General features: G+C 43.6%; 1 protein-coding gene and 1 pseudogene across 1 annotated transcript; both read left to right on the top strand.

Moving 5' to 3' along the window:
- Nucleotides 1–2,159, top strand: part of LOC106599647 (proproteinase E-like) — a 12,547-nt pseudogene extending 10,388 nt beyond the window's left edge.
- Nucleotides 2,160–30,948: 28,789 nt separating this feature from the next.
- On the top strand, nt 30,949–62,108 carry LOC106599743 (myosin light chain kinase 2, skeletal/cardiac muscle). The gene is given in 15 exon segments (XM_014191043.2): nt 30,949–32,841; nt 36,321–36,417; nt 36,902–37,454; nt 37,669–38,003; nt 38,550–38,655; nt 39,793–39,886; nt 40,186–40,295; nt 43,217–43,358; nt 43,504–43,574; nt 43,713–43,841; nt 43,924–44,044; nt 44,046–44,077; nt 50,857–50,935; nt 59,721–59,778; nt 60,088–62,108. Coding segments are annotated over 14 exon segments (2,523 nt in total). The 5' UTR covers nt 30,949–32,244; the 3' UTR covers nt 59,778; nt 60,088–62,108.
- The last annotated feature ends 9,981 nt before the right edge of the window (nt 62,109–72,089 follow it).

Below are 72,089 nucleotides of genomic sequence, written 5' to 3'. Positions count from 1 at the left end.
AGGACGGTGCGGCGGAAGGGAAGTAGCACGTGCCTTACTGAACAATTCCAGGAGGTCATGGTACTCAGTAGGAATAGCATAGACATCCACAGTCTAGCTAACATCCTGAGGAGCACGACTTGGGGAAGGCTGTGCTGCTTGAAGGCAATGGAATGGCAAAAAGGACTCCAACCCAGGATGGAGCTTGTGGTCCAGTCAATCACAGGATTGTGTTTTGTAACCAGGAAAATCCCAACACAACTGGAACATGGGGAGATGCAATGAGGAGGAACAGTATGGTCTCACTGTGCTTACCAGAAACCCGTAATTGAACGGGCACAGTACAATGGGTGACTTCCCCTATAGAGCGGCCATCCAGTGCCGTAGCATCCATGGGCACAGAGAGGGGCTGAGTAGGAATACCAAGCTCCGAAGCTATCATAAGACATTCATCAGCCCCAGAGTCCATGAGCACTCGGAGAGACTTAGATTGGTCTCCCCAAAGCATAAGAGCAAAAAGGGGTGTGCGGGTGATGGGAATCAGGGAACTCCCAGTACTGGTACCCACTAGAGACAAGGGTTTCCTAATAGGGCAGGTAGCTATAAAATGTCCTTCCCACTCCACTGTACAGACAACAGTTATTATTCATCCTCTGTGAGTGCTCCCAAACTGATAGTCTAGTTCTACCCAACTGCATAGGCGCAGGAGTATCCAACTCATGCGTCATAGACTCATGAGAGAGCTCGGGTGACTTCGACTCCTCTCGTAAAAGCTGCCTTCAGAAACTTCCGGATTCCATAGAAGGTGAAAGCGGCATATCGGGTGCACGAGTGTGCCCAAGACCAAACCTCCTCTCACTCTTGCGTTCCCTTAGGTGTCCATCAATTTTAATGGTTAAGGAGATAAGAGTCAAGGTCCACCGGCAGTTCCCGAGCAGCTAGCTCATCCTTTACCTCCTCACATAATCCGTGTAGAAAAGTATCGAAAAGAGACTCCGGATTCCAGGCACTCTCGGCAGCCAACGTGCGAAAGTCCACCGCGTAGTCTGTCACACTACGGAGTTTTGACATAAGTCAAGCAGTTTGCTGGCCGCCTTTCTCCCAGATACCTGAGACTCAAAAACTTTTCTCACCTCTGCCATGAATTCCTCCAAATGACCGCAAATGGTAGATTGTTGTTCCCAAACTGTCGTAGCCCAGGAGAGCGCCCTTCCCAACATTAGCGTAATTATATACGCTATCTTCGATCGGTCTGAAGAAAATGAAGATGGCTGTAGCTGAAAAATAAGCGAGCACTGAGAAAGAAAACCCTGGCAGGTGCCAGGATTCCCCGAATATCTCTCTGGAGGAGGTAAGCGGGGTTCACGGGGAGTCGGGATAGGCTGTACAAACTCACCACAGATGGGGAAAAAATTACTGGTTGATTTGAGGTTTTTCAGAGGTGGCAGACAGTCTCTGAGCTAACTCCCTGATTTGATCCATAATAGCCTTCAACCCATGGTCGTGGCGTTCCGTCAAGGAACTGAGCCCTTCCAAAAGGCCCTGTAGCAACTCCTGATGTCTCCCAATGGTGGCTCCCTGCAGGGAGACAGCTTGGTGGAGCTGGTCCAAGTCTGCTGGGTCTGTCATGGCCAGTTCGTATTCTCAAGGCACAAGGCGAGACCCAAATGCAGACACAGGAGGCAGATGGTTGGAGTCTTACAATGTTTATAATCCAAAGGGGTAGGCAAGAGAATGGTCGTGGACAGGCAAAAAGGTCAAAACCAGATCAGAGTCCAGGAGGTACAGAGTGGCAGACAGGCTCGTAGTCAAGGCAGGCAGAATGGTCAGGCAGGTGGGTACAAACTCCAGAAACAGGCAAGGGTCAAAACCGGGAGGACTAGAAAAAGGAGAATGCAAAAAGCAGGAGAAGGGGAAAAACGTTGGTTGACTTGGAAATATACAAGATGAACTGGCACAGAGAGATACCCCCTGTGATACTGTCACGCTCTGATCTGTTTCACCTGTCCTTGTGATTGTCTCCACCCCCCCAGGTGTCTCTTATTTACCCCAGTGTATTTATCCCTGTGTTTCCTGTGGCAGATCCTGAGTGGAAAGCCGTACCCTCTGCCCAATGTGGTAGCGGGGAGCTGGGGTCCGGCGATGGGCCGCTTGTCGAAGAAACCATCCAGATGGGATAGGACAGTCTGCAGTGTGATGGTGATTGTGTCGTCTGTGGACCTGTTGGGGAGGTATGCAAACTGAAGTGGGTCTAGGGTGGCCGGTAAGAAGGAGGTGATATGATCCTTGACTAGTCTCTGAAAGCACTTCATGATAACAGAAGTGAGTGCTACGGGGCGATAGTCATTTAGTTAGTTATCTTTGCCTTCTTGGGTACAGGAACAATGGTAGCCATCTTGAAGCATGTGGGGACAACAGACTGGGATAGGGAGCGATTGAATATGTCCATAAACACACCAGCCATCTGGTCTGCGCATGCTTTGAGGACACGGCAGAGATGCCGTCTGGGCCAGCAGCCCTGCGAGGGTTAACTGTCCCACACTATGTTTGGAATATTTATTTCTTGAACAGAATAGAATCGGTCGACTTTTGTACTATGGGGGATAGTAGATTGACATAGGCTTGTGCTTTTGCTGTTTGTTAGGCCCACTCATCTTGTTGGCTGACGAAAAGTAAATGTGGACATTTCTTCCAATATCTTCAATATGCACCTCAGCATTGGATAAGGACGATTGCGATTGAGTCCCTGATGTGTCTGTCTTCACTTGTAGCCTGTGTGAAAGACCCAATCACCTGGTGTAGAGCCATGTGAGTGAGATTGCACAGCACTCAGAGAGAAGGGCAACAACGACCCAAGGCCGCAAAAGGCATGGATTGTTTTAGGGTGCATTACGGCCACAAAGGGGATGCCGCCGTGAAATTCAAGGCATTACATTTTGAATGAGAGACTAATGAAGTGTGTACAGCCTGCGCAAAAAACAAAGCAGAGTTCATGCCTTCAAGCGACTTTTTTCAAATCATCGTTAGTTGCATCATGCAGCCTTAGAATGTACTACAAATCAAAACATATAGCCCAATGTTTGTAGAACAACTAAAGTAACTCTAAATTAAGTGTATAGGAGTAAATTTTTCTTTGTTAACTGCTCAACACAGAATAGCTGCATGTGCACACTCCCTCAAATCGTTTGGAGAAAATATTTATATTTTATTCATCTTTGTTCAATTGTATTCTTCATATTATAAAATAATTCCACAGAATTCTAAGCAAATCTTGTCTGCTAAAGGAACTAGTGTAGCCCACAGCCATTTGGCATAGCCACATCAGGACCTAACATAAGGACAACTCAGAGTATGCTGTTCTGTTCTTCTGAAATAGACTACATTTTCTTCATATCATGTTTCTTTAGACCTGTTTAAAATAAATAATGGATTTATTGTGATGGTGTAGGCTACATTACATGGATAGCCTACAAGCCACTGTGTGGATGCCAGGAGATGCTGAATGTGTTTATGTTAATTACCGGTCAATTACTGTGAGACCGACAGTTATTTGCCTGACAATCACCGGCTGACAAAATGTTGTGAGCCACAGCCCTAGTCATGGGTCAACCGCAAAGGTCAGAGGTTATGGGTCAGAGGGGTTCCAGGTGAAGTAGTTCATGTCCTGGAGCTGAAGGCAGGGTTGTACTTGGAGCCCTTGGAGTAGCCCAGGTCCTTCATCAGCATGGGGTGTTCCAGAGGTGCAGGGGAACAGATGGCAGTTCCTCAGACTGGGCTTCACGTTACCATACGCCTTGTAGAGCTCTACTAACTTGGGAGCCCTGGCCAGGTACACTACACACTAAGCCAGGATAACCTGAGGGAGCGAGAGAAGGAGCGAAGGAAGAAAACAAGTTAGTAGAGAGGGGAGTAGAGAGAGAATTAACTTTATTAGTGTTGTGATATGGCACAATATTAAAAGGAATACCAGATAAAAGGGTAGGAAAATAAAGAGTTCCTAAGGTAAAATCTAACCTCTCTCTTTATTGTATCCACAACATAATTAAGAGTTGATATCTAACAGAGGCAGATGTAAGGACAACTCTTGGTTTCCCTTGGTGACATGTTCTGACTGCTCTCGCACCTCACACTATGGCATCCTGATGAAGTGGCAGGTCTGGGAGAGCTACAGCCTGAGGAAGGGCAGAGCGATCTGCCATACCTGAACTAAAGGGACAAGACGTCCAGTCAGAACATTCCATAACCTGGTCTAGAACTCTTTGAGTAGTATAGTTGAATCCTGACAGGCACAGAACAACTGTCTGTATGAGCTGGAGACACACACATAAAAACTTAGACGAGGTGCAGACCAAAGGAAAATAAGAAAGTAGGTTACTCTGACTCAGCACAGCATACAGCTGCCACAGGCCAAAGTAAGTGTTCCCTGGGATGATCCCTGGGATGATGGTAAAGGATAACTACGGTAGTTCTTTACCAACTTGGCTTGTGTCGGCGAAAGTGAGACGTTCTCCATTTCCCCTTGCCTTTTTAAAAGCACATCCTCATTTTATACTTTTACATTAATGTGGTTGCTACCATGATTACGGATAATCCTGAATGATGAGTGAATAATGATGAGTGAGAAAGTTACAGACACACAAATATCATACCCCCAAGACATGCTAACTTCTCACCATTACATTACATTAACATTAGCATTTTTTCAAAGTATTATATTTATGCCTCTGTAACTTTCTCACTCATCATTATTCACGATTCATTCAGTACTATCCGTAATCATGGCAGCATCCACATGAATGTAGAAGTGTTTAGAAACATATTCTATTCTTAATAAAAGTGACTCCAAAATGACACAATACATTATTTACCATTTATTTCTATTGGGCACAAAATAATCTGAAACAACCAAAACAAACAGCAAATGCATCCAACACATTTGTAGTTACAAGCTTGATGTAGTCATTGCGTGCTACGAATGAAAATGGGACCAAATACTTAACTTTTGACTACTTTAATACACATGTAAGTTAATTTGTCCCAATACTTTTGGTCTCATAAAATGGTGGGAATATGTACAAAAAGTGCAGTAATTTCTACATGGTTCACCCAATATGGATAAAAATACCCTCAAATTAAAGCTAACAGTCTGCACTTTAACAACATCGTCATTGTATCATTTCAAATCCAAAGTGCTGGAGTACAGAGCCAAAAAAAAAAAAAAAATGTCCCTGTCCCAATACTTTTGGAGCTCATTGTATATACACTTACGTCAAGGGGTCTTACAATTCAAAATCAAATAGCAAAATTATTCTATGGAGAGATCATTCTATATCTTTGGACAGATCATTGTCAAGGTGGCATGTCATCACCATTTGTTTGTGACACTAAACCCCCTAGGCCAATTCCCGACGGCATCACACCCATATCCATTTCATTAGTCAAGCTGAGGGGAAATTTCATCACCCCTGGTAAAGCCCTATAGAGAAGCAGGGTACAGTAAATCTCTGCCCTGCCCCTGACTGACCAACAGCTGAATCTCATGAAAGGGCCAGTGGAAGGGATGTTAATGTCTTTTAGTCTTATGTTTCTCCCTGGCCTAGTGGACCTTGGTTCAAATAGTATTCATTTTCTTTGAAAGCAGCGCATTATTTGAGTTTTCCTGGCGCAATGGAGCCGATGGAATAGTTCTACAAATACAAACTCTCCAGACAGTCAAAGTATCTGAAAGAAAACAATTACTGTTTGAACCCAGGTTTGTTCCCTATGTGATCTATGTGAGGGGTGTGTGTGTTGCACAAGCTGTCCTTAATGTTTTCCATCATCCCCCTTCAATCCACACCCATACTTCATCCATCTGAAATACAGAGATAGCCTGTACTCATTGTGACATGAGGCCTAAATTGTCCAGAGCTTCACTGGCGGCTTTCCAAGGCAAAGAGCGATAAACAGAGGTTACTGGCTAACTGTAGAGGGCTTAGAAACAAATGCAGGTTGGTGTTTATTGAGATGAATCTTGTCCTGGAGGCAGAGCGATTTCTACTAGATCTGCCAGCGGCAAAGTCAAAATTTGAGTAATATTGGCAAAAATTTCTGAAAACAAAAATTCACTTTTTAGTCTTAATTTAAGGTTAGGGTTAGGCATAAGGTTAGCATTGCGGTTAAGGTTTAAAATCAGATTGTATGACTTTGTTGCTATGTCAGCTAATGACTACCCTGCAGAGCTGCCTTCAGTACCTGAGTCATCCCAATAAATGCCAAACTGTGAAACAAATCCAGACAAAAGCTTGGTTGACCAAAGTCGCTTGTTTTTAGTTTCATATTAAAAAAATAGCTTAATTAAAATATCCTTCACACTAACAACACTTAATAAAGCAGTGTCCGATTGTGTTCACATAAGAGAATAGTGATCTACGTAGGTCTACAAGCAATGACATGAATGAATTTCAGCCATGTTTTGGTCATGACAAAACATGAAATACACTACATTTACCATTAAGGCTATAGCTGGTAAAAACATCCATCCTGCATTGTCTTGAAAGTTTTGAGATAAAAGTCATGCTGCTGCAGAGCTAGGTCTAGGTTATATTTGTGTTCCTGTTGCAAAGCTAAGATATTTAAATACTTTCTGGGGCGCCTTCCGAGGAAAGTCTAGCTCTTTTAACTCCATAGGCTAACTTAAGATCTGGATTCTTTTGAGGACCTCAGTCAGTACCCCAGCACCCCCAGCCTAGTGAACCCACCGTTGTGGTGACGTTCTAGCCTAGACTTTGATCTGTTTTTCCTGCCTTATCAAAATTTTATGGTGTGACAATGACCATATAAGTTGGCAAGACAACACAAAACAGGTCTGGAACCAGGCTAGCAGGTTTGGGGTCTATTTCAATTCCAGTTTCAATTCCAGTTAGTTCAGAAAGTACCATTCTTCCACTAGAAATTCCATAATTTGGTGTTTTGCTGATTCTGGTGGAAAACGCTGTCTCAGTTGCCGCTCCAGAATCTCCCATAAGTGTTCAATTGGGTTGAGATCTGGTGACTGAGACACACGCACACACAGACACACACACGCACACACACCCTTTAAACCCCCTATGTGCCTTTGAGACCTCTCTTTCAAAGCCACTGAGATCTCTTCTTATAGCCATGGTCGACAAAATGATAGGCAATTGGGCATTGTTATACTGTATATGAGCCTAAGCATGATGGGATGTTAATTGCTTAATTAACTCAGGACCACACCTGTGTGGAAGCACCTGCTTTCAAAATACTTTGTATCTCTCATTTACTCAAGTGTTTCCTTTATTTAGTCAGTTACCTGTACTTCCTGAATTCACTGGAATTTCAATGGAATTGACCCCTGCCCTGCAGGCAAGTGAGGGTCTATCCCCTGCTTCCAGTCGGCCCCATGCCGTGACAAAATCCCATTATGAGACGGCCGTCCTCTAATCTGGACCAACGCTGTCTCATTTGTCACTCAGGGTGTCCCTCTCTCCCCTCTGTCCAAGATGGATGAGTCCAACGCCTTTCCAACCCTCCATATCCAAGCCCAAATCATGAGGCATTAGTGTGTTGACACAGCTATTTTGGATAGGGCTTTGTCCTCCTGGAGGCATTTTGTAATATCCGCCAGGCCATGGAGGATGATGGATGTCAGGGGCTCTGATAATAAACTCCCATGCCAGCTGGAAAACACTTGTCATGGTGCATGGCAGACAGGGCCATCCCTCTGTCTCTGGTGGTGGGTTGGCAGCAGCAGCAGTCATCAGGATTCCCTCCAAAACTCAATGATCCTTTCTTGTTGTATGGCTTGTTTGTAGTGTTGGATTGACTTACTAGTGAAATCATGACAGGGCACTGAGAAATAAAATACTAGGAATATTGAGAACAGACACTGGGAATGGTCATCTGACCCCATATCCATCCTCAACTGAGGTTGACAGAAAAAGTAAAGCTGAGAACCAGAGCTTAAAAGGATCAAGTCCCCTCACGTTCCCTTTTCAGACACTAATGCATATAATATAAGTGTAATGGCGGGTACCATATACTATAGTCTATGACCACTAGCGATGGGGGGAAAAATCGATACAGTTACATATCACAATATTATTTTGGCTGATATTGTATCAATAGTTTGACTCCAAGTATCAATTTGTAAAAAAATATTTTATATACAGTACCAGTCAAAGGTTTGGACACAGCTATTCATTCAAGGGTTTTTCTTTATTTTCACTATTTTCTACATTGTAGAATAATAGTGAAGACATCAAAATTATGAAATAACACATATGGAATCATGTAGTAACCAAAAAAGTGTTAAACAAATCAAAACATATGTTATATTTGAGATTCTTCAAAGTCGCCATCCTTTGCCTTGATGACAGCTTTGCACATTGCAAAATGTTTTCAGCACTTTTATTCCGTGACTGATCAAAACAAATTTTCTCTTACGCTCTCGTCTCTCTGCAGCAGACATATAGTGAGCAATATGTTTGGAACATCAAATCGCAATAAAATCGCAGTATCGAAACGCAATACATACTGTATAGAATTGTGAGAATCGCAATACATATCACATTGGCACCTAAGTATCATAATCATTTTGTCTTGTGAGATCCCTGGCAATTCCCAGCCCTAATGACCACGCCAAAGAATCGACTCATTTCCTAAGTGTCTGACAAAGATATTCTGGTTATTCATTGATTCCAGGAAGATGACAGTGACAACAATCAGCCCCAGCTTCTAAAGCACCAATGAAGGGCAGTTGGCACCATAGCGCCTAACAGGCTGACACCACTTTGACATCACTGATACAGTCACTGTGTGAGGACTTTAACCTAATTAGCGCCAGCCGCTTGGCCTGGCCTGATTCAGCTAATGCAGGGCATATTGAAAGAGTATACTGTACGTGCTAGAACGCACTGTGTTCCTTGGCTGGATCGAACTGCATCTCTTAGAATCAGAGCGAAGGGAAAGTTACTTCTATGGACACAACAGCACATTCACCATACCACCAGAGACCTCTGAAACACAACTAAACTATTCACAGGTTTATTCTGCTATCCATTCCCATGGGCTGAGAGACAGACCGCTTGGGTCGTTCTTTCTGGGCAGCTGCTGTGAAGCCAACCAGACAGGATGTCGCCACATTATTTGACAACATCATGACAGCATCATTTGTCATCTAAATGTCTGTGTCATTCCAGTGAGGAGCAGTGCAGTGCAGTACAGTACAACCTAAAAAGTCCATGTCCACTGACTGCAGATGAATCAATGGAATATAATGTATTCTAATGTTACGCTTGAACCATTGAGGAGCATCAAGATCATCAGTGTGCTGGAATTTCAATTTAGTGTACAGTTGTTTTCCATGCACCTGGATAGTACAATAGCTATGCGACTCGTTATACTTTTTTTCTATTGAACCATTGGACTCACCTGCTTTGCGTAGACATAGAGGATGTGGGACCTCTGAAGGCCCTCCTTCACATGCTCCTCCTAAGGCATGATGTCCCGAGGAGGGGCGCTGCCGGGTGCTGATTGGCCAGGACGGGCCGCACCCACCCGGGCCTGGATGGCTAACTGGAGCCTGTTGAGCCCCGCCCGGGCGTCGCTGTCACACAGGAGGGCTATGGTGTCCAGAGCCTTCTTCTCAATATAGACCCTTGGTTTACAAAACATGAAAACAGTCACACATTCAATTATAGTCCCCAAATCCAGAACAAATTCAAGAAAGCGTACAGTATTATATATAGCCATTATTGCATGGAACTCCCTTTCATCTCATATTGCTGAAATGAACAGCAGGCCTGGTTTAAAAAAACAGATAAAGCAACATCACAGCACAACGCCTCTCCCCTATTTGACCTAGATACAGTACCTTTACAGGGGCACTTAAGGATTTTGGCAATGATGCCCTTTATCTACATCTCCATAGTCAGATGAACTCGTGGTAACTGCTAGCATGCTAGGAGATACTTACTGTATTGACTTCCAGTCATTACTCTAATGGTAGTTACTATTGGCTCGTGAAACTACCTCTAATTTCCTTCATACTGGACACAGAGACATAGACATGTTATTCACATGTTCATCTGACTCTGGGGAAGTAGATAAAGGGAAAATTAGTTGGCAAAATCCCAAAGTATCCCGTTAAAGGCAAATTAGTCAACTATGCACATTTCAAAGCCATTTAAGGTATTCTCTGTCATCCAAAGGTATTCTCCGCAATCTCAAATAAACCCGTCTCTAACACAAGTACACAACAAAGATTTGTTCCACTTGGCCACTTAAGGTGACAAATACAATTTCAACCCCATTGCCAACAACAACTTTATGGAGTCAGCAGGAGTCAGATTTCCACTTGACATCGATACAGGGGAGCATCTTTAATAGGCCTGGGTGATAATGTCATTGTCAAAGCTGGAGAGAAGTTAGCCTTGAACTGATTGTTCTTCTTGCCTGTGTGTCAGGTGAGACGACAGACATACAGGACAGTGTTGAGTCGACAGTGTTGAGTCGACGGTGACACCATGAGAATCAGCTCCAAGTGAGTCAGGAGATGTCAACTTCTCTTGTCACCAATACCGACCCCTTTAATACTGACCCCTCATGAACTCACACTTAACCCACCATGCCAGGGACTTGCCATTTGAAAAACGCATAATTTTTGAAGAGAACGTCAGAGTATTTATTCACTTACCTCCAGGAATAAGAGCTCAGATAGCAACATCTATCCATCTCTTTTGGTAACTATCAGAGTCTACTTGTGCAATCATCTTTCATGTTGATGTATGCAGTTCTTCTATTTAATTTATTATAATTTAAGGTATCAGTTTTCTGATTCTGATTTATGTGCCTAAATAAAACAATCCAGCTACACTGAGTGTACAAAGCATTAGGGACACCTGCTCTTTCCATGACCAGGTATACTGACCAGTTAAATCCAAGCTATGATCCCTTATTGATGTCACTTGTTAAATCCACTTCAATCCGTGTAGATTAACGGGAGGAGACAGGTTAAAGAAGGATTATTAAGCCTTGAGACAAATGAGACATGGATGGTGTATGTGTGCCACTCAGAGGGTGATTGGGCAAGACAAAAGATTCAAGTGCCTTTGAATGGGGTATGGTAATAGGTGCCAGGTGCACTGATTTGAGTGTGTGTGGGTTTTTAACACTCAACGGTTTCCCGTGTCTATCAAGAATGGTCCACCACCCAAAGGACATCCAGCCAACTTGACACAACTGTGGGAAGCATTGGAGTCAACATTGGCAAGCATCCCTGTGGAACGCCTTCAACACCTTGTAGAGTCCATACCCTGACGAATTGAGGCTGTTCTGAGGGAAAAAGGGGGTGCAACTCAATATCAGGAAGCCATTCCTAATGTTTTGTACACTCATTGTATATGAGGTTAGATAAATAACCTATACTGTTTACATTCAGTCCACTTGACATCTGAACTGCATTCCATTGCTTTGTGACCCTAACAGCTCATTACATGTCCTACCATCCTTTTAATTATATTAATGACTTTTAGAAAAGGAGGGCCGATCAAATGAAAAGGGGTCAGGGGGGTAATAAGGGAAGGGAACGTACTGTACAAAAGGAACATGTACATAGGGAACTCGTCTGGCTGTCCCAAATGATAGAGCCTTTTTAATTTGATAGGGATGAGAAATGGCAGCTAGGGCTGACACCACTTTTTGCTGATGCGGTGTGGAAAATGTCCCTTGGAACCTATCATTGTGCGATAAATTTGACAGAGCCTTATATCAGCCCTCCCAGAAAAATAATACATCTAAACAGGGTAAGATGTAACAATGAGATGCAACAACCAAAGAGCATTTCACTCCATGGCTTCTCACCCTTACTGCACCAGCACCACCATCTTTAAACACTAACATAACAACTAGCTCAATCCCCTCCACCACTCACTAACACCCATTTTGACCATGAATACTCCCTGCCATATATCTAGCAGACTGTTAAAACTGAGCCCTCATCCGCTGACAGCAGTTGACAGCTGTCTCACTTAAACAGGCTACGCTACGCTACACACACATCCACATCCACACACATCCACACACATACACACACATACACACACACACACACACACACACACACACACACACACACACACACACACACACACACACACACACACACACACACACACACACACACACACACACACACACACACACACACACACTCCTCCATCACTGTCAACAGATAGAGAGAGAACACAACTGCCAGGGCTGTCTGCCTATAGACAGCCCATAAATGACCTAAAGGAAAACATTTTAAGGTGGGTACAGAGGAGAGAGAGGTCCTCACCCTCGACCAATCAGGTTTCAGGAATCTGAGACTTCTAGATGACGTGTCCCCGTGGAATCCGGCGCGCTCCGTGATAACAAGGGACGCATTCCCGGAGGAGACGGCATTATCTACTTACTCTGATCCGAGCTCGGCCGAGTCTAACTCGTCTTGATCCATGAGATCGCTGAGATCTTCTCCAGTACGCTGATCCCCAGCGCCTCCACAGACAGCTTGTCCAGAACCAGGACCCTGCACCTGCTCAGCAGAGCTGCGTTCACCTGGAACAAAGGGTTCTCCGTGGTCGCCCCCATCAGAGTCCCTGTCCCACACTCCATATGAGGGAGGAAGGTATCCTACATACAGACAGAAAACAAGAGACGGAGAGATTTAAAAAAAGAGAGAGACATGGGAGGAAAAGAAGTGCTGAGCATCCAAAAAGTGACTCAATATGAAGGGTAGGTCATAGTGCTTTAAATTACCTGCAAATGAAATACCATTGGCACTATCCCTCATTGTACATTGGTTTGTAATGTAGCTGTGTAAAAGCATTATAGGGTACATGGTTAAAGGACAAAGTTATCTCATGCATGCTATGATGTCTATGTTTTGCGTCTTAGCACCTCTTTAGCCTAGCAGGGTGTAGAGGGTCGGCCCTGCTCTAACTACCCGTTAATTGTTATCAGGATTTACACAGACAGGAATAAAGCGTAGTTCTGTGCCACAATGAAGAGCTATCATATTATCATATTATACTACACAAAATGTAGGTATGAACAATAAATATCCTTATTATCAGTTGTTATCAGAGTGATACTGTGTTATTACTACTGTAGTTTGTTCAACTTTGTATGAATGTTGGATCAAATATGTTTTAGTCGATATGTACTGGTCAGTGGTAAAGATGTTGTTCTTTGTCCCAGATAACGTAACACTTAGTACAACACAAACCGTGATCCAAAAGAGCGAGTATTATTATTACAATGGTGTGTGGGCACTGTCACACAATGGTGTTGAGCTGTGAAAGGAGATAATGGCCATTAACGTTCAACATCAGTCTAAGGAGTTGTCTTGGTTAGTTGGGTGATATAATACCAGATACCCCATTCTAATAGTAGAATTATGAGAAAAATCTCTCTCTCAAATGGCATCATTGGATCAGATTGAGATTCTACACTCAAAACGAATGTATCTTTTCTGAGGTAGATGCAAAGTGTGTATGGGTGGGTATTGTTTCTGAGGGAACTCACCACGTGTTCTCTTTTACATTTATTATTGCAGGTATCATTTTTTGAAATCACACTTCATATTTCTTGAGCTCACTTGCAACATGTGAGCCGCTTGTGTCTTCAGTTTAGGGGTGTCACATTTTTTTAGCATGATTATGGGATTTGTTGTTTATAGCTCTGCAGAGAGTGGGATTCTGGGCTAGATGCAATGTGGAACAGGTGAAGTAAATCAACTCTTATTTTTCCCATTATCCAAATGTATATCAACATCTCTTGTCAGGAGCAACATATTCTGTTGCAACTACATGCATTTCTGACTGTCTATATTTGATCTCTCTTCAGCTCAGACAAGAGGCCCAGCAGCCATGAGAGACAGGCACCAGAGGTCCCCCTGCAGAGGACAGAGAATGCCCACCATGGTTGGGTGTCTCCCCCAGCCAAGGTGGCCAAGCTGAAGGTGGGCCGTCAGTGCACTGACAGCCAGAACAACATAGCCAAGCTGGCGTTCTTCTACTACCCGGAGAGAGTGGAGACCATGCGCTGCTTCTGGGAGCTGAAGCACATCCAGCTGGAGGGAGGTTTTGAGGAGGTAGGCATAATATATATGGCAGATTTCACGTGTCCTTTTACTTTGCCACTCCCATGAAGTTACTGGTTGACTGGCACCATCTAGTGTTAAAGTCCCTTCCCTGCAGCATACTGCAATCTCTAGTCCAGAGATTTGTTAACCCCTCGGGGGAACCTTGGCCGTTTCACAATTCTGTTGTTGCCCTGAACTAGCTAACTTGTTTCACTTAATCAACAGCTTGATAACTGGTTGACAAATTGAATCAGGTGTGCCAGCTCTTGAATAGTTTAAATACATGGATGGGCTGGGGGTCCTCAAGGAGTCTACTGAGCTCTAGTCTACTGAGTTCCCCAAGAGTGGGCTGTAACTCGAACCCCCAGAACCATAAATCTATGGAATTAAAGAACAGAACCAAGATGTAGTCAGTGTTTCAGCCACAGGGTGGCATCTCTCTCAACTTTGAGAAAGAAGACATTATATTGACTCGACACCCTGCTCTGCTGCACTCTAATTTGGACTTGATAAGAAACCGTTATGCAGCGCCCCCCAGAGTATGCCTTGTCAAAAATGTGGGGCTGTAGGAGGGAAAGTTGCTTAGGCAAACAAACTATGAAAGAAAATAAGTGGCTACAATTTACACTTATTTTGTTATTTAATGAAATGTTTTTTTTTTTTTAAGGACTGTTTTTTCCAAGTACCGGGGTAGCTGCATTTAAGCCTGGCTCGGCGTTCCAATTCATTCCAAATGTTTTGGGGAAGGCCCTTCCACACCGATCTCAACAAACCAGTTATCCACCTCGCTTTGTGCACGGGGCCAATGTCATGCTGAAATAGGAAAGGGCCTTCTCCAAACTGTTGCCATAAAGTTGTAAGCACAGAATCATCTAGAATGTCATTGTATGCTATAGCATTAAGATTTCCCATCACTGGAACTAAGGGGCCTAGGCCGAACCATGAAAAACAGCCTCAGACCATCATTCCACCTCCACACAGTTGGCACTATGAAGCTCCCGACGAGCAGTTCTTGTGCTGACGTTGCTTCCAGAGGTAGTTTGGGACACGGTAGTGTTGCAACCAAGGGACAGATGATTTTACCTACGTGCTTCAGCACTCGGCAGTCCCGTTCTGTGAGCTTGTGAGGCCTACCACTTTGCAGCTGAGCCATTGTTGCTCCTAGACGTTTCCACTTACAGTTGACCGGGGCAGCTCTAGCACTGCAGAACTTTGACGAACTGACTTGTTGAAAAGGTGGCATCCTATGACGGTTCCACGTTGAAAGTCACTGAGCTCTTCAGTAAGGTCATTCTACTGCCAGTGTTTGTCTATAGAGATTGCATGGCTGTGTGCTCGATTTTATACACCTGTCAGCAACAGGTGTGGCTGAAATAGCAGAATCCACTAATTTGAAGGCATGTCCACATACTTTTGTATATATGGTGTATATATTTTATATATAAAACATTTATAGATATAACTTAATTAGATTATATATAAAACTGTTTCAAAATATTAGACCAGCTTACCATAGAAACGTTTTGTTAAAGTGGTTTCTGTAATAATTACAGGGGGCTTGTTACCCCACGTCACCCTGTTCTGCATTCTATAAGTAGTCAAAGACCAGTGGTATGGTTCACAAGTCTACAGTACCCAAGTATTTTAGAGCAATACCTCTGTTTCATCAGAGACAGCCAACACTTAAGTTTGTACAGTTGTGTAGGGTAGGCTGCTATTCACCAGACCAGTGAACTCATTACTCTGCTTGGCAGAGCCTGTGGCGTTGCCAAGGGAATCCAGGGTCCTTTTCAGACATGCCACACATTTGCCACTGTTGTTTTGGTATCTCTGCTACCATGCTGCCTCCCAGAGTGTCAAGCTGGCATCGTTAGCCAGATTTTATTTTATTTATTTAGCCAGATGATGTGTTGCCAGCCACCAGGGACAGTATGTCCTTTCACAGCCAAAATGTTTCATTGTTGAGCAGTTCTGCTCTGCTGAAGCATAACATTATAAAGAGGACCTTAAGGAACATTTTAAGTTCTGCTGACATACCGGTAGACACCACAGGAGAGAAATAATGCCTAATACATTAATTCTGCATTTAAATACAGTGAATTTTGTAACAATATGCAATTTAGTGTACATTACAAATGCTCAGCCATTGATGTGTATTGAAAGATAATCTAATATAATGATGTGGAAATACATGAATACAGTTCAGCTAAAGAGATTCCCTTGGTAATCGTCAATTGAAGTATAAAGGCCATGGTCCAATCAAAACAGTAGGGAGTAAGACACCACATGAATGCCAGTGGGACATTTGCGGCATGAATCCAATAGTACTGGCTATTTACACTCCGTTCCAAGTCTCCAACCTTCAGGCACCCCTATTGTCACAAATACCCTTTCTTGTATGTCATGTTCCCCCTCAGCTCTTGGTAGTTTTAAGAGTTACTATGACGTTTGGTGACATGTTGTTTTTATCCATGAATCATTAGGGCTGGGAATTGTCAGGGACCTAACGATACTTAGGTGCCAATACGATATGTATTGCGATTCCCACGATTCTGTATGTATTGCGATTCAATACTGTGATTTTACTGCGATTTAATGTTGTAAACATATTGCTCACCAAATGTCTGCTGCAGAGGGACAAGAGAGAGCCATGAGCCTATTTAAAAAGAAGATGGAGAACAAGCGATGAAGGAAAAATACTAGCGGTTTGGTGCAGGTACAGCCAACTAGCGCAAAAATAATATTGCAATATTGTTAAAATGATACGATATATTGTCAAAAATAATATCCAATCACGATTAATCATTCCCTTGTGCTATTATCATCATCTCTACTATGACAACCAGTGATTTTACCCTTGCAAACCAAGGCGCTAAGTACGTATTCTGACGTACTTAGCACGGACCTCTCAGTAGGTCTGTCTCTTAGACACCCTTTGCTGGCACCTGTCACTCTTTTGTCTACAGGACAAACCCACCTGTCCTTTGAACCCCATGGAGCTGATGGGCTGAGGAGTGGGGGTTGACGGAGTTGACAAAGTTTGAGCGGTGGAGCAGAGGTAATTGTGCAGTAATGTTTGGGCGTTCCTAACCCTGGAAACTGGGCACACTCTCTCTGCTAATCAGCATTCTGCTATCTGTCTTAACCTTCCTCTCTGAAGCCTCTGAATCCTCTCTCTGAGGTTCGAGAGGACCCTGTTGGATACTGAGATTAAAGACAGAGCAGAGAGTGGATAAAGCCATAGGTAACCTTTTCAAGGGCAGGGACAATTGGCTAGTGAGCAGTGTGTCTGATGGCTTCGTAACTCTGGCGCAGGCTCTGAGGTTTACTCTGCTACAGGAGGAAGCCAACAGAATCCATTCCCCGCCAACGTGCAGGTAGAAAATAAGTATTTTTGATGTCTTGTAAATAAGAGAAGTGTGGAGTCTGCTTTATGCCAATGAGTGTTGTGAAAATTCTACTTATTGCTATCTCCCAAAGCACGGGACAGCATGCAGCACCTGGTTCATGTGACCTAGGACTTTAGCAAGAAAGGCATGGCTTTGAAACGTAGCTTTTTTTGTTCAGTTTGTTCATTCAAGATGGCATGCTGTTACTGTAGCTTTAAAACAGTATAAACCCTACAATTCTGGCACAGTTGTGATGTTCCATTGGATACAAGTTTGAAGTAAAACATAGCCCACCGATACTTGTCAGCACCATAGTCAGATATGAGAAGGCCTTAGGCATTGGACCCTTTACACTTAAAATGACCACGTGCTGTTTCACCAGTTTGTTTCCACTGAAGGACTTGCCAGCAATTATGTGATAGTTGTAGATTTTCACTTTCAACACGAACTTAAATGTATAAAACATATTTAGGGGACAAGACAAGCATGTTTTTTTAATGTCATAGATGTCTCAAGTTTTGAGGGAACGTACAATTGGCATGCTGACTACAGGAATGTCCATCAGAGCTGTTGCCAGAGAATTGACTGTTCGCTTCTCTACCATGTCATTTTAGAGAATTTGGTAGTACATCCAACCAGCCTCACAACCGTAACCACGCCAGCCCAGGACCTCCACATCTGGCTTCTTCACCTTTGAGATTGTCTGAGGGGGTGCTGAGGCATATTTCTGTCTGCAATAAAGCCCTTTTGTAGGGAAAAAGTCATTCTGATTGGCTGGGCCTGGCTCCCCAGTGGGTCATGTATACAGATCATGTACAGGGCATTCGGAAAGTATTCAGGCCCCTTCACTTTTTCCACATTTTGTTACGTTACAGCCTTATTCTAAAATTGCTAAAAAAATAATAATGTGCATCAATCTACACACAATGCCCCATAATGACAAATCCCGAAACATTTTTTTTGTATTTTTTTGCTAATTTATAATAAAAAACACTGAAATATTAAATTTACATAAGTATTCAGACCTTTACTCAGTACTTTGTTGAAGCACCTTTGGCAGCAATTACAGCCTCGAGTATTCTTAGGTATGACGCTACAAGCTTGGCACACCTGTATTTGGGGAGTTTCTTCCATTCTTCTCTGCAGAGCCTCTCAAACTCTGTCAGGTTGGATGGGGAGTGTCGCTTGCACAGCTATTTTCAGGTCTCTCCAGAGATGTTCTATCGGGTTCAAGTTCGGGCTCTGGCTGGGCCACTCAAAGACATTGAGATTTGTCCCGAAGCCACTCCTGCGTTGTCTTGGCTGTGTGCATAGGGTCATTGTCCTGTTGGAAGGTGAACCTTCGTCCCAGTCTGAGGTCCTGAGCGCTCTGGAACAGGTTTTCATCAAGGATCTCTCTGTACTCTGTTCATCTTTCCCTCAATCCAGGCCAGGCTCCCAGTCCCTGCCGCTGAAAAACATTTCCCAGAGCATAATGCTGCCACCACCATGCTTCACCGTAGGGATGGTATTGGCCAGTTGATAAGCGGTGCCTGGTTTCCTCCAGACATGACGCTTGGCATTCAGGCCAAAGAGTTCAATCTTGGTTTCATCAGAACAGAGAATCTTGTTTTTCATGGTCTGAGAGTCCTTTAGGTTCCTTTTGAAAAACTCCAAGTGGGCTGTCATGTGCCTTTTACTGAGGACTGGCTTTCCATCTGGCCACTCTACCATAATGGTCTGATTGGTGGAGTGCTGTAGAGATAGTTGTCCTTCTGGAAGGTTCTCCCTTCTCCACAGAGAAACTCTGGAGCTCTGTCAGAGTGACCATCTGGTTCTTGGTCACCTCACTGACCAAGGCCCTTCTTCCCCAATTGCTCAGTTTGGCCGGGAGGCTAGCTATACGAAGAGTCTTGCTGGTTCCAAACTTCTTCCATTTAAGAATGATGGAGGCCGCTGTGTTCTTGGGGACCTTCAATGCTGCAGACTTTTTGTGGTACCCTTCCCCAGATCTGTGTCTCGACACAATCATGTCTTGGAGCTCTACAGACAATTCCTGCGACCTCATGGCTTGGTTTTTGCTCTGACATGCACTGTGGGACCTTATATAGGCAGGTGTGTGCCTTTCCAAATCATGTCCAATCAATTTAATTTATCACAGGTGGAATCCCCCAAAAAGTAACACAATGTGACAAAAGTGAAGGGGTATGACAACTTTCTGAATGCACTGAACAAAAATATAAACTCAACATGCAACACGATTTTACTGAGTTACAGTTCAAATAAGGAAATCAGTCAATTTAAATAAATTCAATAGGCCCTAATCTATGTATTTCACATGACTGGGTAAGGGTGTAGCCATGGGTGGGCCTGAGAGGGCATAGGCCCACCCACTTGGGAGCCAGGCCCATCCATGGCTATGCCCTTGCCCAATCATGTGAAATCCATAGATGAGGGCCTATTGAATTTACTTAAATTGACTGATTTCCTTATATGAACTGTATCTCAGTAAAATCATTGAAGTCTACATTTTTGTTCAGTATACAGGATCTGTGGTGTCCCCGCTATGTAACAGTGCAACTGAACTAAATATGCCCCTCAACTGGCCTCATTTGTACACTGTAGGTGGGGAATATATGGTGTGATGTCTTTAACATTATGGACATAACCATTAAGGTAAATGGGTGATTTGGAAGAGCAAAAGACCATGCAAAAGAGAGAAGCCTACAGTTATTTCTCTGTCTCTCCCTCTTTCTTTCTGTCTCTCTCTGAGAGGCATCTAGAGCAGTACAAATCAGTGAGAAACAGTACAGTTTAATAGCGTCTGTTAGAACCTGGCATCACGTTTTGATATGACAGATATTTACTATGGGGTGGCTAGACAAGCCAACTGAGGCTGGCATGTTTTTGAACAGTAGCGTCATTATTGACGTCAAATGAAATTGCAGGACACTGTGTGACAGTACAGAGATGCCTGCTGAAATTGTTCTCTTATACCCACCAGGTACCCATATTTGTACAGCCACCCCTTCTGTTGATTGATGTAATGAGACATCTCCATTTTGTCACAATAGTAAACACAAGGTCACAAATCAGCAGTGGGTTTGGACCACTCGGGTGATGGGTCAGGTAGAGGGGGACTTGGAGACATAAGCAGTTCATTACTCATTAGCTCTTTTATAAGTTTCCTCATTGTGTTTCCTCAAACAATAAGTGGTTTCAGTTCTTCTCCCTTTAGAGTATGTTAGTTTGAGGAGGAAAAGGCATGTTGGTCACCATGTGGACATGTAGTCAGAGTGGCGCCTGTCGAATGGGGGTTGCATGCAGTGGCGTGTCCAGATCACTTTGAATGGGATGGCCAAGGTGGGGCACAGACCCAGTTTAAGGGGGCCATAACATTTTGAACCTCAATATAATTATGATAGTTTAATGCATTAAATGCTTCAGCTTAGATTTGGTACAGTTCCCTGTTCAAATAAATCATAACTCAATTCCAAAAGTCTTGTTACAGTGTTTGCGTTCAAGGTCAGGATTTGACTGTATATAAGCGTATTAGCATACAGAAGTAAATTCAATTGAGAATGCCATCCAGAGTGCAAATTACACCATAACATTCGGTAGGGTCTTAATTTTTTTATGGGACCTCCTATGTATGCACAAGCTTGTCATACTCTTTTTGGCCAGACAGCATTAGATACATGGGCTTCACCTACTAAGACAGAGAGGTGCTGTTTCGCTTGCTCGGATGCTTTCTCTGGTGAGATTGATGAGTCTTGCTGTTGGTGCACGTCTTGTTCAAAATTCTCAATATATCGAGAGACGACCTATCAGATCTCAGAATTTCTGGGGTAGGGGCACTGGGGTGGCCAATCAGATTTCAGAGGGTGTTGTGGCCAGTCCCTGGACATGGCACTGGTAGCGTGGGTAGCCTGTGAAGCCTTGGAGATCACCCAGTTTGATTCAGTTGGGGAGAAAGGACGCTGTGCTCCGAGGGGAACTATGGATAGAGCATGTGGCTTATTATAGCATCAGGTGTTGTGATACAGTGCAGACAAAGGGTACTGCACTGTCCATCAATAGATAAGGAATTTTATGGCAGCAGGGAACTGGTTTCCTTTTGAATCACCCTATCATAATCACAGTACTCTGCTGCCAGACAGTTGCCATCCAGCCACCAAGAATAACTCCCCAGGGAATGTAATTGTATTTAGTTCCACAGTAGACATCCTTGTCTCCTCTTCACGTACAGTACCGTTTTCATTGTCCTGAAATGGCCAGGGTAGACAATATATTTTATTGTAATCAACCCAAGTCAATATAAATTTTCCCTGATGTTGTCCTGATCACATCTCTGATACCACAGGTAACCATCACAGCTCTACTGGCTGTATTATCTCCTGGAACATGATGTGCTTTAGCTAAATGTCACATTCAATTCAATTACTGAGCTCAACACGTGGAATGGGGATTCCAGTATGTGTGGTAGTGTTGAAGAGTAATGTGAGTCGAGGATCCCAGCAGTGAATGATTTTGAAGCTGCCTCACTGTATAATATTGAGGATGTTGGCTAATACAGAATTCATGGCTTCCATAGTCAAGCATTAACGTGTGGCAAGCATTAACGTGTGGAAAAGAACACCCTTTTCACAAGTTGGATCGTTTTCATTGCAAAGATGGGGATATCTTGATAAAACAGAGGTATGGGATCTGTACAGTACTATACACTGTAGACAGGTCTTTGGCACACTGTGAGCAGCGCACTGAACAAATAGCTCAGTGGGTTATTAGGTTCAATGAACTGCTGACTACGGTTGAGTCATTGTTAATCTTGGCTTTGGTTTAGATGTTGAGCAATGATGTGTTCCATCAGTAAAGTTCCAAAGACAAGATGATCTATCACCTTCTCCGGTTCCCCTCTCTGTCGTGGTATCTGGTACGATCTGCAGCACTATTAATACATGTGGCTTAGCTTTCCATGTGTAACTCAGGACATCCAGTGGACTTGCTAGTTACACGAGATTGCAACACAGTACATGTACAGTACGCAACAGTATGGCGTCCTCCATGGAAGATGCCCTTACCTTTCAGACTAACTGGCCATTAGGTAAGTGTTATAATACACAGTAAGGATCTTGCATGTGTTATACTGAAAAAAAAATACAAACGCAACATGCAGCAATTTCAACGATTTTATTAAGTTACAGTTCGTATAAGGAAATCAGTCAATTGAAATAAATACATTAGGCCCTAATCTATGGATTTCACATGACTGGGCAGGGGCGCAGCCATGGGTGGGCCTGGGAGAGCATAGGCCCACCCACTTGGGAGCCAGGTCCACCCACTAGGGAGCCAGGCCAAATCAATCAGAATTTGTTTTTTCCCACAAAAGGGCTTTATTACAGACATAAATACTCCACAGTTTCATCAGCTGTCTGGGTGGCTGGTCTCACAACGATCCGGCAGGTGAAGAAGCCGGATGTGGAGGTCCTGGGCTGGCATGGTTACACATGGTCTGCGGTTGTGAGGCCAGTTGGATTACTGCAAAAATTCTCTAAAATGACGTTGGAGGCAGCTCGGGCTCCCGAGTGGCGCAGCGGTATAAGGCACTTCATCTCAGTGCTATTGGCATTGCTACAGACACCCTGGTTTGAATCCAGGCTGTATCACAACCGACCGTGATTAGGAGTCCCATAGGGTGGCGCACAATTGGCCCAGCGTTGTCCGGGTTTGGCTGGTGTAGGCCGTCATTGTAAATAAGAATTTGTTCTTAACTGACTTACTTAGTTAAATAAAGGTAAAAAAAAAATATATATATATATATATATATATATTCTCTGTCAACAGTTCTGGTGGACATTCCTGCAGTCAGCATGTGTCACGTCCTGACCAGTAGAGGGTGTAGTTGGGTCAGGACGTGGCAGAAGGGAGTAAGTGTTTTATTGTTTCATTTAATTTTGGCCGTGTGACTTCCAATCAAGCACAGCTGTAGAGGGTTGTGGTTGATTGGGAGTCACACATAAGTTGCCTACGTTTCCGTTGTGTGGTGTGGGTAATTGTGCTTGTCACTGTTGTTGCACCTGACAGGACTGTGTTGGCTGTCAGTTTTGTTGTTTTGTTAATTGCATAGTGTTCGTAACATTAAAAATGACGAACCCTAACTCCGCCGCATTTTGGTCCACTTCTTCCGTAGACAGCCGTTACAGAATTACCCACCAAACCAGGACCAAGCGGCGGAAGAGGAAGGAGCAGCAGGACTACTGCGTTATGGACAAATGGACATGGGAACAGATCCTGGACGGAGAGGGACCATGGACTCAGGCTGGGGATTATCGCCTCCCGCAGTGGGAGATTGAAGCGGCGAGAGCGGAGAGGCGATACTACGAGGAGAGAGAGCGCAACGAGCGCGAGAGGCAGCCCCAATATTTTTTTGGGGGGGCACACGGGACAGTCGGTGGAGCTGAGGTCGGAACCAGAGCCAGTCGGGATGACATTGGAGGTGAGCGAGGGCTATGAGACAGAGACTGTGACGGGGTTAATGGGAAAATTAGGAGAGAGAGAGATGAGAGAGCTGCTAGTGTGGTGCATAAAGTACGGCATTCGCCCTAATGAGCGTGTCGTGGGTATGATGTCACCTGAGGCAGCTCTCCATACTCGTCCTGAGGTGCGTGCTGGTTGTCTGGTAAAGACTGTGCCTGCGCCCAGAAACAGGCCTCCTCCATGTCTTCCCAGCCCTGCACATCCTGTACCTACGCCCAGAACCAAGCCTCCTGCATGTCTTCCTATCCTGGTCAAGCCCGTGCCTCCTCCACGGACCAGTCCTCCAGTGGGTCTCCCTATCCTGGTCAAGCCCGTGCCTCCTCCACGGACCAGTCCTCCAGTGGGTCTCCCCATCCTGGTGAAGCCTGAGTCGGAGCTGCCCGCCAGTCGGAGCGCCCCCAGTCAACAGTCGTCGGAGCTGCCCGCCAGTCAACAGTCGTCGGAGCTGCCCGCCAGTCAACAGTCGTCGGAGCTGCCCGCCAGTCAACAGTCGTCGGAGCTGCCCGCCAGTCAACAGTCGTCGGAGCTGCCCGCCAGTCAACAGTCGTCGGAGCTGCCCGCCAGTCAACAGTCGTCGGAGCTGCCCGCCAGTCAACAGTCGTCGGAGCTGCCCGCCAGTCAACAGTCGTCGGAGCTGCCCGCCAGTCAACAGTCGTCGGAGCTGCCCGCCAGTCAACAGTCGTCGGAGCTGCCCGCCAGTCAACAGTCGTCGGAGCTGCCCGCCAGTCAACAGTCGTCGGAGCTGCCCGCCAGTCAACAGTCGCCAGAGAGGCCAGACTGCCCTGAACTGCCGGAGTGGCCGGACTGCCCTGAACTGCCGGAGTGGCCGGACTGCCCTGAACTGCCGGAGTGGCCGGACTGCCCTGAACTGCCGGAGTGGCCGGACTGCCCTGAACTGCCGGAGTGGCCGGACTGCCCTGAACTGCCGGAGTGGCCGGACTGCCCTGAACTGCCGGAGTGGCCGGACTGCCCTGAACTGCCGGAGTGGCCGGACTGCCCTGAACTGCCGGAGTGGCCGGACTGCCCTGAACTGCCGGAGTGGCCGGACTGCCCTGAACTGCCGGAGTGGCCGGACTGCCCTGAACTGCCGGAGTGGCCGGACTGCCCGGTTCTGCCAGAGGTGCCCGCCTGCCCTGATCTGCCAGGGTGCCCGGCCTGTCAGGATCAGCCAGGGTGCCCGGCCTGTCAGGATCAGCCCGAGTGGTCCTCCTGCCCTCCGGTCCAGCCCGAGTGGTCCTCCTGCCCTCCGGTCCAGCCCGAGTGGTCCTCCTGCCCTCCGGTCCAGCCCGAGTGGTCCTCCTGCCTTCCGGCCCAGCCCGAGTGGCCCGCATGCCTTCCGGCCCAGCCCGAGTGGCCCGCATGCCTTCCGGCCCAGCCCGAGTGGCCCGCATGCCTTCCGGCCCAGCCCGAGTGGCCCGCATGCCTTCCGGCCCAGCCCGAGTGGCCCGCATGCCTTCCGGCCCAGCCCGAGTGGCCCGCATGCCTTCCGACCCAGCCCGAGTGGTCCGTCTGCCAGGGTCAGCCCGAGTGGCCCGTCTGCCCGGCGCAGCGATCGGCGCCAACAGAGTGGGCGACGCCGAAGGTGGAGCGAGGTCCACGTCCTGCACCTGAGCCACCTCCAGGATAGGTGGGTTGGGGAGGGAGGGTGTAGCACAGTGCCGTCGGTGACGGCAGCCACCCTCCCTTCCCTCCCTTATTGTTTAGGTGTTCCTTTTTGTTGGGGATTTTTTTTGTGTTTTCCTTTTTTTAGGTGCATCCCGGGGTCTGCACCTTGAGGGGGGGTACTGTCACGTCCTGACCAGTAGAGGGTGTAGTTGGGTCAGGACGTGGCAGAAGGGAGTAAGTGTTTTATTGTTTCATTTAATTTTGGCCGTGTGACTTCCAATCAAGCACAGCTGTAGAGGGTTGTGGTTGATTGGGAGTCACACATAAGTTGCCTACGTTTCCGTTGTGTGGTGTGGGTAATTGTGCTTGTCACTGTTGTTGCACCTGACAGGACTGTGTTGGCTGTCAGTTTTGTTGTTTTGTTAATTGCATAGTGTTCGTAACATTAAAAATGACGAACCCTAACTCCGCCGCATTTTGGTCCACTTCTTCCGTAGACAGCCGTTACAGCATGCCAATTGCACGCTGCCTCAAAACTTGAGACATCTGTGTCATTGTGTTGTGTGACAAAACTGCACATTTTATGAGTGGCCTATTATTGTCCCCAGCACAAGGTGCACCTGTGTAATGATCATGCCGTTTGATCAGCTTGTTGATATACCACACCTGTCAGGTGGATGAATTGTGTTGGCGAAGGAGAAATGCTCACTAGCAGGGGTATAAACATATTTGTGCACAGAATTCGAGAGTAATAAGCTTTTTATGGAAAATTTCAGGGATCTTTTATTCCAGCTCATGAAACATGGGACCAAAACTTTACATGTTGCGTTTATATTTTTGTTCAGTATTGATACAATTTAATGGAAATTTACCGCACTGGTAAAATCTCACTGTCATTGTATGACTTTTTTGGGGGATCATGCCACTGAACAGTATTTCATTCAGTAGTGAGGATTGCTCTTTTTGATACATCAGCTGATCATACAAACAATTAAACAAACTTACGAAAAATAAATAAAGACACTTTGATCTATCAATATCTTGACCATCCTCAACTTCTAGTCCATCACATGTGAGGACTGTCCTGACTAATCAGAACCATTTTGATGGCCTCGGGACCATAAAGTAATGGTCCTCCCTTGAGCTTGACTTAGAGTGGGACCTGTCAAGTGTTGAGAAATACAGAATGTGATCAAGCACAGTAAACTAATGTATTGAAGCTACCTTCCTTATAAAATCCCAAATAAAAAGCAAGACAGCAAGATAAATCAATAAATTAAAGTGAATCTTAATTTTAGCCTGCTACTTCTCTGGAATGTACTTGTGGAAATGGTACCTACATAATAATTATCTAATGAATAACGCTAACTCTTATTACCCAATCAGAAAACCTTTTCATTAACTAATATGCGAAAGCATACTAGTGCACACATGTTTCTTTAATTACATTTATTTTAACAGTAAATTCAGTTCAACTTAGTGCTCATCTTGTCTCACAAACACTGGCCTAGTGTTCCATCCCACAAAGTTCAGTAAAGAAAACTAGTGAATATGGGGGTGATGGGGGGGCTTCTCAGCTGTTAACAGGTGTTAAGTTTCTTAGCTGCCACTTTAGTTTTTGCCCCTTACTTTCCAAGAGACCGCCAGGACTGGTAAAGAGTTGGCAGGCTAGGTGGTGTGACAGGGGGACAGGGCTAGGGGACAGTAGAGGGATAGGTGTCCAACCTCAGCCCCCCCCCAGCAGGCAGCACACGACCCTGGAGCATCCCAGAACAGCGTGTTCTGGGTGAGAGAGGCAGAGGTCCATTTATAACAGCGTAGTTTGTCTCCTTGACAAACAAATGCCACTCTAAAACCACACAGTATACTCCCCCGGCAGAGACTGTTTAACCTGTTCAGAATAAGACACGGTTAAAGTTAACGCAGACATTAGCATTATAAAGATGTGTGTGTGAGTATGCATGCAAGTGTGCTGTCACTCTTGCAATAGTAGTGTCATGGCAAATGTGCTACAGTACTTGCTAATACTCACTAATAAGGGGTGTAATGTGATTTCCTTTCTGCATTTCAAAATAGCCTATCTTTTGAGGAACTTGGGATGTAAACAAGTAAAAGATTGTTGAGGTGAATGACAGGGTCATATTATTCTGTGATTAGGTGTTCCAAACCTGCAGGGTCAGTCAGGACACACACATGTTCAAACATGCACGCATGTGCATACACGCTTGCGCGCACACACTGTACAAGACGTGCACACACATAGTCTTGTACAGCTAACCCTGTGGGGACACACAATTCAGTCCCATTAAAAATCCTATTTTCCCTAACCTTAACCCTAACCTTAACCCTAATCCTAACCATAGCTCCTAACCCAAACACTAACCCTTGCTCCTAATCCTTAACGTAATTCTAACCCTAACACTAATTCTAACCTGAACCCTAAATCCCCTAGAAATAGCATTTGACCTCGTGGGGACAAACAACATTTCCTCAGTTGGTAAAATTGTTGTTTGTTTAGTTAAACACATCCACACACATCCACACACATCCACACACACACACACACACACACACACACACACACACACACACACACACACACACACACACACACACAGACACAGACACAACACACACACACACACAAAATAACATTTTGATCGTGCTATTCATTTGCTGCCTGCAACCCTCCTGTGTGTGTGTGTGTGTATGTGTGTGTGGCTGAAGTTGTAAAAGCTCCACACACACATACTGTAGCTCCTCCACTTGGCAGATATTGAGAGGGTGGGTAGGGAGGGACTTGAGTTTGGGCTCTCTGACAGCCACTGCTCCAGTTTCACTTTAAAGTGTTGGTGATATAAACTCGACCTCTGGTTTATGTAATCAGCCCCACTACTGAAGCATGTTTATTCCTCCCGGTCTCATCCACAGTTTAATCGTCTTACAGTTCCCCCCAGCCGGCCCACACCAATGTACTGTAATATGAACCACTATTATATGCATTGGCTTTCGAGGTAGATGTGAACATTTTACCCCATATCTGTGGAGTTTTGTGGTCTGCTACTTAGAGCTGCAGTTAATAGCATGCTCCGAGGCCTGTATTGGAGGACATAAATATTCAGGTAAATAGATATCTGCTGAAGTATTCTTTAGAGTACTATATTTGCATGCGTAAGGTAACCCTCTGCACCTCTGAAAGTGACACAAGCTAAGCCTACGTTGTCGAATGACCTACGTTGTCTAAATTGCCATTCTGTCACCTGTTGGTACCCAAGGACAGGTCACCCCCCCCTCCCAGTTTGTAGTCTGTGGGCCCCTGTCTTTGTCAACGACATGTTTCACAGAGGCCTGGGAGGGCAGGCTAATCTGTCTCCTTATCTTATCTGCTAATCTGTCTCCTTAGCCGTATCATCCTTGAATCTATGACGGGATTGGACGGGGGAGTTGGCACACACATCAATGACACCATGTGTTCTCTTAGTTCAGTTCAAGTTGCATGGTTAAAAAACTATATTATCATCTATCAATCTGTGAATTACAATATAATAAGTATAGCAATAGATTCCATTTTTTTATATAAACCTATGCATGATGATAATTTATGACAGTTGTGTATGCCAACATGCATATTCTGTATGCAGTAGAGTACAACATTTATCCAATATGTTTTTGTCTCCAAAGTGGCTGTGGAAAACCCTAGATCTCACTGTGAATTACCCCATTCCCTTGTTCAGGGGCAATAAGCAGTGTTTGTATTGATGATGCATATGTCTCTTATTACACTTTCCATTGATGCAAAGCACATAGAGTACGAGTCAAAAGTTTGGACACACTTACTCATTCAAGAGTTTTTCTTTATTTTCACTATTTTCGACATTGTATAATAATAGTGAAGACATCAAAACTATGAAATAACACATATGGAATCATGTAGTAACCACAAAAGTGTTAAACAAATCCAAACTTATTTTATATTTGAGATTCTTCAAAGCCATCCTTTGCCTTGATGACAGCTTTGCACACTCTTGGCATTCTCTCAACCAGCTTCATGAGGAATTTGTTTACAACAGTCTTGAAGGAGTTCCCACATATGCTAAGAACTTGTTGGCTGCTTTTCCTTCACTTTGCGGTTCATCCCAAACTCATCCCAAACCATCTCAATTGGGTTGAGGTTGAGTGATTGTGGAGGCCAGACCATCTGATGCAGCACTCCATCACTCTCCTTCTTCATCAATTAGCCCTTACACAGCCTGGAGGTGTGTTTTGGGTCATTGTCCTGTTGATAAATAAATGGCAGTCCCACTAAGCGCAAACCAGATAGTTAAGTGCACTGTGAATTCTAAATTAATCATCGCAGTGTCACCAGCAAAGCACCCCCACAACATCACACCTCCTCCTCCATGCTTCACGGTGGGAACCACATATGCTGAGATCATCCGTTCACCTACTCTGTGTCTCACAAAGACAGCAGTTGGAACCAAAGATCTCAAATTTGGACTCATCAGACCAAAGGACAGATTTCCACTGGTCTAATGTCCATTGCTTGTATTTCTTGGCCCAACCAAGTCTCTTCTTCTTATTGGTGTCCTTTAGTAGTGGTTTCTTTGCAGAAATTTGACCATAAAGGCCTGATTCACGCAGTCTCCTCTGAACAGTTGATGTTGAGATGTGTCTGTTACTTGAACTCTGTGAAGCATTTATTTGGTCTGCAATTTCTGAGGCCGGTAACTCTAATGAACTTATCCTCTGCAGCAGAGTTAACTCTGGGTCTTCCTTTCCTGTGGTGGACCTCATGGGAGCCAGTTTCATCATAGCGCTTAATGGTTATTGCAACTGCACTTGAAGAAACTTTCAAAGTTCTTAAAATATTCCAGATTGACTGACCTTCATGTCTTAAAGTAATGATGGCCTTTCGTTTCTCTTTGCTTATTTGAGCTGTTGTTGCCATAATATGGACTTGGTCTTTTACCAAATAGGGCTATCTTCTGTATATTACCCCTACCTTGTCACAACACACCTGATTGGCTGAAATGCATTAAGAAGGAAAGAAATTTCACAAATGAACTTTTAACAAGGCACACCTGTTAATTGAAATTCATTCCAGGTGACTACCTCATGAAGCTGGTTGAGAAAATGCCAAGAGTGTGCAAAGCTGTCATCGAGGCAAAGGGTGGCTACATTGAAGAATCTGAACTATAACATATATTTTGATTTGTTTAACACATTTTTGGTTACTACATGATTCCATTTGTATTATTTCATAGTTTTGATGTCTTTACTAGAAAATAGTAAAAATAAAGAAAAACCTTTGAATGAGTAGGTGTACAAGGTTTTGACTGGTACTGTATGTCCCAGATGGACCACTGCATCAAGCATATGTTGATAGGCTTATTGGGTACACTGTTGAGGGTTCCAATTACAAAGCCCTAAGTAAAACAAATTGTAACTGACTTAACTGTCTATGAGTAGGCTAAGACCTGACTGGATGTTCTTGTGAGAGAGAGACACAGTATTAATCATGGCTGTCACCCCCTCTCCAATTTCAGCACAGAGGCTAAAGATCTTAAGTGCTTTCTCAGCCAGGGGACTACAGGCTACAATCTGAACCTGCCTTGATTTTCTCTTGCTCCCTCACTGGGTGGGTGCTCGTTACAGCTGTTTTGCAGCCAGCGAAGAGATTTCCATAGCAAAGTACATGACTGTCTTAAATACTGAAAATCAGGGCTCACATGCAAGTATTTTCCAGATGTTATTGCAACCATTATTTTTTAGGCTCTCCTAAACACTTCTAAGATGTGAATTGCTCCACCTGTCATTAATAAGGATCTTTTTAAAATGTTCAATTTTTTGCAAACACAGCTGTTCTTTGTGAGTGGATCTTTTGACAATTGTTTGATATTTTGAGTTGACCTAAAAATGTCCCCTACCGGTTATAAATAAAACTCGTCAGTGTCCCCCCTCCTTTCCCCTCCCCATCTGTGACACCTGTTCAGCCTAATCATTGTGAAACCACCAAGTCAGACTGAAAAGTCTACTAATTTACATGCAAATAAAGTAAAAGAAACCCAAAGCGTTTAGCATCATCCCAGACAACTTTCCACTTTGCCTCAGAGAGAGGGACTGTGTACACTGGCCATTTTGAAACTTGGTAGGCAGGCCAGCGACTGGTGACGGACCCCTGCCAGTCACAGCCAACCACAGCCCTCCGCCCCCATTGCTGGTCCCCTGCTGACATTGGCTGTTCTGTTTACATTTAGGGAGATCAGCTTATTCCATTCTAAATACCACCTCCAGTAGGGAGAAGTGCAGAGGTGTCAAACTGTGGGTGAGCGACATGGGGGCATAGGGACAATCTCACAGATTACAGTGACCGTTACTAGCTGTATCTTTCTGTTTTACTCTTCATGGATTTGAATTTTGTTCACTTGTTTATTTTTCATCGAGAAATTGGCATTTCATTCCAATTTCCGTCATTAGATCAGCTTGTCTGTACACTTGAAGATGAGCACAGAGGGATAAGGCTGGCTACATTTTCCCAAAAAGTTTCCCCGTCTGTCTCACGGACATTGGTCATCAACCTTTCCGTGACCCTTTTTCTGTTTCGATTGGGCATCCTAACATTATTCTATCATGAGTTCCAAGATAGTGAACTATAACTCAACCTCAAGAAAGCCAAGCATGATGGATAACGTAACCGATTGCAATGGTGCCGGCTTGGACCTCATTCAGAATCGCATTGAGTCTCTGAACAGTAAGATGGACAAACTCATCAACATCCAGGAGAAGGTCCTCAACCGGCTGGATGGAATGTGCCAGAACATTGACAGTATAGAGAGGGACATGGAAACACTGAAGGTGGATAAGGAAGAGATCCATATCCCTGCCAGAGCCCGAACTCTACCACCGGCCCTGGCTCAAACCCAGGGCACGGGCATGGGGGGCGAAGTGAGAGAGATGTGTCAGGAGATGAGCTCCTTCATGACAGTGCTGGACCAGCGCTCGGAGAAGCAGGCTGAGAAGCTGGACGGAATGGAAAAGCTGGTACTCAGCATCCATCAGGTCATCAGATTCATTGGGGAGACGATGAAGAGCCCCCGGGTTATGGAGATGATGTTTATGGGTCCGGCAGCACGCAAGGCCTCCAAGTCAAAAGACCTCAAGATGGCTATTAAGAGGCAATCGTCTGGAGAAAAGAGCAAGAGCTCAGTTACTAAGAAGACCGACAAGGTGAGACTGGGAGTTCTAACTGCGCTAACCAAAAGAGGTGTGTTTTTGCAGGTCTATGTAGACTATATAAAGGTTGCTTTATTAAGGCACTTTATGCACTCAACTGAGCCCTGGATACGTTAATGTGAACTGCGTTCATATTTCTATAATGGATTGATGATATGGATGTGACGGCAACTTAGGTTAGATGAATTGCTGGGTTCATTGTTCCCTCATGACCTGCAAGTTACATGTCCTTAAAAAGATTTGCACAGTTGTATATAGGTTCGGAGATAGACATGGCGTTCCATGTTGTCATGTTTGGTTTATGATTTGATTTAGTTTTATGACTTGCCACTGCAGAGGAAAATGATCAGAGCAGCAAAGCTGACTAGTCAAGTGTTCTGTTTCCTAAGGAAGGATTGTGGCTTTGCTCATGCTACTTTTCCTCATTAAGTTCTGGAAGATGTGTCAAACCAATATGACTTATATAGCGATCTCCCCTGGTTTATAGTGATCTCCACTGGTTTTATAGTGCCATGCATACTAGGCCATACTATATGGAAGGCGCCAAAGCCTATACACAGTGGTAAAATTGGTGGGGAATTTTCCACCACTAGGCTTGTTACAATGACCGTATTACCAGCACACCGGCGGTCACGAGTTGTGATGGCAGTTTAATTCCACGTGACCGTTTAGTCATGGTAATTAGGCTTCTCCAAGCTCGGATTCAGGGCAACCCCCCCATGTACATTATTTACCTCCCGCCATAATAACAGTGTCATACAGCCATTGATCTAAATATCTGTACTTTACACTGTATGATACATTTCACAGAGATTGGCACTTCTTCAGATTTGAGTGGCTCAAAATAGGAAGAAGAGGATGGACCTGTATAGGGGAGAGTGTTTTTAATAGTGGAGTTGTTCTATATGGTTCTATTCTGTGTTTTTTGAAACTGCACTATCGGTTAGGGGCTCGTAAGTAAGCATTTCTCTGTAAGGTCTACACCTGTTGTATTCTGCGCATGTGACTAATACAATTTCATTTCATTTGAGTTGCTATATGCTGTAGGTGCTGTTTTCAGATTCATAGTATTGCTTGGGGATGGAGTGCTGGACCGGTAGAATGTATTTGCCTTTTTAACAGAAGCAGGCATGTGGCTTAAATAGGGTTCAAACTGGTTAAGGACTCATTGGCAACAGGTAGTGACAGGGGTGAGAGATAGCCTAGTGGTTAGAGCATTGAGAGGTCACTGGTTCAAATACCTGAGATGACAAGGTGAAAATCTGTTGATTTACCCTTGAACAAAGCACTTAACCCTAATTTGCTCCATTGATGCTGTACTACTATGGCTGAACCTAGCTGGTGTATGTGACAATAAATATATTTGTTAATCTTAGGGAAGCTAGTATAAGCATTTGGTTGACTAGATTTGGTACTGGACTGAATAGATAACAGAAAGAGAGGAATTTTAATCATACTGTCTACAGCACTGGGTTACACAATGTATGGCACCCAATTCCTCTGGGCTTAAGGGGCAGTCACTTCCTTCCAACTTCAACAAGCACTTGAAGTTGTTGATACAATGTGAACAGCAGTAACACGCGGAGGGTGGTCTTAGGCACAGACACTGAAAGTCAATGGGTAGAGTGTTTGGCATTAAAGCCTTAAGCGGGAGTTATAGGTACCCCATCACTCTCCATCACTGGCATTAGGGTGGAAGCCAGGCAGGTATCTGTTTTCATGCCCAGGGTCTATTAACTGCAGGATCCATTTTATTAAAAAATCAAATCAAGCATAGACCAACTTATTTAGATGGTGAATGAGATACAGTGTAGTGTAAGAGTTTTCACATTTCATGGTGTAGAGTAGTGTAAAGTATATGAACTAGGAAATAAGGAAAGGGGTACTGTAAATAGGTACTGGTATCGGATCATTTTAATGTAGTCAGACCCTTATTTGGTTAGATAAGGGTCATTCCATTTCAACACAGTTCTAGCACAAAACAGACAAATTTGATACAGACATAACATTTTCAGCTTGATTTGAGGTTAGAACTCAAACAGCAACTCTAAGGTCATATAAGTCCTAACCTAACGTAGCAGGTGTAAAGAAACGTCTGAGCGGGGTCCCTACATCTGGTTTTCAGAGAACAAGGAGGCTAGGTTGAATATACTGTATCCCTGAAAACCAGATGTTTACGGTTTTTAACTCCATACGTTAGGGCAGCATCCAAACTTCTGTGATTGGCTATTGGCTACTGTATGACGCAGATCGCCAGGAATTCTCATTGTCATCAGAGCTTTCGTCAGGTTCTACCTTCAGCCTCTGGCCAGCTCCCATCAACTCCAAGGTATGAGATGTCTGTCCACCAGAGACATCTGTCACTTTAGCCCCCCCTCCCGGCACACACACACACACACACACACACACACACACACACACACACACACACACACACACACATGTACCCAACCCCCCCCCCTATCCTTAGATTTGTCCTCCAGGAAGAAACACTGCTGTCACTGTGGAAACCCTATCCTCAAAATATCTTATCTGCCTTACTACTGAGCAGTGCTTATCTCACAACCAAGAACTAAGAGGCCCCCAAGGGTCATGCCTTGAGGCATTTTTTAAGATGTTGACCTGCTCATAAAAGGACTGGAGCGTTTTCTGTGGTACTAGTGAGCCCCGCCTTACCGAAGTCTGTTTGAGAAGACTTGTTTGGTTGGTTGCGAGAAATGTTTCCGCTCAGGGTCGGCATTGCATGCTATTACTCACTATGACAGGTGATATGCTATAAATTCACAGCCTAGTACATATGTAACACCCTATCCATTCATCTGCTGTGGGCAATCAACAGAATGCTTTGACTGAAACAAAGTTTGTCTTTATATTAATGCATATTAATGCAGTATCAGGGTGTTACCCTGAATAAAACAACTGATAAGGATAGGTTATATGTTTGACGGTCACTTTAATGTAATTCTTCCTTACTCTTTCATGTATTGTTTCCATTTTTCTTGTTCAGTTGTAACTTACCCCCCTCACCACCCCTCACCCTTCCTCCTTACCCTTCCTAACTGTGTCTTTATCCATCTCATGTTGCATGGCATTCACCATGTCCAACTAACATTGCCATGCTGTCTGTCTTCTTAACAGAAAACTACCTCTACTAAAGCCACTAAAGGTACTCAAGGGATGATAAACCCTGCATGTGAACGCAAACCCAGCACCCCGGAGACCACTCACAGTCACAAGGCAACAAAGCTCCAAAGAATTTCCTTGCAAACAGCAAACCCACCGGAAACTTTGTATGTGTTAAATTGCTCAAAGAAAACATGTTTTCATGACGTTTCTGAGCAGTAAATATTGTAATTGCATTCTGGTAGTGGTTTAAGGGAAATATACATACCTGACCTCATTTTAAAGAATGTTGACATGCAGACCAAATGCAGAGCGTGATGATCTTATATCACGTTCTTCCCTTCCTTTAGCCAAAAGATCACAAGAAGAAGGATGGGAAGGAGAAGTCGGGTCTGAGCCCGAAGGGTCTGAAAGCACAGAAAAAGAAGAAGCCCCCAGACACAGCAGGTGCTCACATCACAGCACATTCAAATGTGTCAACAATACATCACAGCCATACACCACTCACACACACAGTGACCTTTATTAGTCAAAACAACCTAAATCACACACAGCAGCACTCACAACATGTAACATGTGAGATGAAAACAACACCTGTTCTGAAAGCTTCGAGAGCTGGAGAGGAAAAATCGATACTTTCTTTTTAGCCAAAGGAAAGGGAACTGGCTAGTCACAACACTCTTCCTGTCAGACGTAAACAACAGTATTGTACTAACAAGTATATCATGACACAGAAACATCAAAGAGCTCCAAAGTTGAGACTGAAACATCAGACAACCACTTGCCGTCCTCTTAGGAGGGTACTAGGAGTGTGTTGACATTCTGAGGTATTGTGCAATTGTCTGATTAAAGTTACTAAAGTGACTTTCATGCAGGTAGTTGAATTCATTTTAACTGTATCCCCTCTGATGTTCTGTTTGTTCTTCTGCAGATACCATCTCCCTTAGGAAGCAGGTGTTGCTACTAGAGGAGGTTCAGAAGCTCAACAGGGAGAATGCAGAGAGATCATCATCATCATCATCAGGTCACCAGCAGCAGCAGCACCTCACCCCTGATGGCTTCCTGGACCTGGAGGCTGGAGCTGGAGGGACCTCAGAGGATTCCCTCAGCCCAAACCTGCTGGACTTTATCCTCGAGGGCCCCAAGGCCCCTGTGACTGAAGAGGAGTCATTGTCTGAGGAGGAGGCTGCAGGAGATGGACTAAAAATGGAAGAGAGGAAGGAGGAGGAGGTTGTAAAAAAGGAGGAGAAGGAACACCACCTTAATGAATCGAAGGAAGAGGAGAAAGAGGAGGAGCTGTTGAAAACCACAGAGAAGCCTGAGGAGGATAGAAGACTAGAAGAAAAGGAGGGGGAGAAGGAGAAAGAGGGGGACACTACACTCTCTAAAGGCCCATCAGAAGCTGTTGATATGTCAGTAAAGGATATCCCTTCTCTCCCAACCTCCCCTAAAGCTCCAGGAGACACTAACTCCATTCCCGAGAGGTACAGTATCTCCTCTACCCTCACTCTCTTCCTAATTCTTTCATTCTATGTATTTCTATCTTTCTCTCTCTTTGTCCCCCTTTCACACTATCTTACTCTACCTTTCTCTCACCCTACTTCAATAGTGCTTTATGTGCTGATCCCTCTCTTCCACGTATACACACATGCGAAACAACATTCTAAAACATTTCTAAAACATGTCTGTCTGTTCCAGCTGTGAAGACCACAACAAAAGTGCTTCCTCTCTGTCTCTGGAGGCAGCAAAACAGGACCAGATGGAGGAGGGCAGCACCAGGAGTAAGCGTCAGGTGATGGAGGAAGACCTGGGAGTAGAGGACCACAAGAAGAGTCGGGTAGAGGAAGGAGAGGAGGAGAAGAAGGAGGGGGAGAGGAAGGAGGAGGACGAAGCAGAGAGACCAGAGGATGAGGATGAGGGATGGGGCGTCTTCAAAGCAGACGGGGTGGATATCCGTGTGGAGCTGAAGAAGAGGCTGGGGAAAGATCAGGCCACAGAAGTCAAGCAGTCTACAGGGGAAATGTTCTTCATTGGTGAGGACCAGCATCTTTATGGGGTACCGTGGCTTTAAGTCTGGCGGAAAGGTGGTAAGTGGGTGGAATCTTAATTTGAAATGTGCACACGATTCCATAAATCACACATTGATCTCAGTGGAAGACTGGAATTACGCAAACACATCTTAGGATTCGGGCCTAATATGAAATCCAATAGATTGCTGATATGGTGGCAATTATCTCTTTCTGTAGAAAATATTCATAACCTTATTGGATTTGGATAGAAAAGCATGCTCTCTAGGAGTAGCAAAGTACGAGAGAACTGAAGTTTGCATAACCAACCTTGTATCTTCTGTCATGTTTACCACAGCGTGTGAGTAAGCACAGGGTGATAACTTGATTATGACAATCATGAGGTACCATTACAAGAGCACATGTTAACTAATTAACAATACAGCTTATATTTCCCCGCCATGCTACTGTTTGCCAGGGCTCACTTGATATCAATCTCAATGTGACTTCCCTGGTTAAATGAAGGATAAATAAATAAGAATATATTTTGATGTATTTCATACCTCCCTTTAGACAAAAGTCCTCCTCCACCAGCTCCATTCAACCACCGGATAGTGTCGGCCAAACCCAACCAGATCAACAACTTCTACACCATCAACAGAGTTGAGGTTCTAGGAGGGTAAGTGTTCCAATCCTGTTGCAATACATGAGGACTTGAACCAGGAGGTAAAAATGACTTTTCAACTGTTCATCTTCAAATTCAAGAATAATTGTATCCATGTGAAATAACACATGGGCGGCAGGTAGCCTAAGGTTTAGAGAGGCGAGCCAGCAACCGGAGGGTTACTAGTATCAAATCCTAGATGCCATTGTGTCCGTGAGCATTGTACTTAACCCCCCACAACAACAGCTCCCCGGGCGCCTAGTGTGGTAGCTGCTCAAACCTCTCCAAAAACCTATATGTATGTTCTGTATTTCTTTCAGACGGGTTGGGTTAAAAGCAGAAGTACATTTAATTAGTACCTTGAGTGCAATTGACAAATACAGTGATCTTATCTCTTATTTATTCCTGCAATGTTTCAACTAGTAATGTAAAATAGTGCCTGCTTAGGCTTATTGCTCCTCAGGGAGCACAGGCTATCAACGACTACTCTCCATCGCACTCTGTCCTGCATCATACTGAGTTATTACAAATTAGTCAATTCTCCAGTGGGTCTTTTGGAACTGAACCCACGGAAAAAAACACATCTAACCTAGATCAAAGACCGAGAGAGAGGAAGAGAGAGGTCCTCAACAAGTTGAGTTGTGTAACTCTCCTCTCTTCTCCTCTCCCCTGGTTCATAACTTCAACGTTATTATTACTCGAAGCCTTCAGGGTATGTGAAACCATACCTCCTCTGCCAGTTGGCAGCTAATCGCCAATCGCTAATCCAAATCTTCAAAGAGAGGCCTCTTACTCTCATTTATTGAAATAAAGGAGAAATCAATACAAAATACAATACCTTCACAAAATGATAATACTTTCCCGTATTGGAAGATATCTGATTTTGTAATTGAGGACATACTGATAAAATAGTTCTGATAGTTCAAGTTCTGACCGTGAGATCCCACTCAATTCAGGGGATGTATTATCTTGATGTGTAACATTCTAGGACTTGTGACTTACAGGTGATAGTTTTGGCAAGTCTTTCTGACCCCTGTCGAGGGAGTATGGTTGCGTTGAAACGTTCCCATTATAAATCATAAAACGACACAGACAGGTGTAACTCAGAAACTTTGAACTGAAGACACCTTACTTATCTTTGCTCTCTCTTAGGGGTCGTTTTGGCCAGGTGCACAAATGCATGGAAAACTGCTCAGGTCTCACCCTAGCTTCCAAAATCATCAAAGCCCGGAGTCAGAAAGAAAAGGTACAAAGTCAACATTTTTTTTTTACATGATTTGCATGCGTGTAAAAACCTTGACACATCCTTGTAGCTTCCTTGAAAACTGCATTTTGAATGCGGACCTACTTTGTTTTCTATTCAAAATGTGGAAGTAGACATCGGAACATAATGCTCTAAGGCCATTTCAGTCTACGTGGATGGGGGATATATTTCTTCAGATGTTCTTAATTTGACCCAGAAAAGAGAAGCCGTACATTGCCTGCTAGCTGTGAGTGAACATCTGACACGTCTCATTGTGTGGTTGGTGTGTGTTTGGCATGCAGGAGGTGGTCAAGAATGAGATCACGGTCATGAACCAGTTGGACCATGCCAACCTGATCCAGCTCTACGCCGCCTACGAGTCCAGGAATGATATCATCCTGGTGCTGGAATAGTACGTTCCCTCCACAGAATGAAATGGAACATTATCAGCATTATATTGAATCTCTATGGTTTACTACCTTGCTGTATGTTCCTTCTCATAATGTTTTCTCAACCCACATCTTTAAAGGACCAGTGCAGTCAAAAATGTGAATTGTCTGTGTTTTATATACATTTCTACACTATGAGGTTTGAATAATACCGTGAAATTGTGAAAATGATAATGCCCTTTTAGTGTAAGAGCTGTTTGAAAAGGCTGCCTGAAATTTCAGCCTGTTTTTGTGGGATGGAGTTTTGGACTGCCTGGTGACATCACCAGATGGTAAATTTGATTGATAGATATTATTTGACAGTTGGTCAGTTGGTTATTTGACAATTTCCATTAACATCCACCATTTTGTCTCTACCTGATAAATAGGATCTAACCTAGTCAATGGCCCTGCTGTTAAAACCAAAAGCATGATACTATGATCAACCTTGTCAAATGCCATCTGCAGATCCAGCATTACCGTTCCACAGAAATGTCCTGATAAAGTCAGTTGAAAACAATAGACTTGTCAGTGGAGTGGGACTTTCATAAACCAGACTGTAATTTGTATAAAATATTATTATTGATAGTATATTCATCTGTTAATAAATTACTTTTCCCAGCACTTTAGACACCACACTCAAAATAGATACAGGTCTATAGTTCCCATGTGTGTTTTGCTGCCCTTCTTGTGGATAGGATCACTCTATTACGTTTCCTATGCGTGGAAACTCTTCCCTGCTCAATAGAGATGTTGATTAAATGGGTGACAAAGTGGGCAATAAATTCAGCACCATATCTTAAAAACCTGTCAGGAATATTGTCGAGGCCTGTAGCTTTAGAGCAGTTTAGTTCAAACAGTCTCTTGACAACACAAGCCTGAGACACTGCTGTAAAGGAAAATGCATCAGCTCGTACAATCATTTTGGAGTAACGGCCTGGGTCCTGACCCTCCCCATACACTCCAGTACAACCAGGTATCCTCTAAATGAAATCTGAGGCAACTGTTGTGAAAAAGTTATTGAGATATTTTGCTGCCACTTCCTTGTCCACCGTAATTTGTCCTTTGACCTCAAGACCCAAGCTTTTGCAATTTGTTTCTGTTTATCACTATATGCCAACTGTTTTAGGGAATGCCACAACTTCCTAGGATTATTCCTTTTCTCACAAATGTTGCATTTAAAATATGATTTTTTTGGCATCTTCAATCATCTGACTATCTTTGTTCCTTAGGGTTCTGTGCCTAGGGAAAGCATCATCGTCTTTGCTTCTGTCATATTCTCAAAATGTGGTATTCCTTGATTTAATGGCCTCAAGGATTTCTTGATTCCTCCAGGGTTCAGTTTCTTTGTTTTCCATGGAGCCACTTTATCCACAATGCTTAAGAAACAGTTGAAACAGTCCCATGCTTTATCCATTCTAGACATATAAGTACCGGGTCCCAATTGACTTTACTCAAGTGATCAATAAATGCATCTTTGTTAAAATGTTTCAGAAATCTAACAATTATTGTATTGTGAAAGTTAAACAGTTAGTTTTCATTTTTTTCCTCACCACTCCGAGAAAGTCGTAGCAAAATTCTTGCTTGAGAAATTGCTCTTTGCCAAGAAGCAATTTTTTTAATTTTTTCATTACAACAATCACAGTAAGTTTACCCAGTTTGATAGTGACCCTGTAATGTACATTCATTGTACCCTTAGTTATAGGTACATAATTGTACCCTTCAGTGTTGGCTCGCTCGCCAATAAACAGCTCTTTTTGATTGCATCTTTTTGGTGAATGTCGGGAACCGAATTGAATCTGTGAAAGAGACGTTTATTTGGTTCCCTGATTTGCGTACTGCGACTACTGCTTTTTGAGCTCAAACAACGAATATCTGCAGATAATTTACAAGATAATTATCTGTAGATGGTGAATCTTCACTGCAGAAACCAAAAATAGTGGGGAGAGTCCGTCATTCTGGTCCACACCAGAAGTGCGTAAAAAATTAATAAAAGCGCATTTAACAATCTAACGGAATGGTAGACTACTTTTTGGGCTTTACATAAGAGATTTTTAAAAAAGTGCATGGTTGTAGGTAGATTTTTAAGCATTTTGAACGAAGAGCCGTTTGGGAGACAAATCAGCTTCTCTTTTATGTGAACGGAGTATAATGAAACGGCTCATGGAACGACTCAGAATGCCCATCACATTAACCCTTTCAGTTCATACCTTAAAAGAGACTTATGATACACATTTTTATTTTTAGAGTACCACCACAGCGACAAAGCTGTTTGTTTCTTTTAAGTGGAAAACAATGTACCTCTTCTCTATACCAAGTCCCTCATGTGTACACGCCTCTCCGCCATCCCACTTCTGACACCAGTGTATCAAATTCGAAGGGTAGCCCCGACCGGGACTGGGTCAAGCCAACATATTAACCATTTTTCCAAGAGTTCCGTACCTCTTGACAAGGTCACTCAGTGTTGTGTTCAGGTTGCTATAATATCGATTACAGCTCTTTATGGTGACATGATCTTATGTAAGCCTTAATAAAGACTTCAGAACATGCAGCGGACATGCTCAAACTTTAACTAATATAACCATAGACCATAACCATAGGTACAACACTTCCACTCACAGGTGGGCAAAAATAACTAACTGAAAGCCATGCCTCCAGTAAGCTATGCCTCCAGTGATTGTACCTTTTTATATAAAAAATATTGGATACAAAAATGTACCATTAAACTAGATTATCTGCACATGTATCCTAAAAGGTACTGATCAGCACCATGTGAGATCATATGTGTACCTCTGAAGGTACATGCGTATTTTGATATTTTTGTACCCCAGAGAATAATACTGTACCCTAACCATACCCTTTTTTTCTGAGAGTGTACAATGGGTTTTTGTGTGTGTGATCGCAGTGTGGATGGTGGGGAGCTCTTTGACCGGATCATTGACGAGAACTACACTCTGATGGAGCTGGACACGGTCATGTTCATCAGGGAGATCTGTGAGGGCCTGCAGCACATGCACAAGATGTACATCCTCCATCTGGACCTCAAGGTAAACAACCACACTGTATTTGACAGGGGCAGTGATGTTATTGAGAGCATGGCAATACACAGATTGTGCACAACAGATAACCACTTGTCTACCTGTGTCTGATATTTTTTCACCTTGAAGCATTTCCTTTCTTGTTGTCTTTCAGCCGGAGAATATTCTATGTGTGAGCAGAGTCACAAATAAAATCAAGATCATTGACTTTGGACTTGCCAGAAAGTAGGTTTCAAATTCACATTTATCTTTGTTTCATTCATATAATTTTTTAGATGATATGATGTATCACTGCATGCAGTATTATAATATTGTATTTGTATTGATAGATTCCTATTCAAAATGAACATGTATTCCTCCCAGATACAAGCCCAGAGAGAAGTTGCGAGTGAATTTCGGCACCCCAGAGTTCCTGGCCCCAGAAGTTGTCAACTATGACTATGTGTCATTCAACACCGACATGTGGAGTCTGGGAGTCATTACATATATGCTGTAAGCACACACACACAGACAGACACAGACACACACACAGACACACACACACACACTGAAGGCTCTTCCTCTCCTTCAACAGTCTCAGCGGTCTGTGTCCTTTCCTGGGTGACAATAACCCTGAGACTCTGAACAACATCCTTGCCTGCCAGTGGAACTTTGACGAGGAAGAATTTACAGACATCTCAGAGGAAGCCAAAGACTTTCATCTCTAAACTACTCATCGTCAATAAAAGGTATCATACATCCAGGGGTGAAAGTAGATTTAATTTCTTCCCGGTACGGGACCTCCTATATGTGCACGCACATGCACCCAAAACATTTATGGGCCTAGAGTGGCTCTGGACGTTCTGCTGCACCGAGACAAAAAATTGCCACAACCCCTCCTATCCTTGCATTAACTAGAATACTGTACAGCAAGGGTTGGCAATAGGTTTGGCCTTGGACTAATTTTCTTCTCAGCTAATAGCCGGTAGAACAGAACATAATAGCAGGCCAATTCATAGGCCTATGCTACAAATTAAACAAAATGTTTAACACATCTGGTTAGTAGCTATATAATCAGTTCAATGTCAATAACGTATCCTAATATTTTCACTCTGATTAGACTTTTAAAATCACCAATGTCTCTTTTAAATTCGTTTTTATATTTATTTGTGCGTTGATTAGGGAAAAACAGCTTGCAATCAAGAGAAAAAGTCTCAAGAAAGGTGGATAATAAATAGAAGTTTCAGGTAAGAATGGACAGAGAAATAGGCATTCTTATCATATTTCTCCATTGTCAAACCAGAGTGTCTTGTTGGCAACAAAACGGTTGATTTTTGCAAATAGTTAAATATTAGACATCCGTATGAATCTAAGAATGGCACTTGCAAAAGTCACCTTTCCACCCAGACAAAGACTCAACCGAGGCAGTAAATCTCAAGCTTCAACTGCTGGCTACTCATCCGTTGCAAACTTCTTCGGGATCGGTGTCCCTTCCACGGGACGGTTGAGCTAACGTAGGCTAATGCGATTAGCATGAGGTTGTAAGTAACAAGAACATTTCCCAGGACATAGACATATCTGATATTGGCAGAAAGCTTCAATTATTGTTAATCGAACTGCACTGTCCAATTTACAGTAACTATTACAGTGAAATAATACCATGCTATTGTTTGAGGAGAGTGAACAATTTTGAACATGAAAAGTTATTAATAAACAAATTAGGCACATTTGGGCAGTCTTGAAACATTGTTTTTAACAGAAATACAATGGTTCATTGGATCAGTCTAAAACGTTGCACATACACTGCTGCCATCTAGTGGACAAAATCGAAATTGCACCTGGGCTGGAATAATACATTTTGGCCTTTCTCTTGCATTTCAAAGATGATGGTACAAAAAAATACAAAAGAACGGTTGGTTTTTCCTTTGTATTATCTTTTACCAGATCTATTGTGTTATATTCTCCTACATTCCTTTCACATTTCCACAACCTTCAACGTGTTTCCTTTCAAATAGTACCAAGAATATGCATATCCTTGCTTCAGGGCCTGAGCTACAGGCAGTTAGATTTGGGTATGTCATTTTAAGCGAAAATTTAAAAAAGGGGAGGATCCTTTTAACCCAACAACAGAAGCGCTTCCCTAAAGCTGCTAGGGTTTAAACATCTCTTTTCCGACAGTGAAAGGCTCAAATAATAGGGACAGAATAGCAGAGTAAATGTTTTGTCTCCTCGAATATTGAATGCCACAGCTCAGCTTCAGAATGTCATCACAGTCACGTCTTTTGTGGGCATTTTAAAGCTTGTTTCTAGAATAAGGCATCATGGAGTTGTTATAGAACGCTTTATATTATCTGGATACTTTTTATTTATTTATTTCCAAATATAAAGCTAACAATAGGTATCCTTTTTGACCTTTTTGTTAACAAAGGGTATGGCATACAGTGCCTTGCAAAAATATTTACACCCCTTGGCGTTTTTCCTATTTTGTTGCATTAAAACCTGTAATTTAAATAGATTTTTATTTGGATTTCATGTAATGGACATACACAAAATAGTCAAAATTGGTGAAGTGAAATGAAAAAAATTACTTGTTTCAAAATTTTCAAAAAAACTTACAACCGAAAAGTGGTGTGTGCATATGTATTCACCAACTTTGCTATGAAGCCCCTAAATAAGATCTGGTGCAAACAATTACCTTCAGAAGTCACATAATTAGTTAGATTGCACACAGGGGGACTTTATTTTAGGGGGACTTTATTTTTCACATGATCTGTTATGTGATCTTAGAATATATACACATGTTCTGAAAGGCCCCAGAGTCCGCAACACCACTAAGCAAGGGGCCCACCAAGCAAGCGGCACCATGAAGACCAAGGAGCTCTCCAAACAGGTCAGGGACAAATTTGTGGAGAAGTACAGATCAGGGTTGGGTTATAAAAAAGTATCCAAAACTTCCCACAGCATCCCACAGAGCACCATTAAAACCATTTAAAAATGGAAAGAATATGGCACCACAACAAACCTGCCAAGAGAGGGCCGCCCACCAAAACTCACGGAACAGGCAAGGAGGGCATTAATCAGAGAGGCAACAAAGAGACCAAAGATAACCCTGAAGGAGCTGCAAATCTCCACAGCGGAGATTGGAGTATCTGTCCATACGACCACGCAGCGTGTTGAGTGCTCATCTTCTTTTATTTATGTATAAAGTGAACACTTAAACAAAATAACAATCGACAGTTCCGTAAGGTGACATAGACTATACGAAAAGCAACCACCCACAAACCCAAAGGAAAAAACAGGCTGCCCAAGTATGGCTTCCAATCAGAGACAACGAAAGACACCTGCCTCTGATTGGAAACCATACTCGGCCACACATAGAAAATGAAAACTAGAACAAATCCCCATGAAACAAACCAACCCCAAAACACACCAAAACAACACCCCTGCCACGCCCTGACCATACTACAATGACAAATGACCCCTTTTACTGGTCAGGACGTGACAGTACCCCCCCCCCCCCCGAAGATGCAGACCCCGACTGCACCTCAAAACAAAAAACAACCCCAACCCTAAAGGGAGGGAAGGGAGGGTGGCCACCGTCAACGACGGTTCCTGTGCTACACCCCCCCTTCGCCAATCCTCTCACTACTACGGAGGTGGCTCTGGTTCTGGGCGTAGCTCCTGTTCTGAAGACTCTGGGCTGCAGACCACCGCTGAAGGCTCCGGGTTGCAGACCACCACTGGAGGCTCCGGACTGGGAGGCGTCGCTGGAGGCTCCGGACTGGGAGGCGTCGCTGGAGGCCCCGGGCTGAGAGGCGTCGCTGGAGGCCCCGGGCTGAGAGGCGTCGCTGGAGGCCCCGGGCTGAGGGGCGTCGCTGGAGGCCCCGGGCTGAGGGGCGTCGCTGGAGGCCCCGGGCTGAGGGGCGTCGCTGGAGGCCCCGGGCTGAGGAGCGTCGCTGGAGGCCCCGGGCTGAGGAGCGTCGCTGGAGGCCCCTGACTGAGGAGCGTCGCTGGAGGCTCCGGGCTGAGGAGCGTCGCTGGAGGCTCCTGGCTGAGGAGCGTCGCTAGAGGCTCCTGGCTGAGGAGCGTCGCTGGAGGCTCCGGGCTGAGGAGCGTCCCTGGAGGCTCCTGACTGAGGAGCGTCCCTGGAGGCTCCGGGCTGAGAAGCGTCGCTGGAGGCTCCGGGCTGAGAAGCGTCGCTGGAGGCTCCGGGCTGAGAAGCGTCGCTGGAGGCTCCTGACTGGGGAGCGTCGCTGGAGGCTCCTGACTGGGGAGCGTCGCTGGAGGCCTCCAGCGTGGAGCTGGTACTGGTCTCCCCGGACTGGGGAGACTTACACTGGGCCGTGGAGGCACACCGGAGGTCTGGAGCTCAGGGCTGGCACACCCCGTCCTGGCTGAATGGTCACTGTAGCCCGGCACGGGCGGAGCACTGGCACAGGGCGAACTGGGCTGTGCTGGAGAGTGAGGGCTGCCGTGCGTAGAGCAGGCGCAGGGTAAGCTGGACCGAGGAGACGCACTGGCGGCCAGATGTGCTGAGCAGGCACACTCCTTCCTGGCTGAGTGCCAACTCTAGCACGGCAACGCTGCGGAGCCCATACCGACCGAACCGGACTGTGCGTGCAGATGGGCGAGATAGTGCGCATCGCTCGCCCCTCTGCCTGCCTGCTCAGTCGTGCCCTCTCCGCCAGTACCTCCTTCCGGAATCTCGCGTCAAGCTCCGTGCTTGACTCCATGACTGGCACCGGTTTGCTCCACGGCTCTCTCCTGTACGCCCGGGAAGTTAGGTCAGGGCTCCCCCTGACCTAGCCAAACTACACGTATGTCCCCCCATTTCTTTGGGGGGGGGCTGCCTCTCAGCCTTCTCCTGACGTTCCAGCCATTCCTCCCAGTAACGCCGCTCCGCCTTCGCTGCCTCTATCTCCTCCAGCGGGCGGCGATACTCTCCAGGTTGCCTCCAGGGTCCTTTCCCGTCCAGGATTTCCTCCCAGGTCCAGGACTCCAGATACCTCTCCTGTTGCTCCCTTCCACGCTGCTTGATCCTTCGTCGGTGGGTGGTTCTGTCACAACTGTCAGAAGGAGCGGACCAAAACACAGCGTGTTGAGTGCTCATCTTATTTTATTTACGTATAAAGTGAACACTTAAACAAAATAACAAAATGACAATCGACAGTTCCGTAAGGTAACATAGACTATACGAAAAACAACCACCCACAAACCCAAAGGAAAAAACAGGCTGCCTAAGTATGGCTTCCAATCAGAGACAACGAAAGACACCTGCCTCTGATTGGAAACCATACTCGGCCACACATAGAAAATGAACATAGAAAATTAAAACTAGAACAAATCCCCATGAAACAAACCAACCCCAAAACACACCAAAACAACACCCCCTGCCACGCCCTGACCGTACTACAATGACAAATGACCCCTTTTACTGGTCAGGATGTGACAGGACCAGCTTAAGCCGTACACTCCACAGAGCTGGGCTTTACGGAAGAGTGGCCAAAAAAAGCCATTGCTTAAAGAAAAAAACAAGCAAACAATAAGGCATGTGGGAGACTCCCCAAACATATGGAAGAAGGCACTCTGGTCAGATGAGGCTAAAATTGAGCTTTTTGGCCATCATTGAAAACGCTATGTCTGGCGCAAACCCAACACCTCTCATCACCCGAGAACACCTTCACCACAGTGAAGCATGGTGGTGGCAGCATCATGCTGTGGGGATGTTTTTCATCGGCAGGGACTGGGAAACTGGTTAGAATTGAAGGAATGATGGATGCGCTAAATGCAGGGAAATTCTTGAGGGAAACCTGTTTCAGTCTTTCAGAGATTTGAGACTGGGACGGAGGTTCACCTTCCAGCAGGACAATGGCCCTAAGCATACTGCTAAAGCAACACTTCAGTGGTTTAAGGGGAAACATTTAAATGTCCTGGAATGGCCTAGTCAAAGCCCAGACCTCAATCCAATTGAGAATCTGTGGTATGACTTAAAGATTGCTGTACACCAGCGGAACCCATCCAATTTGAAGGAGCTGGAGCAGTTTTGCCTTGAAGAATGGGCAAAAATCCCAGTGGCTAGATGTGCCAAGCTTATAGAGACATACCCCAAGAGACTTGCAGCTGTAATTGCTGCAAAAGGTGGCTCTACAAAGTATTGACTTTGGGGGGGTGAATAGTTATGCACGCTCAAGTTTTCAGTTTTTTTTGTCTTATTTCTTGTTTGTTTCACGATGAAAAATATTTTGTATCTTCAAAGTGGTAGGCGTGTTGTGTAAATCTAATTATACAACCCCCCCCAAAAAAAAAAAATCCATTATAATTCAAACAGGAAAAATGCCAAGTGGGGTGAATACTTTCGCAAGCCTCTGTACCCTCACTAAATTCAAGCCCTGGTTTGAACCAAACCCACCAAGCCATTCCCAGACATGGAGGTATTTAAGGAATGCATGGTGACGGTATTGGAGGATTTGGCTATACCAATAATCTAAGGGCAGCTTAATTGCGTCTGTCAAACAGGTAGGCTTACCTCTTTTTTTAATAGGAAAATAGACTCTAGCAAAGTCCTATTGCTGTTAGTGAAGTCGAATTAAATGAAGACAATTGTTGAAATGATTTACTTTCATCTCCGTTTGCTGTCCACCTCTGTTTGATTATGTCGCAGCCAATCCAAAGCGCTGATGTCTGCCGACTTGCCTTTTTCTTTGACTTCCTCATTAACGAGTTTATGATTTAAAAAGTGTCTGTCTCATGACATTGTTATATATTTGGTCTCCAGTCTATGAGCTACAAAAAACCACATAGGCTACTACTCTTTCTACCGTAGGCTACATCACTTATGTTAAATTAATCTGATGGAGCGTTGGTGGAGCACCGCAGCGCTGCGTCTTTCCAACAGCACCCTGGAGAGGCACGCTGGGCATGGACAAAGTGGACACTGATTATCATGGGGCGGCATCAGCGCTCACCTAAATAGCCCTCATGCCACTGGGTGAAAGTTATCATTGTTTTTAGACGGAATAATGTGAGGTGTTATGTGTTGTTGGAGGTGCGTCTTGGTCAGTTTAGCTCGGAAAAGGCCTCCCTCGTCAAACTGCCACTCTAGGAGGCTGCCTAATCCTACCTAATGGGCGGGCCGGCCGTGTGGACCTAATCATAGAATAACATTTAGAATCCCTATAACTTCTATAGCATCTCTATGGTCCTAATTATAATGATTTTTCATTTAACTTTGAAAAACGTATTAGCTTGTATTGTGGCATAAACCCAACCAGTCATGATGTTTTCATCTGCTTGTCAAACAATCACTTCAAAAGGCTTACAGTATTTATTTTGCCAGGACGCCGTACCGGGCCACCTTACTTTCTCCCCTGCATACATCCGCCGTAATCCAGAATATATTGCTTAACATATAAAGTATATTTTGCAATATACTAAAATATATCTCTAAGGGGAATGTCTGCCAAGAGACAGAGCTTTACATCTGTTTATACATTTATCTCACTGTTTGTGTATGTGTGTTATTGTGCAGTTGGAGGATAGGTGCCTCTGAAGCATTGAGGCATCCTTGGCTCTCTGACCCAGTCCTCCATCACCGACTTCATGAAAAGGTACAGGACACCTACTCACTCCTTATAGAGAACAATAGTATTGCCCTTTTATTTCTGCACGCTTACAGGGCCCTACACACTCACTCCATCTTCTGCTCACTCATACATAATATGCACATACATTTATACTGACTCTACACACACGCACACCCACTCACATACAGTGCATTCGGAAAGTGTTCAGAACCCTTGACACATTTTGTTAGGTTACAGCCTTATTCTAAAATTGATAACATTATTTTTCCACCTCATCAATATATAAAACAATACCCTATAATGACAAAGAAAAAGCAGGTTTTTAGATATTTTTGCTAATTTATTACAAATAAAAAATGAAAATATGATATTTACTTACGTAAGTATTCAGACACTTTACTCACTACCTTGTTGAAGCACCTTTGGCAGAGATTACAGCCTCGAGTATTCTTGAGTATGACACTACAAGCTTGGCACACCTGTATTTATGGGGCGGCAGGCAGCCTAGTGGTTAGTGCGTTGGACTAGTCACCGAAAGGTTGCAAGTTTGAATCCCTGAGCTGAAAAGGTAAAAATCTGTCGTTCTGCCCCTGAACAAGGCAGTTAACCCACTGTTCCTAGGCCGTCATTGAAAATAAGAATTTGTTCTTAACTGACTTGCCTAGTTAAATAAAGGTACAAAAAGAAACATTTGGGGAGTTTCTCCCATTCTTCTCTGTAGATCCACTCAAGCTCTGTCAGGTTGGATGGGGAGTGTTGCTCCACAGCTATTTTCAAGTCTCTCCAGAGATGTTCGATCGGGTTCAAGTACGGGCTCTGGCTGGGCCACTCAAGGACATTCAGAGACCTCTCCCAAAGCCACTCCTGCGTTGTCCTGGCTAGGGTTGTTGTCCTGTTGGAAGGGTAACCTTCGCCCCAGTCTGAGGTCCTGAGTGCTCTGGAGCAGATTTTCATCAAGGATCTCTCCATTCATCTTTCCCTCGATCCTGATCAATCTCCCAGTCCCTGCTGCTGAAAAACACCCCCACAGAATGATGCTGCCACCACAATGCTTTACTGTAGGGATGGTGCCAGGTTTCCTCCAGACGTGGCGTTTGGCATTCAGGCCAAAGAGTTGAATCTTGATTTCATCTGACCAGAGAATTCTGTTTCTCATGGTCTGAGAGTCTTCAGGTGCCTTTTGGCAAACTCCAAGGGGGCTGTCATGTGCCTTTTACTGAGGACTGGCTTCTGTCTTGCCACTCTACCATAAAGGCCTGATTGGTGGAGTGCTGCAGAGATGGTTGTCCATCTGGAAGGTTCTCCCATCTCCACAGAGGAACTCTAGAGCTCTGTCAGAGTGACCATCGGGTTCTAGGTCACCTCCCTGATCAAGGCCCTTCTCCCCTGATTGCTCAGTTTGGCCAGGCCTGGCCAGCTCTAGGAAGAGTCTTGGTGGTTCCAAACTTCTTTCATTTAAGAATGATGGAGGCCACTGTGTTCTTGGGGACCTTCAATGCTACAGACATTCTTTGGTACCCTTCCCCAGATCTGTACCTCGACACAATCCTGTCTCGGAGCGCTACGGACAATTCCTAAGACCTCATTGCTTGGTTTTTGCTCCGGCATGCACTGTCAACTGTGGGACCTTATATAGACGGGTGTGTGCCTTTCCAAATCATGTCCAATCAATTGAATTTACCACAGGTGGACTCTAATCAAGATGTAGAAACATCTCAAGGATGATCAATGGAAACAGGATGCACCAGAGCTCAATTCTAGACTCATAACAAAGGGTCTGAATACTTATGTAAATAAGTAATTTAAGGTTTTTAAATATATTTGCAAGAGTTTCTAAAAACCTGTTTTCACTTTGTAATTATGGGGCATTGTATGTAGATTGCTGAGATGTTTTATTTCTTTAATCCATTTTAGAAGAAGGCTGTAAAGTAACAAAATGTGGACCAAGTCAAGGGGTCTGAATACTTTCCGAAGGCACTGTACAAGCTGCTTCTACTCTTTTTATCTTATATCCTGTTGCCTAGTCCTTACCCATATAGATATCTACCTCCATCACTCCAGTATCCCTGCACATTGTAAATATGGTATTGGAACTGTCCCTGTATATCAGGGGTCGGCAACCTTTTTTTTGTTTGGAATGCCAATTTACTATTTATCTTACCATTTCTAGCGATCTGCGTGCCAGTAATGATTTTCATATGTGCATTACAACTAATTTCAAATCAAATTTATTTTTATATAGCCCTTCGTACATCAGCTGATATTCTCAAAGTGCTGTACAGAAACCCAGCCTAAAACCCCAAACAGCAAGCAAAGCATGTGAAAGAAGCACGGTGGCTAGGAAAAACTCCCTAGGAAAAACTCCCTAGAAAGGCCAAAAACCTAGGAAGAAACCTAGAGAGGAACCAGGCTATGAGGGGTGGCCAGTCCTCTTCTGGCTGTGCAGGGTGGATATTAAAACAGAACATGGTCAAAATGTTAAAATGTTAAAATGTTCATAAATGACCAGCATGGTCAAATAATAATAATCATAGTAGTTGTCGAGGGTGCAACAAGCACGTCCGGTGAACAGGTCAGGGTTCCATAGCCGCAGGCAGAACAGTTGAAACTGGAGCAGCAGCACGGCCAGGTGGACTGGGGACAGCAAGGAGTCATCATACCAGGTAGTCCTGAGGCATGGTCCTAGGGCTCAGGTCCTCCGAGAGAAAGACAGAAAGAGAGAAAGAGAGAATTAGAGAGAGCATATTTAAATACACACAGGACACCGGATAAGACAAGAGAAATACTCCAGATGTAACAGACTGACCCTAGCCCCCCGACACATAAACTACTGCAGCATAAATACTGGAGGCTGAGACAGGAGGGATCAGAAGACACTGTGGCCCCATCCGATGATACCCCGGACAGGGCCAAACAGGCAGGATATAACCCCACCCACTTTGCCAAAGCACAGCCCCCACACCACTAGAGGGATGTCTCCAACCACCAACTTACCGTCCTAAGACAAGGCCGAGTATAGCCCACAACGATCTCCGCCATGGCACAACCCAAGGGGGGGCGCCAACCCAGACAGGAAGACCACGTCAGTGACTCAACCCACTCAAGTGACGCACCCCTCCCATGGACGGCATGGAAGAACACCAGTAGGCCAGTGACTCAGCCTCTGTAAAAGGGTTAGAGGCAGAGAATCCCAGTGGAAAGAGGGGAACCGGCAAGGCAGAGACAGCAAGGGCGGTTCGTTGCTCCAGCCTTTCCGTTCACCTTCACACTCCTGGGCCAGACTATACTTAATCATAGGACCTACTGAAGAGATAAGTCTTCAGTAAAGACTTAAAGGTTGAGACTGAGTCTGCGTCTCTCACATTGGTAGGCAGACCATTCCATAAAAATGGAGCTCTATAGGAGAAAGCCCTACCTCCAGCCGTTTGCTTAGAAATTCTAGGGACAATTAGGAGGCCTGCGTCTTGTGACCGTAGCGTACGTGTAGGTATGTACGGCAGGACCAAATCGGAAAGATAGGTAGGAGCAAGCCCATGTAATGCTTTGTAGGTTAGCAGTAAAACCTTGAAATCAGCCCTTGCCTTAACAGGAAGCCAGTGTAGGGAGGCTAACACTGGAGTAATATGATCAAATTTTTTGGTTCTAGTCAGGATTCTAGCAGCCGTATTTAGCACTAACTGAAGTTTATTTAGTGCTTTATCCGGGTAGCCGGAAAGTAGAGCATTGCAGTAGTCCAGCCTAGAAGTAACAAAAGCATGGATTAATTTTTCTGCGTCATTTTTGGACAGAAAATTTCTGATTTTTGCAATGTTACGTAGATGGAAAAAAGCTGTCCTTGAAACAGTCTTGATATGTTCTTCAAAAGAGAGATCAGGGTCCAGAGTAACGCCGAGGTCCTTCACAGTTTTATTTGAGACGACTGTACAACCATCCAGATTAATTGTCAGATTCAACAGAAGATCTCTTTGTTTCTTGGGACCTAGAACAAGCATCTCTGTTTTGTCCGAGTTTAAAAGTAGAAAGTTTGCAGCCATCCACTTCTTTATGTCTGAAACACAGGCTTCTAGCGAGGGCAATTTTGGGGCTTCACCATGTTTCATTGAAATGTACAGCTGTGTGTCGTCTGCATAGCAGTGAAATTTAACATTATGTTTTCGAATGACATCCCCAAGAGGTAAAATATATAGTGAAAACAATAGTGGTCCTAAAACGGAACCTTGAGGAACACCGAAATTTACAATTGATTTGTCAGAGGACAAACCATTCACAGAGACAAACTGATATCTTTCCGACAGATAAGATCTAAACCAGGCCAGAACTTGTCCATGTAGACCAATTTGGGTTTCCAATCTCTCCAAAAGAATGTGGTGATCGATGGTATCAAAAGCGGCACTAAGATCTAGGAGCACGAGGACAGATGCAGAGCCTCGGTCTGACGTCATTAAAAGGTCATTTACCACCTTCACAAGTGCAGTCTCAGTGCTATGATGGGGTCTAAAACCAGACTGAAGCGTTTCGTATACATTGTTTGTCTTCAGGAAGGCAGTCAGTTGCTGTGCAACAGCTTTTTCTAAAATTTTGGAGAGGAATGGAAGATTCGATATAGGCCGATAGTTTTTTATAATTTCTGGATCAAGATTCGGCTTTTTCAAGAGAGGCTTTATTACTGCCACTTTTAGTGAGCTTGGTACACATCCGGTGGATAGAGAGCCGTTTATTATGTTCAACATAGGAGGGCCAAGCACAGGAAGCAGCTCTTTCAGTAGTTTAGTTGGAATAGGGTCCAGTATGCAGCTTGAGGGTTTGGAGGCCATGATTATTTTCATCATTGCGTCAAGAGATATAGTACTAAAACACTTTAGTATCTCCCTTGATCCTAGGTCCTGGCAGAGTTGTGCAGACTCGGGACAATGGAGCTTTGGAGGAATACCCAGATTTAAAGAGGAGTCTGTAATTTGCTTTCTAATGATCATGATCTTTTCCTCAAAGAAGTTCATAAATTTATTACTGCTGAAGTGAAAGCCATCCTCCATTTGCGAAGGCTGCTTTTTTGTTAGCTTTGCGACAGTATCAAAAAGAAATTTCGGATTGTTCTTATTTTCCTCAATTAAGTTGGAAAAATAGGATGATCGAGCAGCAGTAAGGGCTCTTCGATACTGCACGGTACTGTCTTTCCAAGCTAGTCGGAAGACTTCCAGTTTGGTGTGGCGCCATTTCCGTTCCAATTTTCTGGAAGCTTGCTTCAGAGCTCGTGTATTTTCTGTATACCAGGGAGCTAGTTTCTTATGACAGATGTTTTTAGTTTTTAGGGGTGCAACTGCATCTAGGGTATTGCGCAAGGTTAAATTGAGTTCCTCGGTTAGGTGGTTAACTGATTTTTGTCCTCTGACGTCCTTGGGTAGGCAGAGGCAGTCTGGAAGGGCATCAAGGAATCTTTGGGTTGTCTGAGAATTTATAGCACGACTTTTAATGCTCCTTGGTTGGGGTCTGAGCAGATTATTTGTTGCAATTGCAAACGTAATAAAATGGTGGTCCGATAGTCCAGGATTATGAGGAAAAACATTTAGATCCACAACATTTATTCCATGGGACAAAACTAGGTCCAGAGTATGACTGTGGCAGTGAGTAGGTCCAGAGACATGTTGGACAAAACCCACTGAGTCGATGATGGCTCCGAAAGCCTTTTGGAGTGGGTCTGTGGACTTTTCCATGTGAATGTTAAAGTCACCAAAAATTAGAATATTATCTGCTATGACTACAAGATCCGATAGGAATTCAGGGAACTCAGTGAGGAACACTGCATATGGCCCAGGAGGCCTATAAACAGTAGCTATAAAAAGTGAGTGAGTAGGCTGCATAGATTTCATGACTAGAAGCTCAAAAGACGAAAACGTCATTGTTGTTTTTTTTTTGTAAATTGAAATTTGCTATCGTAAATGTTAGCAACACCTCCGCCTTTGCCGGATGCACGGGGGTATGGTCACTAATGTAACCTGGGGGTGAGGCCTCATTTAACACAGTAAATTCATCAGGCTTAAGCCATGTTTCAGTCAGGCCAATCACATCAAGATTATTATCAGTGATTAGTTCATTGACTATAACTGCCTTGGAAGTGAGGGATCTAACATTAAGTAACCCAATTTTGAGATGTGAGGTATCACAATCTCTTTCAATAATGGCAGGAATGGAGGAGGTCTTTATACTAGTGAGATTGCTAAAGCGAACACCGCCATTTTTAATTTTGCCCAACCTAGATCGAGGCACAGACACGGTCTCAATGGGGGAAGCTGAGCTGACTACACTGACTGTGCTAGTGGCAGACTCCACTAAGCTGGCAGGCTGGCTAACAGCCTGCTGCCTGGCCTGCACCCTATTTCATTGTGGAGCTAGAGGAGTTAGAGCCCTGTCTATGTTCGTAGATAAGATGAGAGCACCCCTCCAGCTAGGATGGAGTCCGTCACTCCTCAACAGGCCAGGCTTGGTCCTGTTTGTGGGTGAGTCCCAGAAAGAGGGCCAATTATCTACAAATTCTATCTTTTGGGAGGGGCAGAAAACAGTTTTCAACCAGCGATTGAGTTGTGAGACTCTGCTGTAGAGCTCATCACTCCCCCTAACTGGGAGGGGGGCCAGAGACAATTAATCGATGCCGACACATCTTTCTAGCTGATTTACACGCTGAAGCTATGTTGCGCTTGGTGACCTCTGACTGTTTCATCCTAACATCGTTGGTGCCGACGTGGATAACAATATCTCTATACTCTCTACACTCGCCAGTTTTAGCTTTAGCCAGCACCGTCTTTAGATTAGCCTTAACGTCGGTAGCCCTGCCCCCTGGTAAACAGTGTATGATCGCTGGATGATTAGTTTTAAGTCTAATACTGCGGGTAATGGAGTCGCCAATGACTAGGGTTTTCAATTTGTCAGAGCTAATGGTGGGAGCCGTCGGCGTCTCAGACCCCACAACGGGAGGAGTAGAGACCAGAGAAGTCTCGGCCTCCGACCCCGACTCGCTTAATGGGGAGAACCGGTTGAAAGTTTCTGTCGGCTGAATAGGCGACACCGGTTGAGCATTCCTACAGCGTTTCCCTCCAGAAGCCATGAGAAAGATGTCCGGCTGCGGGGACCGTGCGAGGGGGTTTATACTAACGTTACTATCTGTACTTACTGGTGGCACAGACGCTGTTTCATCCTTTCCTACACTGAAATTACCCTTGCCTAACGATCGCGTCTGAAGCTGGGCTTGCAGCACAGCTATCCTTGCCGTAAGGCGATCGTTCTCCTGTATTACAACTAATTGTGTCTATTGAATATCTATCAAAGTATGAATTCCATAGCTCGCTAAACAGAGGCGCTTTCCATTAGTATAGCAGGCTTGATTTTGGAACACAGATTCTCTTGGTGAATGATACAGTGACATTTAAAACGGGGTGGCCAATCTTATCTTCAGTCAGCTTTTCGAATCCTTTGTTTCCCCACCATAGCGGGGTGTAATAGTGATTATGTTTTTGATATCGACACCTCTCTCCTCAAAATGATCTGTGAAGGCTTTTGCTACGTCTTCCACCTTTGTTTGAATGTTAAATGACGATACAGAGGCATTGATGCAAGTAACCAGTCTTGTTCAGTATATTGCAATACATCCGGGTATTTCAAGCACACCGGTAAAAAACACTGGAGTTGCAGTAATTAACATTTACCAACAGATGGCATCACTGTGCCATCTTACACCCATAACAACCTTTAGTAGTACCATGCATGGGTTATAGACAAAGCAGCTCCTCGCGTACCTGCTCTGAGTCACAGTATCTTGCAACAACTGCCAGACGTGGAATGTCATTCACATCCAAACTCTCATCAAAGAGCCACACAGGTGCATCTTTTGACGCTACAGTTTGCTGCTCCTATACATTTTCAACCATCTCGGTAACGTGCCTTTCAACAGTTCTGGCAGACACAGGCATGTATTTTATCTTCGAGATGACTGTGTCTTTTGATTCCTTCAGCCTTGTCCTCCTCACCCTTCAAGTTTTTTCTCACGTCTCGTTCCAAAATGATGCCGCACACTTGATGTCCGACAAACAACAGCTTTACAACAAAGAGAGCAAATAGACCGGTGCATCAGTAAAACGAATCATTATTCATTTGTCCAAGGGGCAATAAATGAGTGGACACCTGCCTTATTTTTCTTTGCTGATGACATTTTGCGCCCTGAACTTTTTAAATAACAAAAGAAGGCTTGCTAGCTGCTAGCCATGTGAAAACGAATCTCTCATCTTCAGTGCTGCCTTGGTTTTGAATTTTGCGGGAGAGGTGAGGTGGGTTGTCTTGCACTGAACTAATAATATGAAACTCCTGCAAAATCATGAAAGCCCATTGGCTAATCAGGCTTGACATACCTTGGAAACTAAGACATTGCAGTGAATACCAACGCAATTTTGAAATAAATGTATCGAAGGCTGACACACGTGCTTTAGGTTGCCGACCCCTGCTGTATATAGTATGCTTACGCATTGTGTTCTTCATATTTCTTATTTCTCGTGTGTTTATTTTTTTCTGGAATTGCGTTGTTATTGATTATTGCATTGTTGTGATTTTGAGTTTGCAAGAAATGCATTTCACCGTAACTTGTGCATGTGACATTAAAACTTTAAACAGCTTGCTACTATAGAGAATATCACTATATTATGAAGGGGTGTAGTTCTATTTTTAAAACAGCCAATGATTGGTTTGCTGAGGATAGGAAGTGTTTTGGTTTCTTATTGTTACCGATTATTGACTTAACTTTGTGTTTTGCCTCTGTGTTTTATAGAAGAACATGTGTAACTGCTCACGGCGATCTTCATGCGTACCCATTACAGATAGTTGAGGTAAGTCTCTAAACCTTCCTCATCGCAAATTGTATCTACTTCCTACTGCATATTTTTCTACATTTGTGTAAACACCCTACACAGTTTAATGGAATATTTTCCCCCAAATGCACATGTTACGTCTCAAATCAGGATTAAGCTCTCAATCTCAACAATAAAAGTAATGTCCTCATAGAAACCACCAGGGGGAAGCATTTTCTCAATATTTGTGCATAAAGGCAGTAAGAAATTCAGATTAGAGGGATATAGTCCAAAAATGTTGACATTGCTGAAACTTAACTGTTTCCCATCCCATTATGTTTTGAGCAGCATGATGACTAGACGGCGCCAGCTGTGGCCACCTGGACCAAGCCTGCTGTGCACCTGCATATTTACCAGCACTTACCTGTCTGTGCACCTGTAGAACTACAGCTGTAGAATTACTGGAGCTTACCTGCCTGTATACCTGTAGAACGACAACATACAGAACAACAACCTGTAGAACTACACCTGTAGAACTACCGTAGCTGGACGATACATGTTACCTGAACAACTGTTAGCTCACTGGATATGCTGTTTTGTTGGTTTTAGTACACATGTCCAAGGATAGGTCAAAAATTTGACAAAATGAAGGAATTGGTTTTAGTGGAAACATTAGCTCACAGTTATACTGTACTTTTTGAATGTGTTGTCATGTACTGTAAAAGTGCTATTTCAGTGTGATGCCAAAGCTTAGAAGACTGGAGGGTGTAGTGAAAGATAGTATGCTAGGGACAGTATGTATTTCATCTGCAATGCAAGATTAGTAGGACATAACACCAAACTCTAACCTAGTATCTTGTAAATACTTCGGGGTTTTGACTTTGTCAGACAAACTAGATTCCAGATAAAAAATGTTTACTTTTAGCCAAAGTTCGTTTGTTTCCCTGTCGTACTGTTTTGCTATTCTCTTCCCTCATATGTCAATCCATTTGGATTTGCTGTATTTCCATATCAGTTATCCACAATGCATCTCAATGTTTATGCTGCGATGCTGCTCTCCATTTCATTTTCTGTTAATGTAAAAGAGTTCCATGTTGAGTACTGTACCACACTTTTCCTCTGACTGTGTGTGTATTTATCAAACCGAAGGATTTTTAAGTTGACTGATAGATAGACAAATGTCATGTGTTTGTTGTTTGTTTTGTGCTCTCTTGATATTGGGTGTAAATAGATAAAATATGTAGATGTTTGCTTAAATCCTTTAATGCAGACCTGGAGTACTTAGTAATGAGTCTGGCAAAGCATTGTTATCCTGTTTTCATTTTCTTCAAATCATTCAATCCATTATAGAATTATAGAATATCAATTGCTGTTGATATTCTATATTGTATTTTGGAAAAATATGTACTTTCACTAAAGAAAATGGAAATTGTTGCGCAGGAATATTTGTTACAAGATGATTGGCCTCCCAGATTTAGGGGCTGCATCTAAGGGTTAAGTTTCAGAGATGACTCATTTTGATTTCACACAAACAGAACAAAAAAGGCCTAAATTCAAGCAAGGAAATTAATACATTAAATCTAAAATAATCTGACAATGTTCGGGACGTTTATCCATGTTCTAGTATATTTGTAAATCTACAGTATGAAAAGGGTTGAATGGATCTTGTCTGGTCAGTTTTCATAAGCTCTAGGATGTGCACTTTATATTGTTATTTGTTTAAATCAGATGAATTTATCAAAACTAATCCTAGCAGAAAATACCATGTTAGAAATTTTGTGCCTGTAGTCATACCCTGCATTATTTCATTATATTTTGTTTGTGTGTGTGTGTGTGTATATATATATATATATATATATATAACAGTTTTACTTTATATTCAAATAATTGAAGTCTTATCAGTATTTTCTTTGGGAAAAAAAATATTTTGCCTTTGTTACTTTTTATTTAATGAAAGCATGCTTTTTTCTTTCATGTGCTCAGTAAAACCAATTATAGTACATACATGACACATTATACATAATTATTTCAATGTGTAGGGTTGTGCATAAATGTTTGCATTTCTGCTATTGTTATTTGTTCAAACTTTTTCTCAATGGTTGTTCACATGTTATCATACTGTAATTAAAAATAAAACTACTTTATTACCTTCCATGAAGGTTGGCTATTGGAAAGTATCCTAGCTATTAGAATTAAATATGGCTAGTATTTGATATTTGACTCTTTTTATAATTTCCTCTATGGTGTATATCTATCTTAGATTTACAGTTGTATAAACAGTAAAACTGCTGTCTTTTTAAGTCCGTTGAACATTGATTGTCATTGTTTTTGAAGGATAGAGTACAATAAAAAACACAATGATAATCTGATCTCAGCAATGGAGTGAAACACATTTTGAATTCAATGTGTCTTTTGAAGTTTTGGAGCATTAAAACTGAAATAAATATTACAGAGAAAGAAAAAACACCATTATTATAATTTAAGTTTTGTATTTTTGTATTTAACCTTTATTTAACTAGGCAAGTCAGTTAAGGACAAATTCTTATTTACAATGAAGGCCTACATTATCACGTGTCTTTTCATTGAAATTCTCTTTAAAACGTATTCAAATTGTGTTGTATTTCCAACATTAAGTAAGAACAAATATTTAGTTCTGAGTTTCTGTCAATCACAGTGTTGGTGTTTTGTTGGGTTCCTGACTGTAGCTCCTGTAGCTTCGAGGCTCAACCAATCCCAATGGGTTTCAAATTCTATTGACAACATGTGTCCAGCAGAGGGCAGTAAAACTTGGAAAGAAATCCGTAGCCTACTCAGGATTTCAATGTAGATATACATTGAGAGCACAAAACATTAGGAACACCTGCTGTTTCCATGACAAATTGCCCAGGTGAATCCAGGTGAAAGCTATGATCCCTTGTTGATGTCACTTTTTAAATCCACTTCAATCAGTGTAGATAAAGTGGACGAGACAGGGTAAAGAAGGATTTTTAAGCCTTGAGACAAGTGAGACTTGGAATGTGAATGTGTGCCGTTTCAGCGTGTAAAGACAAAAGATTTAGGTGCGTTTTATACGGGGTATGGTAGCAGGTGCCAGACACACCGGTTTGAGTGTGTCAAGAACTGGACGCTCAGTGTAGGTCTACTCAGTCATGCTCATCAGGCTCTCCTTTAAATAAAAGCAATGTTCAAAAGTTGCAGCAGGTGGGTCGTTCAACCAATTTGGTGTCTTTTGAGCAGTGTAATTTAGTCAACCTAATTTTAAAAAAATCCTAAAAAACATATTTTCCCATCTCATTTGGTGAAATAAAAAAAAGACTATAGTAAGTACCTAATAAGTGCCAAATAAAGTAACAGGATTGACGATTTGTTCTTAAATCATCCATAAATTCCCTTGTTACAGGGAGAATGGACGATTGTTGTAAGCAACAGCGAGTGGCAATTGAATGCAAATTAAATTCAAACATTGCTAGCCTGTCTATCTATGTGTAACAGGGTTGATGTTTTATGCTCGACCCACACAGTTTTCACCACCACAAAACATCAGAAAATGGCCCGAAAAGAGTAGAGCCAGCTTACCTGGTTTTATTCTATGATTTGACTATTAATGTTCTATGTTTCTTTAGAATAATAAAGGAATAGTTCCACCATATTAAAATGAGAGTTCAGTTCACGTATAGGGTTAAACTTAAAATGATGTACAGGCGTAAATGATTCACGAATCACATTACATAATGAATCATCTTCAGAAATGATTCACGAATCACATTACATAATGAATCATCTTCAGAAATGATTCACAAATCACATTACATAACGAATCATCTTCAGAAATGATTCACTAATCACATTAAATAACTAATCATCTTCAGAAATGGCTGCAACATAACTAAGGCTTTGATGGTGAAACTTGGATACATTTTGGGATTAAGTGGGTTAAAATCTTCCTAGAAGTGACACAGGGTTGACGGAGGGATTTAATGAATTCTCCATGTGGTCTATATTAAAGGATACTTCAATTAATATAACAGGCTTTGAAAAATGCAATATCGGTGCACAATTTCTACTTAAAATATCAAAGGCACTCGTTCATGGAACGACCCAGGTACGTTTAAGACCAGGTCTGATGGTACAGTATATCTCCTTGGTTTAATGGGTTGTCAATAGCCATTTGCTGCAAGTGTTCATGGTATGGGAGTAGTTGCTGTAACATTTGTCAATCTGCCTCTTCATTACCAAGTTTTCAAATTTAGTTTGTCATTTTTTTCAGAAGGTGGTTACAGGTACAGGTAGAACATTCCAAATCATTTTAATTCAGATATATTCATACATTCAGTTATAATATTTGTATTTCATATTTCCTACTTTCCTGTACCTGCGGGCTGCCACCTGAAAGAAGAATTAAAAAAAACAATCAGAGAAATGCATACAAAGACAAAGAACAGCATCAACGGAAATCTTCTGTATGCAAGGAAAATTAAAAAAGGCTCTCCCTCCCCAACCCATTCTCCCCAACCCCCTCAGTCCCCATCCACCCCACCCTGCATCCTCCCTCCTGACCCGAAAACCATGTTTCCCACCCCTTCCCACCACGCCTAGCTCCCCTCCTCCCGCATCTTCATCTTCGTCTGCCCTACCCCCCACACCCCGACCCGAAGAAAGCATGCCTCCCGTCCCACCAGGCGACCGAGGTTGCTTATCAGTCCCCCCCCCCCCCCACACACACAATGACCAGAGTCTCATTAAATATACAGTATATAATTGGTTTGTATGTTGAGGCTTTAGTTGACATTGTTTTTTTACAGAGTTAATTAAGTATATTTGTCAATGCCTCAATTGTTCCTTGACTAGCATCATTCATTCTCGTTGTCGATAATTCTACTGTTATTACTTCTAATAGTAACTGTATCCACTGGTTAAATGGGAGAGAGTGAGGTGGTTGCCATCTTAGAGCCCCACAATGTTTTGCAGCAGTGCTGCCTGCCAGCAGTAATCTTCTCTGATTAAATTAGAGATTCAACGGGCTATTATCATTAAGTAACATAACGTCTGGGGAGCATTGAATATTTACACTCATGCTCTTTCAAATACATTTTGTAACTTTGTCCCAAAAAGCATTTAACTGCAGGGCACTCCCACATCATATGAAGGAATGTGTCTACCTGATTTAGGGGACACAATGAGCATTTGGAAGTTGGGGCCAATTTCATTATAAAACGTTTCTTGGGTGTTAGATAAAATCTCTGAACAAATTTGAAATGAATAAGTTGATGGTTTGGATCACGGGATCATTCCTGAGTTCTGATGCTAGAATCCTGACTAGAACCAAAAAATTTGATCATATTACTCCAGTGCTAGCCTCCCTACACTGGCTTCCTGTTAAGGCAAGGGCTGATTTCACGGTTTTACTGCTAACCTACAAAGCATTACATGGGCTTGCTCCTACCTATCTTTCCGATTTGGTCCTGCCGTACATACCTACACGTACGCTACGGTCACAAGACGCAGGCCTCCTAATTGTCCCTAGAATTTCTAAGCAAACGGCTGGAGGTAGGGCTTTCTCCTATAGAGCTCCATTTTTATGGAATGGTCTGCCTACCAATGTGAGAGACGCAGACTCAGTCTCAACCTTTAAGTCTTTACTGAAGACTTATCTCTTCAGTAGGTCCTATGATTAAGTATAGTCTGGCCCAGGAGTGTGAAGGTGAACGGAAAGGCTGGAGCAACGAACCGCCCTTGCTGTCTCTGCCTTGCCGGTTCCCCTCTTTCCACTGGGATTCTCTGCCTCTAACCCTTTTACAGGGGCTGAGTCACTGGCTTACTGGTGTTCTTCCATGCCGTCCATGGGAGGGGTGCGTCACTTGAGTGGGTTGAGTCACTGACGTGGTCTTCCTGTCTGGGTTGGCGCCCCCCCTTGGGTTGTGCCTTGGCGGAGATCGTTGTGGGCTATACTCGGCCTTGTCTTAGGACGGTAAGTTGGTGGTTGGAGACATCCCTCTAGTGGTGTGGGGGCTGTGCTTTGGCAAAGTGGGTGGGGTTATATCCTGCCTGTTTGGCCCTGTCCGGGGGTATCATCGGATGGGGCCACAGTGTCTTCTGATCCCTCCTGTCTCAGCCTCCAGTATTTATGCTGCAGTAGTTTATGTGTCGGGGGGCTAGGGTCAGTCTGTTACATCTGGAGTATTTCTCTTGTCTTATCCGGTGTCCTGTGTGAATTTAAATATGCTCTCTCTAATTCTCTCTTTCTCTCTTTCTGTCTTTCTCTCGGAGGACCTGAGCCCTAGGACCATGCCTCAGGACTACCTGGTATGATGACTCCTTGCTGTCCCCAGTCCACCTGGCCGTGCTGCTGCTCCAGTTTCAACTGTTCTGCCTGCGGCTATGGAACCCTGACCTGTTCACCGGACGTGCTTGTTGCACCCTCGACAACTACTATGATTATTATTATTTGACCATGCTGGTCATTTATGAACATTTTAACATCTTGACCATGTTCTGTTATAATATCCACCCTGCACAGCCAGAAGAGGACTGGCCACCCCTCATAGCCTGGTTCCTCTCTAGGTTTCTTCCTAGGTTTTTGGCCTTTCTAGGGAGTTTTTCCTAGGGAGTTTTTCCTAGCCACCGTGCTTCTTTCACATGCATTGCTTGCTGTTTGGGGTTTTAGGCTGGGTTTCTGTACAGCACTTTGAGATATCAGCTGATGTACGAAGGGCTATATAAATACATTTGATTTGATTATATGACTAGGATTGCTATTGGGTAAAGCTTAATAATAACTTTCATGAATAAGCATTTTAAATATGAATAGATATTTAATTATTTGAAAACATGTTTAAGAATGTATAATGGCCCAGTGAAAGTTATTGTAAAGTATATGTTGTTTTGATGCCATTTAGTTGACTTGTCTTAGGCTTGCAAGCGATAGCTACACACAGAGAATGCCACCACAAATACGGGACACTCTAATCAGTATGATATGTTACATTTGTTACGGTTACATAAGGCAGATGGTTACTTAAAGCAAAAAACGAATGTAGAATGGGTGGGTGTATAACGAGAACATCTAGCAACCCAAAGGATGCGAGTTCGAATCTTACCACGGACAACTTTAGAATTGAGTTAATTAGCAAGTTTTCTACTTAAAATATCAAAGGCACTCTTCTACTTGCTACTTTGCAACTACTTAGCATGTTAGCTAACCCTTCCCCTGACCCTAATCTTAAACCCTTTAACCTAACTCCTAAACTTAACCCTAACCTTAACCCCTAACTCCTAGCCTAGTTAACGTTAGATAGCTAATTTGTAACATATAATATGAATTGTAATTCGTAACATATCATATGAAATGGGTGATGGACATCCACAAATGAATACCTACTGTACAATACGAAACGCAATATATCATACTAGATGGAGTGACTCTGATTTACGTACAGAATAATACGAAATGCTCTGAGACCAGGTTGGCCACCATGGTCAAACCATGTCCTCCTGAACTCTCGACCTAACCTTAGGCCTAGTAATGCTTTGGCCAAGAAAATCAAGGGTCATGACCCTTTATAGATGAATGATATTGGATGGTGTGGATTAGCCTAACACCTTTGCCCCTATAATACCCTAGGGCAGACCCCAGTAAGTGAAGTCCATCTATGGTCTCTCACATTAGAAGCTTAGGCGAAAGCAATCCTTGAGTGAGATCTGTTTCGATTTAGGGTTGGAATGAAAACAGCCTTGTTGTTTGTGATGAGTTGAGTTTTCAGGCTTTTCAAGGTTGTATTTGAGGGGGTGAAAAAGTGTCAGAAGGACTAACGCACCCACAGACAGACAACATACACATCTCTATTACGTAAATGGATTTGATCAGTTAAAGATAACTATTGTTAGAATCCACTGATGTGAGCAAAATGTTCCTTGGCATGGCAGTTCAAACTCTTGTTAACCCTGCTGCCTCTGACGCAATCTTGTCTCAAGCTATTTCTGTTCTAACTTTTATTTACCTCAGCCAGGAGTCACCACACACACATGCACGCACGCACGCACGCACGCACACACGCCCCCCCCCTCGTGGAAATCAGATGAAAGCACAGAAGATTCCAGAAGCCTAATTAAAAGCAACTGAGGGAGCCAGTGTGTGGGATACAGTTTGTTCACCTGAAAAAATAAACAGAGGACTACAGTGTGTGGGGTGGGGTGCTGGTGCTGCTGGTGGATGGGGTTTAGCTGAGCTATGTTGGGAAAAAGTGGGAATCAGGGATTTTTAACAGGGGCCAGAGAAAGGGCTGAGTAACACAGAATGAACAGAAAGAGAGGGAAAGAGAAAGTGTATGTGTATGTGTACAGTGACCTGAAAAAGTGTTTGCCCCCTTTCTAATTTTCTCTACTTTTGCATATTTTTTGATACTGACTGTTATCATACCTTCAACCAAAACCTAATATTAGATAAAGGGAAACTTAGTGAACAAATAACACAACAATTACATACTTATTTCATTTATTTCATAAACAAATGTATGCAACACCCAATGCCCCTGTGTGGAAAAGTAATTGCGCCCTTTGACTCAATAACTGGTTGTGCCACCTTTAGTTGCAATGACTCCAACCAAACGCTTCCTGTAGTTGCTGATCGGTCTCTCATGTCGCTGTAGAGGAATTTTCGGCAACTCTTCCATGCAGAACTACTGCAACTCAGCGACATTTGTGGGTTTTCAAGCAAGAACTTCTCATTTCAAGTCCTGCCACAACATTTTAATAGGGATTAGGTCTATACATTGACTAGGCCATTCCAAAATGTCAAATTTGTTGCTTTTTAGCCATTTTTATGCATCATTGTCTTGACCCAGCTGCGCTTCAGCTCCCAATTGAGATGTTGTGGAAGGACTTAAAATGAGCAGTTCATGCATGAAAACCCCCAAATGTCGCTGAGATAAAGCAGTTCTGCATGCAAGAGTGGGCCAAAATTCCTCCACAGCGACGTGAGAGACTGATCAACCGGACGCACTTGGTTGCAGTCATTACAGCTAAAGTTGGTACAACCAAGGGGGCAATTGGTTTTTCACACAGTGGAATTGGGTGTTGCATAACTTTGTTAATTAATTAAATAAAATGAGTATCAATTTGATATTTTTATAAATTTTGTCATTTGTAAACTCAGGTTCCATTTATCTAATATTAGGTTTTGGTTGAAGATCTGATAACATTCAGTATCAAAAATATGCAAAAATAGAGAAAATCAGAAAGGGAAAATACTTTTTCACGGCACTGTATGTGCGTTTGTGTCTGTGTGAGTGTATGTGTGTGAAAGCAGCTGGTAAGGAATTTGTGTTGTTAATTTCCACTTATTATGAAATTTTATTTCCAGTAAGCTCTAGCCTTTCAAATATGTATGGCAATGTTTTTAATGTCATGACACATACACAATTTGTCAGAAAGAGAAGAAAATGGAAAACCAAGGGTGTGTGTGTGTGTGTGTGTGTGTGTGTGTGTGTGTGTGTGTGTGTGTGTGTGTGTGTGTGTGTGTGTGTGTGTGTGTGTGTGTGTGTGTGTGTGCATGCGTGCGTGCGTGCGCGCATGTGAGGTCAGAGGGTCAAAGGGGTTCTTTAGGGTATCTCAGATCTCCCGTCCTGATCGCTGCCATCTAATCTAATCCACACAACCACCTCCTTATCCCCCTGTCTAGTTCTGCTATCTCTCTCTCCATTTTCCCACCATCAGGATTTCAATTGAGCTTATAACAACCATGCCTGTGTTGGGCTGGACTTGGCACTTACTGTAGCTCAATGTTATGCGTTATGCTCCTCGTCTCGGCCCGGGCCATACCACACAAGGAGAGCTAATCGAAGGACAACAATCAACCCTGTCCGCTCCAACACTTAGCCTGCTAGCCCGGCCAGCTCTGATTGGCCCGTCGGTCCTGATGATGTCATGAGAAAGATGATTGAATTAGGAGGGTGGCCCAGGAGAGAGAAACGTTAGTGACTGGTTAACTGGGGCTGTGTCCAATGGTTGTTATGAATTGATTAGTCTGGTCTGGTCTGTGTTTATTACTTCCTGTATGAGGCTTCCTTTGGTTGGCTGCTGTCTGGGCAGTGGGAAAGATGCTGATAATGGCAACTCTAGTCATACTCCGGTAGCTAAGGAAGAAATGAAAAAGGTAGCGATTTTGTTATTGGTAATATAGTACTTACTGTTATCATCTGGATGTAGTCTGGATTCTAAGCCATATTTTCCGGTGTCTGAATATTAGTGCATTAATATTGTAGTGATGGGCACAAGATGCAGGGCTTGACCCCAACTGATTTAAACTACTCAGCGAGCCTTTATTGTCAACATAACAAGTTAAAGCAATGGCAAAGGTAGGCTCTATAAAGATGTCGGCATTCAGATGATGCCGTTGTTAAATGTAACACTATCCACTGAGGAGTTAAACGAAGGTTCAATGCGCCAATACATCATTTGTATTTTATTGGCGGGCGCCTTGAGCTAAAATCGGTATCATGTATAGGCCTACTGTTCTGATACACAATGTCAAACTTAACAAATGAGGCATTTGTAACCATTGAAACAAGCTAAAAATAAGAGTCCCCCACCAAGACCTCATGGTGCTCACTACTAATTAAGCTAATGGTTTTATTCTTAACATTTTCAACAGGTAGCCTAACATTTCAGACAGTAACAGTTAGTGTTAGTAAATGCTGATTAAAGAATACATTTAAAAAAAAAAGTAATAACAAGTGGAAACAATGTTTAAACATTACCCATGACGCCACTCTCAAACCGGTAGTAACTCCCGCCATTTTAAACAGTTCATGGTGAAAAATCTAAAAACGAAACCGCAGTGCATAAACCCGCGATTCCAACACGTTACTGCATTTTATAACAATATTCTATGGTAGAACAAGCTACTTACTATATGATAAACATGTACCGACGGTGAAACATTAGCAGGGACAGATGACCTTCTGGGTAACTGCTAGCAAGATCACTTCCTGGCTAACTGGACTTGCCAGCTACCTTCTGCTATAGCTACCTGCTAGCCAGCTAAGCCAGCTAAACCCCAATGTGAATCTTCCTACCAAGACAGTGTGAGGCCCTCAGGTAAAGTTGGTCTTCCCAGTATATGACTGCTCTCTCTCCAGAACACGAGAACATTTACATAGTTTTCTCTTTCAAATTATGAGACAACTGATAAAGGCTTGGAAACAAGTAGGCCTACCTCCTGATTGAAATCAAAGATGTGATCAAAAGTATAATTCAACAAAATATCAGTACATCTCTTCTTTTCATCCTGGCTAGCTGAGAACTGAACATTATTGTTTCACCATCAGACACTGTCTATCACCAACAACAGACAAAAATAGTTTCATGACAGGGAGGGTTCAGAAAAAGTTGAGCCATTCTTACCTCACAAACCTATGTGATCTGGCTAATAGGTCTTATTCCTTTGAACATGCAATCATTTGGCTAAACAGGTGAAACTGATTTCTTTCCAGTTTTTTTCTTCTTCTTCCTCACATTGTATTTGAGAGCCTGAGGGCTGGGAGCTAGCTAAACAGAGAGTTTTGTGTGACAGGCTTGAGAAGCCCTAGATCCCTGGTCCAAGGCCCAGCTTGGGATGGTGAGAAATTCAATTTAAGTCTGAGGAGAAAAAAGACCCACGCTCCCACACAGAAATGCCTCTCTCGTCCCCGCCACCCTCCCCTACCCCTGCGTTCCCTCCATCCACATCTCCAGGGGCGATGTGGAGGAACCAAACCAGAACCAGATGTACTTATTGGGCCTAAAGATAACAAATAGTGCCTGAGTTCCTGTCAGTTACAGACCACCGGAGCAAAGACACAAAAGGTGAAAAAAGCAGCTTTACTGACATGATGTCTGCCTCTTTCTCATTGTTTGTTAAATAACAAATGTATTCCTGTGAATAAGTTAGTCTAAAAGTATTCACTGGAGCAGAGTGAGGGATGGGGAATAATACGAGTTGCTCATTTTGTCCAGGCCCCTGGTCTCCTGGTGGCTGTTCAAATGAACTGCTGCTGTGTAGCGGGTGTGTGTGTAGACTGGTTGCTGGTTGCAGAGATTGGAGGGGGTTTGTTACGTCAGGGCAGGGGATGGTGGTGGTGAGGGTGTAGGGCAGGCAATGGGAGCTGGTTGGAGGTGGAGGCGCTGGGAGACCCAGGTGCCATCTTGGCTCTGAGAAAGCACCCAAGGCCCTTGCGTGGTACGCTCCACAGTCTGTCAGCCGATATGCCTACCACCCATCCACATACACACATACATAGAGAGCAGAGAGAGGGAGTAGAGAGAGGGAAAAAGTGAAGAGAGAGAAAAAAAAGCGTGAGAGAGAAAAAGATGGA

The sequence above is a fragment of the Salmo salar genome, chromosome ssa03 (genome assembly GCF_905237065.1).
Source record: "Salmo salar chromosome ssa03, Ssal_v3.1, whole genome shotgun sequence".
NCBI lineage: Eukaryota > Metazoa > Chordata > Actinopteri > Salmoniformes > Salmonidae > Salmo > Salmo salar.
The sequence above is the reverse complement of the archived record's forward strand: the minus strand, read 5'-3'. Positions and strand labels throughout refer to the sequence as shown.